Source organism: Oncorhynchus nerka, linkage group LG16, assembly GCF_034236695.1.
Source record: "Oncorhynchus nerka isolate Pitt River linkage group LG16, Oner_Uvic_2.0, whole genome shotgun sequence".
In the NCBI taxonomy this organism is placed as follows: domain Eukaryota; kingdom Metazoa; phylum Chordata; class Actinopteri; order Salmoniformes; family Salmonidae; genus Oncorhynchus; species Oncorhynchus nerka.
This window is the reverse complement of record NC_088411.1, coordinates 4,774,437-4,835,384: the sequence shown is the minus strand read 5'-3', so window position 1 is coordinate 4,835,384 and position 60,948 is coordinate 4,774,437. Positions and strand designations below refer to the sequence as shown.

The following is a 60,948-nucleotide window of genomic DNA, read 5'->3' as shown; positions in this document are numbered from 1 at the left end:
TCACAAAACATATTTCCTCTATTGCATGGCCCCACATGAATATAGAATCCCTCCACAATCCTAGAGAAACTGATAAGATTCATGTATTGAAGAAAGCTTTTCCAAGGGCAACCTCAATGGTTGGATTTGAACCGACACCTCAACACACCGCATCAAGCACTTGAGACTACTCGGCCTGACAACAGATTTGTTAAATGTCTCGATGGGATCGACACATGTCCCTGCCATTGCTCTGCCTAACTTTCATAGATTTCATTCAAGGGTTGCGGTACAGCAACTAGAGTTTTTTAAGGTCATTTGCCACGTAGGTATTACAGGATGAGGTGGCGAAGTGGTTAAGGCGATGGACTGCTAATCCATTGTGCTCTGCATGCGTGGGTTTGAATACCATCCTCATCGTGTAACCAGTACAATTGTGTACTTTATTATGGCATTGGAAGATTTTGACTTTCACAAACACTGGTAAGATGGCCGACTGCCACCGCGAGAGCACAGGACTTGGTATCTTAGTGGTGAAGGCGATGAACTACATGTGTGTAAAATAAAATAAAAACTCTTCACAAAACATATTTCCTCTCTTGCATGGCCCCACATGAATATAGAATCCCTCCACAATCCTAGAGAAACTGATAAGATTCATGTATTGAAGAATAGCTTTTCCAAGGGCAATCTCAATGGTGGGATTTGAACCGACACCTCAACACACCGCATCAAGCACTTGAGACAACTCGGCCTGACAACAGATTTGTTAAATGTCTCGATGGGATCGACACATGGCCCTGCCATTGCTCTGCCTAACTTTCATAGATTTCATTCAGGGGTTTCGATACAGCAACTACAGTTTTTTAAGGTCATTTGCCACGTAGGTAATACAGGATGAGGTGGCAGAGTGGTTAAGCCGATGGACTGCTAATCCATTGTGCTCTGCATGCATGGGTTTGAATCCCATCCTCATCTTGTGTCCGGTACAATTCTGTACTTTATTATGGCATTGGAAGATTTTGACTTTCACAAACACTGGTAAGATGGCCGACTGCCACCGCGAGAGCACAGGACTTGGTATATTAGTGGTGAAGGCGATGAACTACATGTGTGGTTCAAAACACCAACCTCTTCACAAAACATATTTCCTCTCTTGCATGGCCCCACATGAATATAGAATCCCTCCACAATCCTAGAGAAACTGATAAGATTCATGTATTGAAGAAAGCTTTTCCAAGGGCAATCTCAATGGTGGGATTTGAACCGACACCTCAACACACCGCATCAAGCACTTCAGACTACTCGGCCTGACAACAGATTTGTTAAATGTCTCGATGGGATCGACACATGGCCCTGCGATTGCTCTGCCTAACTTTCATAGATTTCATTCAGGGGTTTCGATACAGCAACTACAGTTTTTTAAGGTCATTTGCCGCGTAGGTAATAAAGGATGAGGTGGCCGAGTGGTTAAGGCGATGGACTGCTAATCCATTGTGCTCTGCATGCATGGGTTTGAATCCCATCCTCATCGTGTAACCAGTACAATTCTGTACTTTATTATGGCATTGGAAGATTTTGACTTTCACTAAGATGGCAGACTGCCACCTCGAGAGCACAGGACTTGGTATCTTAGTGGTGAAGGCGATGAACTACATGTGTGGATCAAAACACCAACCTCTTCATATAACATATTTCCTCTCTTGCATGGCCCCACATGAATATAGAATCCCTCCACAATCCTAGAGAAACTCATAAGATTCATGTATTGAAGAATAGCTTTTCCAAGGGCAACCTCAATGGTGGGATTTGAACCGGCACCTCAACACACCGCATCAAGCACTTGAGACAACTCGGCCTGACAACAGATTTGTTAAATGTCTCGATGGGATCGACACATGGCCCTGCCATTGCTCTGGCTAACTTTCATAGATTTCATTCAAGGGTTTCGATACAGCAACAACAGTTTTTTAAGGTAATTTGCCAGATAGGTATTACAGGAAGAGGTGGCCGAGTGGTTAAGGCGATGGACTGCTAATCCATTGTGCTCTGCATGCATGGGTTCGAATCCCAACCTCATCGTGTAACCAGTACAATTCTGTACTTTATTATGGCATTGGAAGATTTTGACTTTCACAAACACTGGTAAAATGGCCGACTGCCACGGCGAGAGCACAGGACTTGGTATCTTAGTGGTGAAGTCGATGAACTACATGTGTGGATCAAAACACCAACCTCTTCATATAACATATTTCCTCTCTTGCATGGCCCCACATGAAAATAGAATCCCTCCACAATCCTAGAGAAACTGATAAGATTCATGTATTGAAGAATAGCTTTTCCAAGGGCAACCTCAATGGTGGGATTTGAAACGACACCTCAACACACCGCATCAAGCACTTGAGACTACTCGGCCTGACAACAGACTTGTTAAATGTCTCGATGGGATCGACACATGGCCCTGCCATTGCTCTGCCTAACTTTCATAGATTTCATTCAAGGGTTTCGATACAGCAACTACAGTTTTTTAAGGTCATTTGCCACGTAGGTATTACAGGATGAGGTGGCCGAGTGGTTAAGGCGATGGACTGCTAATCCATTGTGCTCTGCATGCATGGGTTCGAATCCCATTCTCATCGTGTAACCAGTACAATTCTGTACTTTATTATGGCATTGGAAGATTTTGACTTTCACAAACACTGGTAAGATGGGCGACTGCCACCGCGAGAGCACAGGACTTGGTATCTTAGTGGTGAAGGCGATGAACTACATTTGTGGATCATAACACCAACCTCTTCGCAAAACATATTTCCTCTATTGCATGGCCCCACATGAGAATAGAATCATGCACAATCCTAGAGCGACTGATAAGATTCATGTATTGAAGAATAGCTTTTCCAAGGGCAACCTCAATGGTGGGATTTGAACCGACACCTCAACACACCGCATCAAGCACTTAAGACAACTCGGCCTGACAACAGATTTGTTAAATGTCTCGATGGGATCGACACATGGCCCTTCCATTGCTCTGCCCAACTTTCATAGATTTCATTCAAGGGTTTCGATACAGCAACTACAGTTTTAAAGGTCATTTGCCACGTAGGTATTACAGGATGAGGTGGCCGAGTGGTTAAGGCGATGGACTGCTAATCCATTGTGCTCTGCATGCATGGGTTTGAATCCCATCCTCATCGTGTAACCAGTAAAATTCTGTACTTTATTATGGCATTGGAAGATTTTGACTTTCACAAACACTGGTAAGATGGCCGACTGCCACCGCGAGAGCACAGGACTTGGTATCTGAGTGGTGAAGGCGATGAACTACATGTGTGGATCAAAACACCAACCTCTTCACAAAACATATTTCCTCTCTTGCATGGCTCCACATGAATATAGAATCCCTCCACAATCCTAGAGAAACTGATAATATTCATGTATTGAAGAATAGCTTTTCCAAGGGCAACCTCAATGGTGGGATTTGAACCAACACACCGCATCAAGCACTTGAGACAACTCGGCCTGACAACAGATTTGTTAAATGTCTCGATGGGATCGACACATGGCCCTGCCATTGCTCTGCCTAACTTTCATAGATTTCATTCAAGGGTTTCGATACAGCAACTACAGTTTTTTAAGGTAATTTGCCACGTAGTTATTACAGGATGAGGTGGCCGAGTGGTTAAGGCGATGGACTGCTAATCCATTGTGCTCTGCATGCATGGGTTCGAATCCCATCCTCATCGTATAACCAGTACAATTCCGTACTTTATTATGGCATTGGATGATTTTGACTTTCACAAACACTGGTAAGATGGCCGACTGCCACCGTGAGAGCACAGGACTTGGTATCTTAGTGGTGAAGGCGATGAACTACATGTGTGAATCAAAACACCAACCTCTTCACAAAACATATTTCCTCTCTTGCATGGTCCCACATGAATATAGAATCCCTCCACAATCCTAGAGAAACTGATAAGATTCATGTATTGAAGAATAGCTTTTCCAAGGGCAACCTCAATGGTGGGATTTGAACCGACACCTCAACACACCGCATCAAGCACTTTAGACAACTCGGCCTGACAACAGATTTGTTAAATGTCTCGATAGGATCGACACATGGCCCTGTCATTGCTCTGCCTAACTTCCATAGATTTCATTCAAGGGTTTCTGTACAGCAACTACAGTTTTTTAAGGTCATTTGCCACGTAGGTATTACAGGATGAGGTGGCCGAGTGGTTAAGGCGATGGACTGCTAATCCATTGTGCTCTGCATGCATGGCTTCGAATCCCATCCTCATCGTGTAACCAGTACAATTCTGTACTTTATTATGGCATTGGAAGATTTTCACTTTCACAAACACTGGTAAGATGGCCGACTGCCACCGCGAGAGCACAGGACTTGGTATCTTAGTGGTGAAGGCGATGAACTACATGTGTGTAAAATAAAATAAAAACTCTTCACAAAACATATTTCCTCTCTTGCATGGCCCCACATGAATATAGAATCCCTCCACAATCCTAGAGAAACTGATAAGATTCATGTATTGAAGAATAGCTTTTCCAAGGGCAATCTCAATGGTGGGATTTGAACCGACACCTCAACACACCGCATCAAGCACTTGAGACAACTCGGCCTGACAACAGATTTGTTAAATGTCTCGATGGGATCGACACATGGCCCTGCCATTGCTCTGCCTAACTTTCATAGATTTCATTCAGGGGTTTCGATACAGCAACTACAGTTTTTTAAGGTCATTTGCCACGTAGGTAATACAGGATGAGGTGGCAGAGTGGTTAAGCCGATGGACTGCTAATCCATTGTGCTCTGCATGCATGGGTTTGAATCCCATCCTCATCTTGTGTCCGGTACAATTCTGTACTTTATTATGGCATTGGAAGATTTTGACTTTCACTAAGATGGCAGACTGCCACCTCGAGAGCACAGGACTTGGTATCTTAGTGGTGAAGGCGATGAACTACATGTGTGGATCAAAACACCAACCTCTTCATATAACATATTTCCTCTCTTGCATGGCCCCACATGAATATAGAATCCCTCCACAATCCTAGAGAAACTCATAAGATTCATGTATTGAAGAATAGCTTTTCCAAGGGCAACCTCAATGGTGGGATTTGAACCGACACCTCAACACACCGCATCAAGCACTTGAGACAACTCGGCCTGACAACAGATTTGTTAAATGTCTCGATGGGATCGACACATGGCCCTGCCATTGCTCTGGCTAACTTTCATAGATTTCATTCAAGGGTTTCGATACAGCAACAACAGTTTTTAAGGTAATTTGCCAGATAGGTATTACAGGAAGAGGTGGCCGAGTGGTTAAGGCGATGGACTGCTAATCCATTGTGCTCTGCATGCATGGGTTTGAATCCCATCCTCATCGTGTAACCAGTACAATTCTGTACTTTATTATGGCATTGGAAGATTTTGACTTTCACAAACACTGGTAAAATGGCCGACTGCCACCTCGAGAGCACAGGACTTGGTATCTTAGTGGTGAAGTCGATGAACTACATGTGTGGATCAAAACACCAACCTCTTCATATAACATATTTCCTCTCTTGCATGGCCCCACATGAATATAGAATCCCTCCACAATCCTAGAGAAACTGATAAGATTCATGTATTGAAGAATAGCTTTTCCAAGGGCAACCTCAATGGTGGGATTTGAACCGACACCTCAACACACCGCATCAAGCACTTGAGACTACTCGGCCTGACAACAGATTTGTTAAATGTCTCGATGGGATCGACACATGGCCCTGCCATTGCTCTGCCTAACTTTCATAGATTTCATTCAAGGGTTTCGATACAGCAACTACAGTTTTTTAAGGTCATTTGCCACGTAGGTATTACAGGATGAGGTGGCCGAGTGGTTAAGGCGATGGACTGCTAATCCATTGTGCTCTGCATGCATGGGTTCGAATCCCATTCTCATCATGTAACCAGTACAATTCTGTACTTTATTATGGCATTGGAAGATTTTGACTTTCACAAACACTGGTAAGATGGGCGACTGCCACCGCGAGAGCACAGGACTTGGTATCTTAGTGGTGAAGGCGATGAACTACATTTGTGGATCAAAACACCAACCTCTTCACAAAACATATTTCCTCTCTTGCATGGCCCCACATGAAATAGAATCATCCACAATCCTAGAGAAACTGATAAGATTCATGTATTGAAGAATAGCTTTTCCAAGGGCAACCTCAATGGTGGGATTTGAACCGACACCTCAACACACCGCATCAAGCACTTAAGACAACTCGGCCTGACAACAGATTTGTTAAATGTCTCGATGGGATCGACACATGGCCCTTCCATTGCTCTGCCTAACTTTCATAGATTTCATTCAAGGGTTTCGATACAGCAACTACAGTTTTTTAAGGTAATTTGCCACGTAGGTATTACAGGATGAGGTGGCCGAGTGGTTAAGGCGATGGACTGCTAATCCATTGTGCTCTGCATGCATGGGTTTGAATCCCATCCTCATCGTGTAACCAGTACAATTCTGTACTTTATTATGGCATTGGAAGATTTTGACTTTCACAAACACTGGTAAGATGGCCGACTGCCACCGCGAGAGCACAGTACTTGGTATCTTAGTGGTGAAGGCGATGAACTACATGTGTGAATCAAAACACCAACCTCTTCACAAAACATATTTCCTCTCTTGCATGGCCCCACATGAATATAGAATCCCTCCACAATCCTAGAGAAACTGATAAGATTCATGTATTGAAGAATAGCTTTTCCAAGGGCAACCTCAATGGTGGGATTTGAACCAACACACCGCATCAAGCACTTGAGACAACTCGGCCTGACAACAGATTTGTTAAATGTCTCGATGGGATCGACACATGGCCCTGCCATTGCTCTGCCTAACTTTCATAGATTTCATTCAAGGGTTTCGATACAGCAACTACAGTTTTTAAAGGTCATATGCCACGTAGGTATTACAGGATGAGGTGGCCGAGTGGTTAAGGCGATGGACTGCTAATCCATTGTGCTCTGCATGCATGGGTTCGAATCCCATCCTCATCGTGTAACCAGTACAATTCTGTACTTTATTATGGCATTGGAAGATTTTGACTTTCACAAACACTGGTAAGATGGCCGACTGCCACCGCGAGAGCACAGGACTTGGTATCTTAGTGGTGAAGGCGATGAACTACATGTGTGAATCAAAACACCAACCTCTTCACAAAACATATTTCCTCTCTTGCATGGCCCCACATGAATATAGAATCCCTCCACAATCCTAGAGCAACTGATAAGATTCATGTATTGAAGAATAGCTTTTCCAAGGGCAACCTCAATGGTGGGATTTGAACCAACACACCGCATCAAGCACTTGAGACAACTCGGCCTGACAACAGATTTGTTAAATGTTTCGATGGGATCGACACATGGCCCTGCCATTGCTCTGCCTAACTTCCATAGATTTCATTCAAGGGTTTCGGTACAGCAACTACAGTTTTTTAAGGTCATTTGCCACGTAGGTATTACAGGATGAGGTGGCCGAGTGGTTAAGGCGATGGACTGCTAATCCATTGTGCTCTGCATGCATGGCTTCGAATCCCATCTTCATCGTGTAACCAGTACAATTCTGTACTTTATTATGGCATTGGAAGATTTTCACTTTCACAAACACTGGTAAGATGGCCGACTGCCACCGCGAGAGCACAGTACTTGGTATCTTAGTGGTGAAGGCGATGAACTACATGTGTAGATCAAAACACCAATCTCTTCACAAAACATATTTCCTCTCTTGCATGGCCCCACATGAATATAGAATCCCTCCACAATCCTAGAGAAACTGATAAGATTCATGTATTGAAGAATAGCTTTTCCAAGGGCAATCTCAATGGTGGGATTTGAACCGACACCTCAACACACCGCATCAAGCACTTGAGAGAACTCGGCCTGACAACAGATTTGTTAAATGTCTCGATGGGATCGACACATGGCCCTGCCATTGCTCTGCCTAACTTTCATAGATTTCATTCAAGGGTTGCGGTACAGCAACTCAAGTTTTTTAAGGTCATTTGCCACGTAGGTAATACAGGATGAGGTGGCCGAGTGGTTAAGGCGATGGACTGCTAATCCATTGTGCTCTGCATGCATGGGTTTGAATCCCATCCTCATCTTGTGTCCGGTACAATTCTGTACTTTATTATAGCATTGGAAGATTTTGACTTTCACAAACACTGGTAAGATGGCCGACTGCCACCGCGAGAGCACAGGACTTGGTATATTAGTGGTGAAGGCGATGAACTACATGTGTGGTTCAAAACACCAACCTCTTCACAAAACATATTTCCTCTCTTGCATGGCCCCACATGAATATAGAATCCCTCCACAATCCTAGAGAAACTGATAAGATTCATGTATTGAAGAATAGCTTTTCCAAGGGCAATCTCAATGGTGGGATTTGAACCGACACCTCAACACACCGCATCAAGCACTTGAGACAACTCGGCCTGACAACAGATTTGTTAAATGTCTCGATGGGATCGACACATGGCCCTGCCATTGCTCTGCCTAACTTTCATAGATTTCATTCAAGTGTTTCGATACAGCAACTACAGTTTTTAAAGGTCATATGCCACATAGGTATTACAGGATGAGGTGGCCGAGTGGTTAAGGCGATGGACTGCTAATCCATTGTGCTCTGCATGCATGGGTTCTAATCCCATCCTCTTCGTGTAACCAGTACAATTGTGTACTTTATTATGGCATTGCAAGATTTTGACTTTCACAAACACTGGTAAGATGGCCGACTGCCACCGCGAGAGCACAGGACTTGGTATCTTAGTGGTGAAGACGATGAACTACATGTGTGAATCAAAACACCAACCTCTTCACAAAACATATTTCCTCTCTTGCATGGCCCCACATGAATATAGAATCCCTCCACAATCCTAGAGCAACTGATAAGATTCATGTATTGAAGAATAGCTTTTCCAAGGGCAACCTCAATGGTGGGATTTGAACCAACACACCGCATCAAGCACTTGAGACAACTCGGCCTGACAACAGATTTGTTAAATGTCTCGATGGGATCGACACATGGCCCTGCCATTGCTCTGCCTAACTTTCATAGATTTCATTCAAGGGTTTCGATACAGCAACTACAGTTTTTTAAGGTCATTTGCCACGTAGGTATTACAGGATGAGGTGGCCGAGTGGTTAAGGCGATGGACTGCTAATCCATTGTGCTCTGCATGCATGGGTTCTAATCCCAACCTCTTCGTGTAACCAGTACAATTGTGTACTTTATTATGGCATTGCAAGATTTTGACTTTCACAAACACTGGTAAGATGGCCGACTGCCACCGCGAGAGCACAGGACTTGGTATCTTAGTGGTGAAGACGATGAACTACATGTGTGAATCAAAACACCAACCTCTTCACAAAACATATTTCCTCTCTTGCATGGCCCCACATGAATATAGAATCCCTCCACAATCCTAGAGCAACTGATAAGATTCATGTATTGAAGAATAGCTTTTCCAAGGGCAACCTCAATGGTGGGATTTGAACCAACACACCGCATCAAGCACTTGAGACAACTCGGCCTGACAACAGATTTGTTAAATGTTTCGATGGGATCGACACATGGCCCTGCCATTGCTCTGCCTAACTTCCATAGATTTCATTCAAGGGTTTCGGTACAGCAACTACAGTTTTTTAAGGTCATTTGCCACGTAGGTATTACAGGATGAGGTGGCCGAGTGGTTAAGGCGATGGACTGCTAATCCATTGTGCTCTGCATGCATGGGTTCGAATCCCATCCTCATCGTGTAACCAGTAAAATTCTGTACTTTATTATGGCATTGGAAGATTTTCACTTTCACAAACACTGGTAAGATGGCCGACTGCCACCGCGAGAGCACAGTACTTGGTATCTTAGTGGTGAAGGCGATGAACTACATGTGTAGATCAAAACACCAATCTCTTCACAAAACATATTTCCTCTCTTGCATGGCCCCACATGAATATAGAATCCCTCCACAATCCTAGAGAAACTGATAAGATTCATGTATTGAAGAATAGCTTTTCCAAGGGCAATCTCAATGGTGGGATTTGAACCGACACCTCAACACACCGCATCAAGCACTTGAGACAACTCGGCCTGACAACAGATTTGTTAAATGTCTCGATGGGATCGACACATGGCCCTGCCATTGCTCTGCCTAACTTTCATAGATTTCATTCAAGGGTTTCGGTACAGCAACTACAGTTTTTTAAGGTCATTTGCCACGTAGGTATTACAGGATGAGGTGGCCGAGTGGTTAAGGCGATGGACTGCTAATCCATTGTGCTCTGCATGCATGGGTTTGAATCCCATCCTCATCTTGTGTAACCAGTACAATTCTGTACTTTATTATGGCATTGGAAGATTTTGACTTTCACAAACACTGGTAAGATGGCCGACTGCCACCGCGAGAGCACAGGACTTGGTATCTTAGTGGTGAAGGCGATGAACTACATGTGTGGTTCAAAACACCAACCTCTTCACAAAACATATTTCCTCTCTTGCATGGCCCCACATGAATATAGAATCCCTCCACAATCCTAGAGAAACTGATAAGATTCATGTATTGAAGAATAGCTTTTCCAAGGGCAATCTCAATGGTGGGATTTGAACCGACACCTCAACACACCGCATCAAGCACTTGAGACAACTCGGCCTGACAACAGATTTGTTAAATGTCTCGATGGGATCGACACATGGCCCTGCCATTGCTCTGCCTAACTTTCATAGATTTCATTCAAGGTTTCGATACAGCAACTACAGTTTTTAAAGGTCATATGCCACATAGGTATTACAGGATGAGGTGGCCGAGTGGTTAAGGCGATGGACTGCTAATCCATTGTGCTCTGCATGCATGGGTTCTAATCCCATCCTCTTCGTGTAACCAGTACAATTGTGTACTTTATTATGGCATTGGAAGATTTTGACTTTCACAAACACTGGTAAGATGGCCGACTGCCACCGCGAGAGCACAGGACTTGGTATCTTAGTGGTGAAGACGATGAACTACATGTGTGAATCAAAACACCAACCTCTTCACAAAACATATTTCCTCTCTTGCATGGCCCCACATGAATATAGAATCCCTCCACAATCCTAGAGCAACTGATAAGATTCATGTATTGAAGAATAGCTTTTCCAAGGGCAACCTCAATGGTGGGATTTGAACCAACACACCGCATCAAGCACTTGAGACAACTCGGCCTGACAACAGATTTGTTAAATGTCTCGATGGGATCGACACATGGCCCTGCCATTGCTCTGCCTAACTTTCATAGATTTCATTCAAGGGTTTCGATACAGCAACTACAGTTTTTTAAGGTCATTTGCCACGTAGGTATTACAGGATGAGGTGGCCGAGTGGTTAAGGCGATGGACTGCTAATCCATTGTGCTCTGCATGCATGGCTTCGAATCCCATCCTCATCGTGTAACCAGTACAATTCTGTACTTTATTATGGCATTGGAAGATTTTCACTTTCACAAACACTGGTAAGATGGCCGACTGCCACCGCGAGAGCACAGGACTTGGTATCTTAGTGGTGAAGGCGATGAACTACATGTGTGGATCAAAACACCAACCTCTTCACAAAACATATTTCCTCTCTTGCATGGCCCCACATGAATATAGAATCCCTCCACAATCCTAGAGAAACTGATAAGATTCATGTATTGAAGAATAGCTTTTCCAAGGGCAATCTCAATGGTGGGATTTGAACCGACACCTCAACACACCGCATCAAGCACTTGAGACAACTCGGCCTGACAACAGATTTGTTAAATGTCTCGATGGGATCGACACATGGCCCTGCCATTGCTCTGCCTAACTTCCATAGATTTCATTCAAGGGTTTCGGTACAGCAACTACAGTTTTTTAAGGTCATTTGCCACGTAGGTATTACAGGATGAGGTGGCCGAGTGGTTAAGGCGATGGACTGCTAATCCATTGTGCTCTGCATGCATGGCTTCGAATCCCATCCTCATCTTGTAACCAGTACAATTCTGTACTTTATTATGGCATTGGAAGATTTTCACTTTCACAAACACTGGTAAGATGGCCGACTGCCACCGCGAGAGCACAGTACTTGGTATCTTAGTGGTGAAGGCGATGAACTACATGTGTGGATCAAAACACCAACCTCTTCATATAACATATTTCCTCTCTTGCATGGCCCCACATGAATATAGAATCCCTCCACAATCCTAGAGAAACTGATAAGATTCATGTATTGAAGAATAGCTTTTCCAAGGGCAACCTCAATGGTGGGATTTGAACCAACACCTCACACACCGCATCAAGCACTTGAGACAACTCGGCCTGACAACAGATTTGTTAAATGTCTCGATGGGATCGACACATGGCCCTGCCATTGCTCTGCCTAACTTTCATAGATTTCATTCAGGGGTTTCGATACAGCAACTACAGTTTTTTAAGGTCATTTGCCACGTAGGTAATACAGGATGAGGTGGCCGAGTGGTTAAGGCGATGGACTGCTAGTCCATTGTGCTCTGCATGCATGGCTTTGAATCCCATCCTCATCTTGTGTCCGGTACAATTCTGTACTTTATTATGGCATTGGAAGATTTTGACTTTCACAAACACTGGTAAGATGGCCGACTGCCACCGCGAGAGCACAGGACTTGGTATATTAGTGGTGAAGGCGATGAACTACATGTGTGGTTCAAAACACCAACCTCTTCACAAAACATATTTCCTCTCTTGCATGGCCCCACATGAATATAGAATCCCTCCACAATCCTAGAGAAACTGATAAGATTCATGTATTGAAGAAAGCTTTTCCAAGGGCAATCTCAATGGTGGGATTTGAACCGACACCTCAACACACCGCATCAAGCACTTCAGACTACTCGGCCTGACAACAGATTTGTTAAATGTCTCGATGGGATCGACACATGGCCCTGCCATTGCTCTGCCTAACTTTCATAGATTTCATTCAAGTGTTTCGATACAGCAACTACAGTTTTTAAAGGTCATATGCCACGTAGGTATTACAGGATGATGTGGCCGAGTGGTTAAGGTGATGGACTGCTAATCCATTGTGATCTGCATGCATGGGTTCGAATCCCATCCTCATCGTGTAACCAGTACAATTCTGTACTTTATTATGGCATTAGAAGATTTTGACTTTCACAAACACTGGTAAGATGGCCGACTGCCACCGTGAGAGCACAGGACTTGGTATCTTAGTGGTGAAGGCGATGAACTACATGTGTGAATCAAAACACCAACCTCTTCACAAAACATATTTCCTCTCTTGCATGGTCCCACATGAATATAGAATCCCTCCACAATCCTAGAGAAACTGATAAGATTCATGTATTGAAGAATATCTTTTCCAAGGGCAACCTCAATGGTGGGATTTGAACCGACACTTCAACACACCGCATCAAGCACTTTAGACAACTCGGCCTGACAACAGATTTGTTAAATGTCTCGATGGGATCGACACATGGCCCTGCCATTGCTCTGCCTAACTTCCATAGATTTCATTCAAGGGTTTCGGTAGAGCAACTACAGTTTTTTAAGGTCATTTGCCACGTAGGTATTACAGGATGAGGTGGCCGAGTGGTTAAGGCGATGGACTGCTAATCCATTGTGCTCTGCATGCATGGCTTCGAATCCCATCCTCATCTTGTAACCAGTACAATTCTGTACTTTATTATGGCATTGGAAGATTTTCACTTTCACAAACACTGGTAAGATGGCCGACTGCCACCGCGAGAGCACAGTACTTGGTATCTTAGTGGTGAAGGCGATGAACTACATGTGTGGATCAAAACACCAACCTCTTCATATAACATATTTCCTCTCTTGCATGGCCCCACATGAATATAGAATCCCTCCACAATCCTAGAGAAACTGATAAAATTCATGTATTGAAGAATAGCTTTTCCAAGGGCAACCTCAATGGTGGGATTTGAACCAACACACCGCATCAAGCACTTGAGACAACTCGGCCTGACAACAGATTTGTTAAATGTCTCGATGGGATCGACACATGGCCCTGCCATTGCTCTGCCTAACTTTCATAGATTTCATTCAGGGGTTTCGATACAGCAACTACAGTTTTTTAAGGTCATTTGCCACGTAGGTAATACAGGATGAGGTGGCCGAGTGGTTAAGGCGATGGACTGCTAATCCATTGTGCTCTGCATGCATGGGTTTGAATCCCATCCTCATCTTGTGTCCGGTACAATTCTGTACTTTATTATGGCATTGGAAGATTTTGACTTTCACAAACACTGGTAAGATGGCCGACTGCCACCGCGAGAGCACAGGACTTGGTATATTAGTGGTGAAGGCGATGAACTACATGTGTGGTTCAAAACACCAACCTCTTCACAAAACATATTTCCTCTCTTGCATGGCCCCACATGAATATAGAATCCCTCCACAATCCTAGAGAAACTGATAAGATTAATGTATTGAAGAAAGCTTTTCCAAGGGCAATCTCAATGGTGGGATTTGAACCGACACCTCAACACACCGCATCAAGCACTTCAGACTACTCGGCCTGACAACAGATTTGTTAAATGTCTCGATGGGATCGACACATGGCCCTGCGATTGCTCTGCCTAACTTTCATAGATTTCATTCAGGGGTTTCGATACAGCAACTACAGTTTTTTAAGGTCATTTGCCACATAGGTAATACAGGATGAGGTGGCCGAGTGGTTAAGGCGATGGACTGCTAATCCATTGTGCTCTGCATGCATGGGTTCGAATCCCATCCTCATCGTGTAACCAGTACAATTCTGTACTTTATTATGACATTGGAAGATTTTGACTTTCACAAACACTGGTAAGATGGCCGACTGCCACCGCGAGAGCACAGGACTTGGTATCTTAGTGGTGAAGGCGATGAACTACATGTGTGGATCAAAACACCAACCTCTTCACAAAACATATTTCCTCTCTTGCATGGCCCCACAAGAATATAGAATCCCTCCACAATCCTAGAGAAACTGATGAGATTCATGTATTGAAGAAAGCTTTTCCAAGGGCAACCTCAATGGTGGGATTTGAAACGACACCTCAACACACCGCATCAAGCACTTGAGACTACTCGGCCTGACAACAGATTTGTTAAATGTCTCGATGGGATCGACACATGGCCCTGCCATTGCTCTGCCTAACTTTCATAGATTTCATTCTAGGGTTTCGATACAGCAACTACAGTTTTTTAAGGTAATTTGCCACGTAGGTATTACAGGATGAGGTGGCCGAGTGGTTAAGGCGATGGACTGCTAATCCATTGTGCTCTGCATGCATGGGTTCGAATCCCATCCTCATCGTGTAACCAGTACAATTCTGTACTTTATTATGACATTGGAAGATTTTGACTTTCACAAACACTGGTAAGATGGCCGACTGCCACCGCGAGAGCACAGGACTTGGTATCTTAGTGGTGAAGGCGATGAACTACATGTGTGGATCAAAACACCAACCTCTTCACAAAACTTATATCCTCTCTTGCATGGCCCCACAAGAATATAGAATCCCTCCACAATCCTAGAGAAACTGATGAGATTCATGTATTGAAGAAAGCTTTTCCAAGGGCAACCTCAATGGTGGGATTTGAACGACACCTCAACACACCGCATCAAGCACTTGAGACTACTCGGCCTGACAACAGATTTGTTAAATGTCTCGATGGGATCGACACATGGCCCTGCCATTGCTCTGCCTAACTTTCATAGATTTCATTCTAGGGTTTCGATACAGCAACTACAGTTTTTTAAGGTAATTTGCCACGTAGGTATTACAGGATGAGGTGGCCGAGTGGTTAAGGCGATGGACTGCTAATCCATTGTGCTCTGCATGCATGGGTTCGAATCCCATCCTCATCGTGTAACCAGTACAATTCTGTACTTTATTATGGCATTGGAAGATTTTGACTTTCACAAACACTGGTAAGATGGCCGACTGCCACCGCGAGAGCACAGGACTTGGTATCTGAGTGGTGAAGGCGATGAACTACATGTCTGGATCAAAACACCAACCTCTTCACAAAACATATTTCCTCTCTTGCATGGCCCCACATGAATATAGAATCCCTCCACAATCCTAGAGAAACTGATAAGATTCATGTATTGAAGAATAGCTTTTCCAAGGGCAACCTCAATGGTGGGATTTGAACCGACACCTCAACACACCGCATCAAGCACTTTAGACAACTCGGCCTGACAACAGATTTGTTAAATGTCTCGATGGGATCGACACATGGCCCTGCCATTGCTCTGCCTAACTTCCATAGATTTCATTCAAGGGTTTCTGTACAGCAACTACAGTTTTTTAAGGTCATTTGCCACGTAGGTATTACAGGATGAGGTGGCCGAGTGGTTAAGGCGATGGACTGCTAATCCATTGTGCTCTGCATGCATGGGTTCGAATCCCATCCTCATCGTGTAACCAGTACAATTCTGTACTTTATTATGGCATTGGAAGATTTTCACTTTCACAAACACTGGTAAGATGGCCGACTGCCACCGCGAGAGCACAGTCCTTGGTATCTTAGTGGTGAAGGCGATGAACTACATGTGTGGATCAAAACACCAATCTCTTCACAAAACATATTTCCTCTCTTGCATGGCCCCACATGAATATAGAATCCCTCCACAATCCTAGAGAAACTGATAAGATTCATATATTGAAGAAAAGCTTTTCCAAGGGCAACCTCAATGGTGGGATTTGAACCAACACACCGCATCAAGCACTTGAGACAACTCGGCCTGACAACAGATTTGTTAAATGTCTCGATGGGATCGACACATGGCCCTGCCATTGCTCTGCCTAACTTTCATAGATTTCATTCAAGTGTTTCAATACAGCAACTACAGTTTTTAAAGGTCATATGCCACGTAGGTATTACAGGATGAGGTGGCCGAGTGGTTAAGGCGATGGACTGCTAATCCATTGTGCTCTGCATGCATGGCTTCGAATCCCATCCTCATCGTGTAACCAGTACAATTCTGTACTTTATTATGGCATTAGAAGATTTTGACTTTCACAAACGCTGGTAAGATGGCCGACTGCCACCGTGAGAGCACAGGACTTGGTATCTTAGTGGTGAAGGCGATGAACTACATGTGTGAATCAAAACACCAACCTCTTCACAAAACATATTTCCTCTCTTGAATGGTCCCACATGAATATAGAATCCCTCCACAATCCTAGAGAAACTGATAAGATTCATGTATTGAAGAATAGCTTTTCCAAGGGCAACCTCAATGGTGGGATTTGAACCGACACTTCAACACACCGCATCAAGCACTTTAGACAACTCGGCCTGACAACAGATTTGTTAAATGTCTCGATGGGATCGACACATGGCCCTGCCATTGCTCTGCCTAACTTCCATAGATTTCATTCAAGGGTTTCGGTAGAGCAACTACAGTTTTTTAAGGTCATTTGCCACGTAGGTATTACAGGATGAGGTGGCCGAGTGGTTAAGGCGATGGACTGCTAATCCATTGTGCTCTGCATGCATGGCTTCGAATCCCATCCTCATCGTGTAACCAGTACAATTCTGTACTTTATTATGGCATTGGAAGATTTTCACTTTCACAAACACTGGTAAGATGGCCGACTGCCACCGCGAGAGCACAGTACTTGGTATCTTAGTGGTGAAGGCGATGAACTACATGTGTGGATCAAAACACCAACCTCTTCATATAACATATTTCCTCTCTTGAATGGTCCCACATGAATATAGAATCCCTCCACAATCCTAGAGAAACTGATAAGATTCATGTATTGAAGAATAGCTTTTCCAAGGGCAACCTCAATGGTGGGATTTCAACCAACACACCGCATCAAGCACTTGAGACAACTCGGCCTGACAACAGATTTGTTAAATGTCTCGATGGGATCGACACATGGCCCTGCCATTGCTCTGCCTAACTTTCATAGATTTCATTCAAGGGTTGCGGTACAGCAACTCAAGTTTTTTAAGGTCATTTGCCACGTAGGTAATACAGGATGAGGTGGCCAAGTGGTTAAGGCGATGGACTGCTAATCCATTGTGCTCTGCATGCATGGGTTTGAATCCCATCCTCATCTTGTGTCCGGTACAATTCTGTACTTTATTATGGCATTGGAAGATTTTGACTTTCACAAACACTGGTAAGATGGCCGACTGCCACCGCGAGAGCACAGGACTTGGTATATTAGTGGTGAAGGCGATGAACTACATGTGTGGTTCAAAACACCAACCTCTTCACAAAACATATTTCCTCTCTTGCATGGCCCCACATGAATATAGAATCCCTCCACAATCCTAGAGAAACTGATAAGATTCATGTATTGAAGAAAGCTTTTCCAAGGGCAATCTCAATGGTGGGATTTGAACCGACACCTCAACACACCGCATCAAGCACTTCAGACTACTCGGCCTGACAACAGATTTGTTAAATGTCTCGATGGGATCGACACATGGCCCTGCGATTGCTCTGCCTAACTTTCATAGATTTCATTCAGGGGTTTCGATACAGCAACTACAGTTTTTTAAGGTCATTAGCCACGTAGGTAATACAGGATGAGGTGGCCGAGTGGTTAAGGCGATGGACTGCTAATCCATTGTGCTCTGCATGCATGGGTTCGAATCCCATCCTCATCGTGTAACCAGTACAATTCTGTACTTTGTTATGGCATTGGAAGATTTTGACTTTCACTAAGATGGCCGACTGCCACCTCGAGAGCACAGGACTTGGTATCTTAGTGGTGAAGGCGATGAACTACATGTGTGGATCAAAACACCAACCTCTTCACAAAACATATTTCCTCTCTTGCATGGCCCCACATGAATATAGAATCCCTCCACAATCCTAGAGAAACTGATAAGATTCATGTATTGAAGAATAGCTTTTCCAAGGGCAACCTCAATGGTGGGATTTGAACCGACACCTCAACACACCGCATCAAGCACTTGAGACAACTCGGCCTGACAACAGATTTGTTAAATGTCTCGATGGGATCGACACATGGCCCTGCCATTGCTCTGCCTAACTTCCATAGATTTCATTCAAGGGTTTCGATACAGCAACTACAGTTTTTTAAGGTAATTTGCCACGTAGGTATTACAGGATGAGGTGGCCGAGTGGTTAAGGCGATGGACTGCTAATCCATTGTGCTCTGCATGCATGGGTTCGAATCCCATCCTCATCGTGTAACCAGTACAATTCTGTACTTTATTATGGCATTGGAAGATTTTGACTTTCACAAACACTGGTAAGATGGCCGACTGCCACCGCGAGAGCACAGGACTTGGTATCTTAGTGGTGAAGACGATGAACTACATGTGTGAATCAAAACACCAACCTCTTCACAAAACATATTTCCTCTCTTGCATGGCCCCACATGAATATAGAATCCCTCCACAATCCTAGAGAAACTGATAAGATTCATGTATTGAAGAAAGCTTTTCCAAGGGCAATCTCAATGGTGGGATTTGAACCGACACCTCAACACACCGCATCAAGCACTTGAGACTACTCGGCCTGACAACAGATTTGTTAAATGTCTCGATGGGATCGACACATGGCCCTGCCATTGCTCTGCCTAACTTTCATAGATTTCATTCAGGGGTTTCGATACAGCAACTACAGTTTTTAAGGTCATTTGCCACGTAGGTAATACAGGATGAGGTGGCCGAGTGGTTAAGGCGATGGACTGCTAATCCATTGTGCTCTGCATGCATGGGTTCGAATCCCATCCTCATCGTGTAACCAGTACAATTCTGTACTTTATTATGGCATTGGAAGATTTTGACTTTCACTGGTAAGATGGCAGACTGCCACCGCGAGAGCACAGGACTTGGTATCTTAGTGGTGAAGGCGATGAACTACATTTGTGGATCATAAACCAACCTCTTCACAAAACATATTTCCTCTATTGCATGGCCCCACATGAGAATAGAATCATGCACAATCCTAGAGAAACTGATAAGATTCATGTATTGAAGAATAGCTTTTCCAAGGGCAACCTCAATGGTGGGATTTGAACCGACACCTCAACACACCGCATCAAGCACTTAAGACAACTCGGCCTGACAACAGATTTGTTAAATGTCTCGATGGGATCGACACATGGCCCTTCCATTGCTCTGCCCAACTTTCATAGATTTCATTCAAGGGTTTCGATACAGCAACTACAGTTTTTAAGGTCATTTGCCACGTAGGTATTACAGGATGAGGTGGCCGAGTGGTTAAGGCGATGGACTGCTAATCCATTGTGCTCTGCATTCATGGGTTCGAATCCCATCCTCATCGTGTAACCAGTACAATTCTGTACTTTATTATGGCATTGGAAGATTTTGACTTTCACAAACACTGGTAAGATGGCCGACTGCCACCGAGAGAGCACAGGACTTGGTATCTTAGTGGTGAAGGCGATGAACTACATGTGTGGATCAAAACACCAACCTCTTCACAAAACATATTTCCTCTCTTGCATGGCCCCACAAGAATATAGAATCCCTCCACAATCCTAGAGAAACTGATAAGATTCATGTATTGAAGAATAGCTTTTCCAAGGGCAACCTCAATGGTGGGATTTGAACACCTCAACACACCGCATCAAGCACTTGAGACTACTCGGCCTGACAACAGATTTGTTAAATGTCTTGATGGGATCGACACATGGCCCTGCCATTGCTCTGCCTAACTTTCATAGATTTCATTCAAGGGTTTCGATACAGCAACTACAGTTTTTTAAGGTAATTTGAAACGTAGGTATTACAGGATGAGGTGGCCGAGTGGTTAAGGCGATGGACTGCTAATCCATTGTGCTCTGCATGCATGGGTTCGAATCCCATCCTCATCGTGTAACCAGTACAATTCTGTACTTTATTATGACATTGGAAGATTTTGACTTTCACAAACACTGGTAAGATGGCCGACTGCCACCGCGAGAGCACAGGACTTGGTATCTTAGTGGTGAAGGCGATGAACTACATGTGTGGATCAAAACACCAACCTCTTCACAAAACTTATTTCCTCTCTTGCATGGCCCCACAAGAATATAGAATCCCTCCACAATCCTAGAGAAACTGATGAGATTCATGTATTGAAGAAAGCTTTTCCAAGGGCAACCTCAATGGTGGGATTTGAAACGACACCTCAACACACCGCATCAAGCACTTGAGACTACTCGGCCTGACAACAGATTTGTTAAATGTCTCGATGGGATCGACACATGGCCCTGCCATTGCTCTGCCTAACTTTCATAGATTTCATTCTAGGGTTTCGATACAGCAACTACAGTTTTTTAAGGTAATTTGCCACGTAGGTATTACAGGATGAGGTGGCCGAGTGGTTAAGGCGATGGACTGCTAATCCATTGTGCTCTGCATGCATGGGTTCGAATCCCATCCTCATCGTGTAACCAGTACAATTCTGTACTTTATTATGGCATTGGAAGATTTTGACTTTCACAAACACTGGTAAGATGGCCGACTGCCACCGCGAGAGCACAGGACTTGGTATCTTAGTGGTGAAGGCGATGAACTACATGTCTGGATCAAAACACCAACCTCTTCACAAAACATATTTCCTCTCTTGCATGGCCCCACATGAATATAGAATCCCTCCACAATCCTAGAGAAACTGATAAGATTCATGTATTGAAGAATAGCTTTTCCAAGGGCAACCTCAATGGTGGCATTTGAACCGACACCTCAACACACCGCATCAAGCACTTTAGACAACTCGGCCTGACAACAGATTTGTTAAATGTCTCGATGGGATCGACACATGGCCCTGCCATTGCTCTGCCTAACTTCCATAGATTTCATTCAAGGGTTTCTGTACAGCAACTACAGTTTTTTAAGGTCATTTGCCACGTAGGTATTACAGGATGAGGTGGCCGAGTGGTTAAGGCGATGGACTGCTAATCCATTGTGCTCTGCATGCATGGGTTCGAATCCCATCCTCATCGTGTAACCAGTACAATTCTGTACTTTATTATGGCATTGGAAGATTTTCACTTTCACAAACACTGGTAAGATGGCCGACTGCCACCGCGAGAGCACAGGACTTGGTATCTTAGTGGTGAAGGCGATGAACTACATGTGTGGATCAAAACACCAATCTCTTCACAAAACATATTTCCTCTCTTGCATGGCCCCACATGAATATAGAATCCCTCCACAATCCTAGAGAAACTGATAAGATTCATATATTGAAGAAAAGCTTTTCCAAGGGCAAACTCAATGGTGGGATTTGAACCGACACCTCAACACACCGCATCAAGCACTTTAGACAACTCGGCCTGACAACAGATTTGTTAAATGTCTCGATGGGATCGACACATGGCCCTGCCATTGCTCTGCCTAACTTTCATAGATTTCATTCAAGTGTTTCGATACAGCAACTACAGTTTTTAAAGGTCATATGCCACATAGGTATTACAGGATGAGGTGGCCGAGTGGTTAAGGCGATGGACCTCTAATCCATTGTGCTCTGCATGCATGGGTTCTAATCCCATCCTCTTCATGTAACCAGTACAATTGTGTACTTTATTATGGCATTGCAAGATTTTGACTTTCACAAACACTGGTAAGATGGCCGACTGCCACCGCGAGAGCACAGGACTTGGTATCTTAGTGGTGAAGACGATGAACTACATGTGTGAATCAAAACACCAACCTCTTCACAAAACATATTTCCTCTCTTGCATGGCCCCACATGAATATAGAATCCCTCCACAATCCTAGAGCAACTGATAAGATTAATGTATTGAAGAAAGCTTTTCCAAGGGCAACCTCAATGGTGGGATTTGAACCAACACACCGCATCAAGCACTTGAGACAACTCGGCCTGACAACAGATTTGTTAAATGTCTCGATGGGATCGACACATGGCCCTGCCATTGCTCTGCCTAACTTTCATAGATTTCATTCAAGTGTTTCGATACAGCAACTACAGTTTTTAAAGGTCATATGCCACGTAGGTATTACAGGATGAGGTGGCCGAGTGGTTAAGGCAATGGACTGCTAATCCATTGTGCTCTGCATGCATGGCTTTGAATCCCATCCTCATCGTGTAACCAGTACAATTCTGTACTTTATTATGGCATTGGAAGATTTTCACTTTCACAAACACTGGTAAGATGGCCGACTGCCACCGCGAGAGCACAGTACTTGGTATCTTAGTGGTGAAGGCGATGAACTACATGTGTGGATCAAAACACCAACCTCTTCATATAACATATTTCCTCTCTTGCATGGCCCCACATGAATATAGAATCCCTCCACAATCCTAGAGAAACTGATAAGATTCATGTATTGAAGAATAGCTTTTCCAAGGGCAACCTCAATGGTGGGATTTGAACCAACACACCGCATCAAGCACTTGAGACAACTCGGCCTGACAACAGATTTGTTAAATGTCTCGATGGGATCGACACATGGCCCTGCCATTGCTCTGCCTAACTTTCATAGATTTCATTCAGGGGTTTCGATATAGCAACTACAGTTTTTTAAGGTCATTTGCCACGTAGGTAATACAGGATGAGGTGGCCGAGTGGTTAAGGCGATGGACTGCTAATCCATTGTGCTCTGCATGCATGGGTTCGAATCCCATCCTCATCGTGTAACAAGTACAATTCTGTACTTTGTTATGGCATTGGAAGATTTTGACTTTCACTAAGATGGCCGACTGCCACCTCGAGAGCACAGGACTTGGTATCTTAGTGGTGAAGGCGATGAACTACATGTGTGGATCAAAACACCAACCTCTTCATATAACATATTTCCTCTCTTGCATGGCCCCACATGAATATAGAATCCCTCCACAATCCTAGAGAAACTGATAAGATTCATCTATTGAAGAATAGCTTTTCCAAGGGCAACCTCAATGGTGGGATTTGAACCGACACCTCAACACACCGCATCAAGCACTTGAGACAACTCGGCCTGACAACAGATTTGTTAAATGTCTCGATGGGATCGACACATGGCCCTGCCATTGCTCTGCCTAAGTTTCATAGATTTCATTCAAGGGTTTCGATACAGCAACAACAGTTTTTAAGGTAATTTGCCACGTAGGTATTACAGGAAGAGGTGGCAGAGTGGTTAAGGCGATGGACTGCTAATCCATTGTGCTCTGGATGCATGGGTTCGAATCCCATCCTCATCGTGTAACCAGTACAATTCTGTACTTTATTATGGCATTGGAAGATTTTGACTTTCACAAACACTGGTAAGATGGCCGACTGCCACCGCGAGAGCACAGGACTTGGTATATTAGTGGTGAAGGCGATGAACTACATGTGTGAATCAAAACACCAACCTCTTCACAAAACATATTTCCTCTCTTGCATGGCCCCACATGAATATAGAATCCCTCCACAATCCTAGAGAAACTGATAAGATTCATTTATTGAAGAATAGCTTTTCCAAGGGCAATCTCAATGGTGGGATTTGAACCGACACCTCAACACACCGCATCAAGCACTTGAGACTACTCGGCCTGACAACAGATTTGTTAAATGTCTCGATGGGATCGACACATGGCCCTGCCATTGCTCTGCCTAACTTTCATAGATTTCATTCAGGGGTTTCGATACAGCAACTACAGTTTTTAAGGTCATTTGCCACATAGGTAATACAGGATGAGGTGGCCGAGTGGTTAAGGCGATGGACTGCTAATCCATTGTGCTCTGCATGCATGGGTTCGAATCCCATCCTCATCGTGTAACCAGTACAATTCTGTACTTTATTATGGCATTGGAAGATTTTGACTTTCACTAAGATGGCAGACTGCCACCGCGAGAGCACAGGACTTGGTATCTTAGTGGTGAAGGCGATGAACTACATTTGTGGATCAAAACACCAACCTCTTCACAAAACATATTTCCTCTCTTGCATGGCCCCACATGAATATAGAATCCCTGCACAATCCTAGAGAAACTGATAAGATTCATGTATTGAAGAATAGCTTTTCCAAGGGCAACCTCAATGGTGGGATTTGAACCGACACCTCAACACACCGCATCAAGCACTTAAGACAACTCGGCCTGACAACAGATTTGTTAAATGTCTCGATGGGATCGACACATGGCCCTTCCATTGCTCTGCCCAACTTTCATAGATTTCATTCAAGGGTTTCGATACAGCAACTACAGTTTTTAAGGTCATTTGCCACGTAGGTATTACAGGATGAGGTGGCCGAGTGGTTAAGGCGATGGACTGCTAATCCATTGTGCTCTGCATGCATGGGTTCGAATCCCATCCTCATCGTGTAACCAGTACAATTCTGTACTTTATTATGGCATTGGAAGATTTTGACTTTCACAAACACTGGTAAGATGGCCGACTGCCACCGCGAGAGCACAGGACTTGGTATCTTAGTGGTGAAGACGATGAACTACATGTGTGAATCAAAACACCAACCTCTTCACAAAACATATTTCCTCTCTTGCATGGCCCCACATGAATATAGAATCCCTCCACAATCCTAGAGAAACTGATAAGATTCATGTATTGAAGAAAGCTTTTCCAAGGGCAATCTCAATGGTGGGATTTGAACCGACACCTCAACACACCGCATCAAGCACTTCAGACTACTCGGCCTGACAACAGATTTGTTAAATGTCTCGATGGGATCGACACATGGCCCTGCGATTGCTCTGCCTAACTTTCATAGATTTCATTCAGGGGTTTCGATACAGCAACTACAGTTTTTTAAGGTCATTTGCCACATAGGTAATACAGGATGAGGTGGCCGAGTGGTTAAGGCGATGGACTGCTAATCCATTGTGCTCTGCATGCATGGGTTCGAATCCCATCCTCATCGTGTAACCAGTACAATTCTGTACTTTATTATGGCATTGGAAGATTTTGACTTTCACTGGTAAGATGGCAGACTGCCACCGCGAGAGCACAGGACTTGGTATCTTAGTGGTGAAGGCGATGAACTACATTTGTGGATCAAAACCAACCTCTTCACAAAACATATTTCCTCTATTGCATGGCCCCACATGAGAATAGAATCATGCACAATCCTAGAGCGACTGATAAGATTCATGTACTGAAGAATAGCTTTTCCAAGGGCAACCTCAATGGTGGGATTTGAACCGACACCTCAACACACCGCATCAAGCACTTAAGACAACTCGGCCTGACAACAGATTTGTTAAATGTCTCGATGGGATCGACACATGGCCCTTCCATTGCTCTGCCCAACTTTCATAGATTTCATTCAAGGGTTTCGATACAGCAACTACAGTTTTTAAGGTCATTTGCCACGTAGGTATTACAGGATGAGGTGGCCGAGTGGTTAAGGCGATGGACTGCTAATCCATTGTGCTCTGCATTCATGGGTTCGAATCCCATCCTCATCGTGTAACCAGTACAATTCTGTACTTTATTATGGCATTGGAAGATTTTGACTTTCACAAACACTGGTAAGATGGCCGACTGCCACCGAGAGAGCACAGGACTTGGTATCTTAGTGGTGAAGGCGATGAACTACATGTGTGGATCAAAACACCAACCTCTTCACAAAACATATTTCCTCTCTTGCATGGCCCCACAAGAATATAGAATCCCTCCACAATCCTAGAGAAACTGATGAGATTCATGTATTGAAGAAAGCTTTTCCAAGGGCAACCTCAATGGTGGGATTTGAAACGACACCTCAACACACCGCATCAAGCACTTGAGACTACTCGGCCTGACAACAGATTTGTTAAATGTCTTGATGGGATCGACACATGGCCCTGCCATTGCTCTGCCTAACTTTCATAGATTTCATTCAAGGGTTTCGATACAGCAACTACAGTTTTTAAGGTCATTTGCCACGTAGGTATTACAGGATGAGGTGGCCGAGTGGTTAAGGCGATGGACTGCTAATCCATTGTGCTCTGCATGCATGGGTTCGAATCCCATCCTCATCGTGTAACCAGTACAATTCTGTACTTTATTATGGCATTGGAAGATTTTGACTTTCACAAACACTGGTAAGATGGCCGACTGCCACCGCGAGAGCACAGGACTTGGTATCTTAGTGGTGAAGACGATGAACTACATGTGTGAATCAAAACACCAACCTCTTCACAAAACATATTTCCTCTCTTGCATGGCCCCACATGAATATAGAATCCCTCCACAATCCTAGAGAAACTGATAAGATTCATGTATTGAAGAAAGCTTTTCCAAGGGCAATCTCAATGGTGGGATTTGAACCGACACCTCAACACACCGCATCAAGCACTTCAGACTACTCGGCCTGACAACAGATTTGTTAAATGTCTCGATGGGATCGACACATGGCCCTGCGATTGCTCTGCCTAACTTTCATAGATTTCATTCAGGGGTTTCGATACAGCAACTACAGTTTTTTAAGGTCATTTGCCACATAGGTAATACAGGATGAGGTGGCCGAGTGGTTAAGGCGATGGACTGCTAATCCATTGTGCTCTGCATGCATGGGTTCGAATCCCATCCTCATCGTGTAACCAGTACAATTCTGTACTTTATTATGGCATTGGAAGATTTTGACTTTCACTAAGATGGCAGACTGCCACCGCGAGAGCACAGGACTTGGTATCTTAGTGGTGAAGGCGATGAACTACATTTGTGGATCATAGAACCAACCTCTTCGCAAAACATATTTCCTCTATTGCATGGCCCCACATGAGAATAGAATCATGCACAATCCTAGAGCGACTGATAAGATTCATGTACTGAAGAATAGCTTTTCCAAGGGCAACCTCAATGGTGGGATTTGAACCGACACCTCAACACACCGCATCAAGCACTTAAGACAACTCGGCCTGACAACAGATTTGTTAAATGTCTCGATGGGATCGACACATGGCCCTTCCATTGCTCTGCCCAACTTTCATAGATTTCATTCAAGGGTTTCGATACAGCAACTACAGTTTTTAAGGTCATTTGCCACGTAGGTATTACAGGATGAGGTGGCCGAGTGGTTAAGGCGATGGACTGCTAATCCATTGTGCTCTGCATTCATGGGTTCGAATCCCATCCTCATCGTGTAACCAGTACAATTCTGTACTTTATTATGGCATTGGAAGATTTTGACTTTCACAAACACTGGTAAGATGGCCGACTGCCACCGAGAGAGCACAGGACTTGGTATCTTAGTGGTGAAGGCGATGAACTACATGTGTGGATCAAAACACCAACCTCTTCACAAAACATATTTCCTCTCTTGCATGGCCCCACAAGAATATAGAATCCCTCCACAATCCTAGAGAAACTGATGAGATTCATGTATTGAAGAAAGCTTTTCCAAGGGCAACCTCAATGGTGGGATTTGAAACGACACCTCAACACACCGCATCAAGCACTTGAGACTACTCGGCCTGACAACAGATTTGTTAAATGTCTCGATGGGATCGACACATGGCCCTGCCATTGCTCTGCCTAACTTTCATAGATTTCATTCTAGGGTTTCGATACAGCAACTACAGTTTTTTAAGGTAATTTGCCACGTAGGTATTACAGGATGAGGTGGCCGAGTGGTTAAGGCGATGGACTGCTAATCCGTTGTGCTCTGCATGCATGGGTTCGAATCCCATCCTCATCGTGTAACCAGTACAATTCTGTACTTTATTATGGCATTGGAAGATTTTGACTTTCACAAACACTGGTAAGATGGCCGACTGCCACCGCGAGAGCACAGGACTTGGTATCTGAGTGGTGAAGGCGATGAACTACATGTCTGCATCAAAACACCAACCTCTTCACAAAACATATTTCCTCTCTTGCATGGCCCCACATGAATATAGAATCCCTCCACAATCCTAGAGAAACTGATAAGATTCATGTATTGAAGAATAGCATTTCCAAGGGCAACCTCAATGGTGGCATTTGAACCGACACCTCAACACACCGCATCAAGCACTTTAGACAACTCGGCCTGACAACAGATTTGTTAAATGTCTCGATGGGATCGACACATGGCCCTGCCATTGCTCTGCCTAACTTCCATAGATTTCATTCAAGGGTTTCTGTACAGCAACTACAGTTTTTTAAGGTCATTTGCCACGTAGGTATTACAGGATGAGGTGGCCGAGTGGTTAAGGCGATGGACTGCTAATCCATTGTGCTCTGCATGCATGGCTTCGAATCCCATCCTCATCGTGTAACCAGTACAATTCTGTACTTTATTATGGCATTGGAAGATTTTCACTTTCACAAACACTGGTAAGATGGCCGACTGCCACCGCGAGAGCACAGTCCTTGGTATCTTAGTGGTGAAGGCGATGAACTACATGTGTGGATCAAAACACCAATCTCTTCACAAAACATATTTCCTCTCTTGCATGGCCCCACATGAATATAGAATCCCTCCACAATCCTAGAGAAACTGATATGATTCATATATTGAAGAAAAGCTTTTCCAAGGGCAAACTCAATGGTGGGATTTGAACCGACACCTCAACACACCGCATCAAGCACTTTAGACAACTCGGCCTGACAACAGATTTGTTAAATGTCTCGATGGGATCGACACATGGCCCTGCCATTGCTCTGCCTAACTTTCATAGATTTCATTCAAGTGTTTCGATACAGCAACTACAGTTTTTAAAGGTCATATGCCACATAGGTATTACAGGATGAGGTGGCCGAGTGGTTAAGGCGATGGACCTCTAATCCATTGTGCTCTGCATGCATGGGTTCTAATCCCATCCTCTTCATGTAACCAGTACAATTGTGTACTTTATTATGGCATTGCAAGATTTTGACTTTCACAAACACTGGTAAGATGGCCGACTGCCACCGCGAGCACAGGACTTGGTATCTTAGTGGTGAAGACGATGAACTACATGTGTGAATCAAAACACCAACCTCTTCACAAAACATATTTCCTCTCTTGCATGGCCCCACATGAATATAGAATCCCTCCACAATCCTAGAGCAACTGATAAGATTAATGTATTGAAGAAAGCTTTTCCAAGGGCAACCTCAATGGTGGGATTTGAACCAACACACCGCATCAAGCACTTGAGACAACTCGGCCTGACAACAGATTTGTTAAATGTCTCGATGGGATCGACACATGGCCCTGCCATTGCTCTGCCTAACTTTCATAGATTTCATTCAAGTGTTTCGATACAGCAACTACAGTTTTTAAAGGTCATATGCCACGTAGGTATTACAGGATGAGGTGGCCGAGTGGTTAAGGCAATGGACTGCTAATCCATTGTGCTCTGCATGCATGGCTTTGAATCCCATCCTCATCGTGTAACCAGTACAATTCTGTACTTTATTATGGCATTGGAAGATTTTCACTTTCACAAACACTGGTAAGATGGCCGACTGCCACCGCGAGAGCACAGTACTTGGTATCTTAGTGGTGAAGGCGATGAACTACATGTGTGGATCAAAACACCAACCTCTTCATATAACATATTTCCTCTCTTGCATGGCCCCACATGAATATAGAATCCCTCCACAATCCTAGAGAAACTGATAAGATTCATGTATTGAAGAATAGCTTTTCCAAGGGCAACCTCAATGGTGGGATTTGAACCAACACACCGCATCAAGCACTTGAGACAACTCGGCCTGACAACAGATTTGTTAAATGTCTCGATGGGATCGACACATGGCCCTGCCATTGCTCTGCCTAACTTTCATAGATTTCATTCAGGGGTTTCGATATAGCAACTACAGTTTTTTAAGGTCATTTGCCACGTAGGTAATACAGGATGAGGTGGCCGAGTGGTTAAGGCGATGGACTGCTAATCCATTGTGCTCTGCATGCATGGGTTTGAATCCCATCCTCATCTTGTGTCCGGTACAATTCTGTACTTTATTATGGCATTGGAAGATTTTGACTTTCACAAACACTGGTAAGATGGCCGACTGCCACCGCGAGAGCACAGGACTTGGTATATTAGTGGTGAAGGCGATGAACTACATGTGTGGTTCAAAACACCAACCTCTTCACAAAACATATTTCCTCTCTTGCATGGCCCCACATGAATATAGAATCCCTCCACAATCCTAGAGAAACTGATAAGATTCATGTATTGAAGAAAGCTTTTCCAAGGGCAATCTCAATGGTGGGATTTGAACCGACACCTCAACACACCGCATCAAGCACTTCAGACTACTCGGCCTGACAACAGATTTGTTAAATGTCTCGATGGGATCGACACATGGCCCTGCGATTGCTCTGCCTAACTTTCATAGATTTCATTTAGGGGTTTCGATACAGCAACTACAGTTTTTTAAGGTCATTAGCCACGTAGGTAATACAGGATGAGGTGGCCGAGTGGTTAAGGCGATGGACTGCTAATCCATTGTGCTCTGCATGCATGGGTTCGAATCCCATCCTCATCGTGTAACAAGTACAATTCTGTACTTTGTTATGGCATTGGAAGATTTTGACTTTCACTAAGATGGCCGACTGCCACCTCGAGAGCACAGGACTTGGTATCTTAGTGGTGAAGGCGATGAACTACATGTGTGGATCAAAACACCAACCTCTTCATATAACATATTTCCTCTCTTGCATGGCCCCACATGAATATAGAATCCCTCCACAATCCTAGAGAAACTGATAAGATTCATCTATTGAAGAATAGCTTTTCCAAGGGCAACCTCAATGGTGGGATTTGAACCGGCACCTCAACACACCGCATCAAGCACTTGAGACAACTCGGCCTGACAACAGATTTGTTAAATGTCTCGATGGGATCGACACATGGCCCTGCCATTGCTCTGCCTAAGTTTCATAGATTTCATTCAAGGGTTTCGATACAGCAACAACAGTTTCTTAAGGTAATTTGCCACGTAGGTATTACAGGAAGAGGTGGCAGAGTGGTTAAGGCGATGGATTGCTACGCCATTGCGCTCTGGATGCATGGGTTCGAATCCCATCCTCATCGTGTAACCAGTACAATTCTGTACTTTATTATGGCATTGGAAGATTTTGACTTTCACAAACACTGGTAAGATGGCCGACTGCCACCGCGAGAGCACAGGACTTGGTATATTAGTGGTGAAGGCGATGAACTACATGTGTGGTTCAAAACACCAACCTCTTCACAAAACATATTTCCTCTCTTGCATGGCCCCACATGAATATAGAATCCCTCCACAATCCTAGAGAAACTGATAAGATTCATTTATTGAAGAAAGCTTTTCCAAGGGCAATCTCAATGGTGGGATTTGAACCGACACCTCAACACACCGCATCAAGCACTTCAGACTACTCGGCCTGACAACAGATTTGTTAAATGTCTCGATGGGATCGACACATGGCCCTGCGATTGCTCTGCCTAACTTTCATAGATTTCATTCAGGGGTTTCGATACAGCAACTACAGTTTTTTAAGGTCATTTGCCACATAGGTAATACAGGATGAGGTGGCCGAGTGGTTAAGGCGATGGACTGCTAATCCATTGTGCTCTGCATGCATGGGTTCGAATCCCATCCTCATCGTGTAACCAGTACAATTCTGTACTTTATTATGGCATTGGAAGATTTTGACTTTCACTAAGATGGCAGACTGCCACCGCGAGAGCACAGGACTTGGTATCTTAGTGGTGAAGGCGATGAACTACATTTGTGGATCATAACACCAACCTCTTCGCAAAACATATTTCCTCTATTGCATGGCCCCACATGAGAATAGAATCATGCACAATCCTAGAGCGACTGATAAGATTCATGTACTGAAGAATAGCTTTTCCAAGGGCAACCTCAATGGTGGGATTTGAACCGACACCTCAACACACTGCATCAAGCACTTAAGACAACTCGGCCTGACAACAGATTTGTTAAATGTCTCGATGGGATCGACACATGGCCCTTCCATTGCTCTGCCCAACTTTCATAGATTTCATTCAAGGGTTTCGATACAGCAACTACAGTTTTTAAGGTCATTTGCCACGTAGGTATTACAGGATGAGGTGGCCGAGTGGTTAAGGCGATGGACTGCTAATCCATTGTGCTCTGCATGCATGGGTTCGAATCCCATCCTCATCGTGTAACCAGTACAATTCTGTACTTTATTATGACATTGGAAGATTTTGACTTTCACAAACACTGGTAAGATGGCCGACTGCCACCGCGAGAGCACAGGACTTGGTATCTTAGTGGTGAAGGCGATGAACTACATGTGTGGATCAAAACACCAACCTCTTCACAAAACTTATTTCCTCTCTTGCATGGCCCCGCAAGAATATAGAATCCCTCCACAATCCTAGAGAAACTGATGAGATTCATGTATTGAAGAAAGCTTTTCCAAGGGCAACCTCAATGGTGGGATTTGAAACGACACCTCAACACACCGCATCAAGCACTTGAGACTACTCGGCCTGACAACAGATTTGTTAAATGTCTCGATGGGATCGACACATGGCCCTGCCATTGCTCTGCCTAACTTTCATAGATTTCATTCTAGGGTTTCGATACAGCAACTACAGTTTTTTAAGGTAATTTGCCACGTAGGTATTACAGGATGATGTGGCCGAGTGGTTAAGGCGATGGACTGCTAATCCATTGTGCTCTGCATGCATGGGTTCGAATCCCATCCTCATCATGTAACCAGTACAATTCTGTACTTTATTATGGCATTGGAAGATTTTGACTTTCACAAACACTGGTAAGATGGCCGACTGCCACCGCGAGAGCACAGGACTTGGTATCTGAGTGGTGAAGGCGATGAACTACATGTCTGGATCAAAACACCAACCTCTTCACAAAAGATATTTCCTCTCTTGCATGGCCCCACATGAATATAGAATCCCTCCACAATCCTAGAGAAACTGATAAGATTCATGTATTGAAGAATAGCTTTTCCAAGGGCAACCTCAATGGTGGCATTTGAACCGACACCTCAACACACCGCATCAAGCACTTCAGACTACTCGGCCTGACAACAGATTTGTTAAATGTCTCGATGGGATCGACACATGGCCCTGCGATTGCTCTGCCTAACTTTCATAGATTTCATTCAGGGGTTTCGATACAGCAACTACAGTTTTTTAAGGTCATTTGCCACATAGGTAATACAGGATGAGGTGGCCGAGTGGTTAAGGCGATGGACTGCTAATCCATTGTGCTCTGCATGCATGGGTTCGAATCCCATCCTCATCGTGTAACCAGTACAATTCTGTACTTTATTATGGCATTGGAAGATTTTGACTTTCACTAAGATGGCAGACTGCCACCGCGAGAGCACAGGACTTGGTATCTTAGTGGTGAAGGCGATGAACTACATTTGTGGATCATAACACCAACCTCTTCGCAAAACATATTTCCTCTATTGCATGGCCCCACATGAGAATAGAATCATGCACAATCCTAGAGCGACTGATAAGATTCATGTACTGAAGAATAGCTTTTCCAAGGGCAACCTCAATGGTGGGATTTGAACCGACACCTCAACACACCGCATCAAGCACTTAAGACAACTCGGCCTGACAACAGATTTGTTAAATGTCTCGATGGGATCGACACATGGCCCTTCCATTGCTCTGCCCAACTTTCATAGATTTCATTCAAGGGTTTCGATACAGCAACTACAGTTTTTAAGGTCATTTGCCACATAGGTATTACAGGATGAGGTGGCCGAGTGGTTAAGGCGATGGACTGCTAATCCATTGTGCTCTGCATGCATGGGTTCGAATCCCATCCTCATCGTGTAACCAGTACAATTCTGTACTTTATTATGACATTGGAAGATTTTGACTTTCACAAACACTGGTAAGATGGCCGACTGCCACCGCGAGAGCACAGGACTTGGTATCTTAGTGGTGAAGGCGATGAACTACATGTGTGGATCAAAACACCAACCTCTTCACAAAACTTATTTCCTCTCTTGCATGGCCCCACAAGAATATAGAATCCCTCCACAATCCTAGAGAAACTGATGAGATTCATGTATTGAAGAAAGCTTTTCCAAGGGCAACCTCAATGGTGGGATTTGAAACGACACCTCAACACACCGCATCAAGCACTTGAGACTACTCGGCCTGACAACAGATTTGTTAAATGTCTCGATGGGATCGACACATGGCCCTGCCATTGCTCTGCCTAACTTTCATAGATTTCATTCTAGGGTTTCGATACAGCAACTACAGTTTTTTAAGGTAATTTGCCACGTAGGTATTACAGGATGAGGTGGCCGAGTGGTTAAGGCGATGGACTGCTAATCCATTGTGCTCTGCATGCATGGGTTCGAATCCCATCCTCATCGTGTAACCAGTACAATTCTGTACTTTATTATGGCATTGGAAGATTTTGACTTTCACAAACACTGGTAAGATGGCCGACTGCCACCGCGAGAGCACAGGACTTGGTATCTGAGTGGTGAAGGCGATGAACTACATGTCTGGATCAAAACACCAACCTCTTCACAAAACATATTTCCTCTCTTGCATGGCCCCACATGAATATAGAATCCCTCCACAATCCTAGAGAAACTGATAAGATTCATGTATTGAAGAATAGCTTTTCCAAGGGCAACCTCAATGGTGGGATTTGAACCGACACCTCAACACACCGCATCAAGCACTTTAGACAACTCGGCCTGACAACAGATTTGTTAAATGTCTCGATGGGATCGACACATGGCCCTGCCATTGCTCTGCCTAACTTCCATAGATTTCATTCAAGGGTTTCGGTACAGCAACTACAGTTTTTTAAGGTCATTTGCCACGTAGGTATTACAGGATGAGGTGGCCGAGTGGTTAAGGCGATGGACTGCTAATCCATTGTGCTCTGCATGCATGGCTTCGAATCCCATCCTCATCGTGTAACCAGTACAATTCTGTACTTTATTATGGCATTGGAAGATTTTGACTTTCACAAACACTGGTAAGATGGCCGACTGCCACCGCGATAGCACAGGACTTGGTATCTTAGTGACCAATTCGCACTCATTTCTAATTCATTAATGAATTGTAAGTTCATTAATTATGCATGAAGTAGATCGAGACCAGTCTTAAAAGCCAGGTAAAGAGCGTTTAATTCCAGAGAGTACTGAAGCATACACATTTTTCCACAGGTTATAAACTGAACATGACATCATCAGTTTATCCCCCTTCTCTCCGATTCTCACAAGAGCCCATTGTTCATTAGGCCTGGAACGTCTCCCAGACATTTCTTATCTGTCTGACAAGCCATAGCTTCGCTCCTCCGTTAACTTCCCAAGAGGCCCAGACAATTAATTCGTTCTGCTTACATTTTCAGTAACAGCTTAACCAATAACTTTTACTTTTCATACCATAACATAATAGTATTAGAATAAATGGTTCTAATCAATAATGTATACATAATTAATCATCTAAACTATAATTTCCTCTAACAATCCTCCCTTTGATCAAATATTATACATTCAATTCTACATCTAGTTTTATTTAATCATAAAAAATGAAAGTATAAACGAACTTAACTAACCTTTTTATAGAGGTTTATCAGATTATCATATGAATAGACACATAATCAACAAATCAATTATAAATGTTTATCCAACTCTTCACATCTCATTAATCAAATCTAACCTTAACTCCAACTGTTTTTAAACCTACATCAGAATCATAACTCTTCCTTCCGGATTTTCGTCAGACCATTAAAAAAAAAAGTTTAATCATGGAAACCAATTACAATCTAATTCCCCTTCATCTCAACACTAGCCTCATCAAACATAAATTCCCCACAAATGACAGATCCAGATTCGTCCACTTCCTCTGTAGACATGCCTTCAGTCCTCCACAGGTCAGAACCTGGAATCGGCCCATAACGCACCATCTGTAGTGTCATTGATCTCTCCAGAGTCCTGGAAATTAGACAACAGCCGCATAAAATTAAAACAGTCATGCAGGTGGATACAGCCCAAAACACCCTGATTATAACACTTTTCCATTTTCCAAATGTACTATCAAACCAATAGTCAGGGAAGTATCCACCCCAGAGTTTTCTGCCAACCCGTGAGCCAGGGTGGTCAAAACAGCTGAGGCTTCGGGCACTGATTCGTCCGGAGCTGTGCTACCTGGGATGTAAGACATGGTCCTGATTACCACGCCCACTTCCTCCTTTTATCTAATGCAATTCTATTCTGTCAGGTCTTCCAGCTGGTTGCTTCAGTCTGTTCTACAAAACCTTTAATAACACTTCTGGTAACTATAATTAATCCAGTCTACATTCTTATTGAGAGTAGATCACCAGAAAATGCTTGACTCTAATCCTGTTAGTATCTGATTTCTTGCCTTGAACTCATCCGGCACACCTCGTGGAACCCCAATGTTATCAATATATACTCTGTCGTCAAAAGACCCAGATGGAGCATCTCTTCTCTCTCGTTTGGCTAACTTCATGTCTTGGTGTTGTATGAGTGTAAAAGGCATTCCTAACCAGTCCAATCAGTCGGCAATACTGGCCACAAACTCATTCCCCCGCACAACCACCAGTTGGCGACACTGGCCCATTTTATTTTATTGAAATCCCCAGAGTTCAACCAGCCTGTCAATTCAGACATGGTCTCGTCAGTGGTCATATTCTCTGTACTAACTTGGTTCCTGGGGATATAAATAGTGCAAATCAATACCACTGTCATTATCTGGCATTCCTGCTTTCATGAACAGCTTTACCATACATGCCATTCCCTTAGGGGAATTAATTCCGTTCAGTGGGAAAGGGATAGTTGTTAACTGGGGTTTAGCGTTCGCACAGGCATAACATTCTTCTTTAGCCACTGATCTGGCCATATATTGAATCCATTCCAACCATAAGTTGGACTCCCCAAACCCAGTCTCCACCTCTATAACTTCTTTAACCTCTTAAGTCGACCCTCTACTTTTTTGAACATTCTGTTAAAAATCGCGCAACATTTCAGCGCCCTGCTACTCATGCCAGGAATATAGTATATGCATTTGCTTAGTCTGTGTGGATAGAAAACACTCAGACGTTTAAAAAACTGGTTAAATCACTGCTGTGGCTTTACCAGAACGGCATTTACATCGAAAAGCACAGGAAAAACTGATCACTGAAAATGGGAAAATATATCCATGCGCTACTTGAACCCATTGATAAAGGTGAACCACAATTAATTGACTGAGGTTGCAGTACCTACAGCTTCCACACGGTGTCTAGAGTCTTGTCATTTCCCTTCGAGTTTTTTCTTGGTCAAACACATGCAGGACACCGTATCTCCTCCGGTCTAGGACCGGATATTTTCGTTGAGTTTCTAGCCGGACATTTTTCCAGACGGACAGCTAATGATCTTTACATCGCCTCCTGATGAATTTTATCGCTTATTAACGTTTACTAATACCTAAAGTTGCATTACAAACGTATTTCGAAGTGTTTTGTGAAAGTTTATCGTCGACTTTTTGAATTTTAAAAAATGACGTTACGTTTTGAAACGATGTTTTTTTCGTTTATCACACAGTCTACATATAACGATATCTAGGCTTTATATGGACCGATTTAATCGAAATAAAGACCCAAATAGTGTTTATGGGACATCTAGGAGTGCCAACAAAGAAGATGGTGAAAGGTAATGAATGTTTTCTATTTTATTGTGCGGTTTGTGTAACGCCGAAATGCTAATTATTTTGTTTACGTCCCCTGTGGGTCTTTTGGGGTGTTGCATGCTATCAGATAATAGCTTCTCATGCTTTCGCCGAAAAGAATTTTAAAAATCTGACTTGTTGCCTGGATTCACAACGAGTGTAGCTTTAATTCGATACCCTGCATGTGTATTTTAATGAACTTTTGAGTTTTAACTAATACTATTAGCATTTAGCGTAGCGCATTTGCATTTCCAGAGCTCTAGTTGGGACGCAAGCGTCCCGAGTAGAAGCAACAGGTTAAGGTCTTTGGTCTGAACTATTCGTACTGGTCCTTTACCCTGGATGATTACACTAGGAATAGCCGTTGTGTTAGAGGGATTAGTTGAACTTCGGCCAATCATATTCTCCTTATCGACTCTAACTTCTGCCACCTGGAACGGTACCATAGTATCAGTTGAAAACTGGTCGAAGCCCACATACCATAACCCGAGGTCCTGAGTATTGACCGCCTTAATGTTAATTCGCACCTTTATACAATACTTCCTCTGCTCGGGAACACAGTCCAAAACGCCAACCCTTACTATACTCCACCTGGTCCCAAATTGAGTGTATGGTTTTACGTAGCCATTCCTTTCAGTGTGAGCTATGACCTGTGTCCACGATCAATATGGGAACCTGCACTGATATCTCTTCTATTTTGGAACAAAATCCTCACCATCTAAACCATGGGTCAAATTACCACTCTCCGCATATCTAGTAGGACGTGCTGTATCAGGAATATGTCACCCACGATAAGACAGCTCAGACGAACAGCTTCCATGTGAAACCCCACCCTTTCCCCGAGAACACGTCACTTAGCAAGAGCCAGACACATCTTCACTTCTATGAACAAAAACAGGGGTGACAGGACAGGGAGGGTTACTTCATTCGAGAGATGGCCCCCGGAATTCTGTTAATTCCAGTTCTCCTCCCGAACACTGTTTATTGTTCGAAAGTGACAACGTGTCTTACCCTCCCGCCGTGCGATATGAATCTGGGTAGCTCTTTCAGCTAGCTGTCACCAGGAGGCCTTGGTATGGGACTGGATTGAGTGACTTCACCTGTAGTTCTCCTGTAGTGTATAAAATCTTGGACATACAGATTTGGTTAATAAAACAGTTTCTTATTCGTTCTGTTTATTAGCTAAAAATTTATTTATTTATTTATTTTTATCCTATTCTAGAACACCATTTACCCATCCCCCCTTTTGTTACCTGGCTCTGCCCAGGTAACAACCTTGCCTTATTTTTAAACAATGACTTAGGTAAGATTTAGTATACCATCCTTATGTCTGACATCATCCTTTAGGAGTGTCCCTTTCATTTTCCACATGTCCAACTCTCGCCCCTGTCTCCACTCAGCAACCGCCATCTACACACTATGTTATCTTTACTCGTCCTGGCTCCCCTTCTCTGCTCTCCAACCTTCAAGGTCTCTGCAGTGCGGGGGAGGGCTCCTCTGTCTGCCTGTTCCCCTATCTGTCTATAGCTATGTTTCTCATGTTTTCCAAATTTGAACTACATGTCTCACTGTTTGGCTCCATCCAAACCCATGGACCCTCTTTTAGAAAAAAAAACATGTCTATGAGCGGCTTTTCTCCAAATTCCCCACATTTCCTCAATCAATCTATATTAATCCTAACAATAATCCTAAATCATCACAGATGTCCTACATTCCTGCTAAATGCAACACCATTCAAAAACTCATAATAATCAATCAAGGTCTAATAAATGCCAACCATATTAAAAATCCTTCCTACACTAACAAGCCCTCTCCTTGGGGACCCTCAGTATTCTATCTGACAATAACATGGGTTTAATATGTGTTGCAAAGTGTGGAATAAAACTTTGGTCATGGAAAACAGAGTAAAGCAGAACAAAGCATCCTTATAACCCATCTGGCCCTCTCAGCTATTCCTATCCTGCACCAGGTGGGCACCATGCCACCCTTCACGACAGGGAGAACAAACATACATGGGTCATCCTCAGTCAGTCTCATCCTCCCCTGGAAGCATGCTTCACCTCAGCCTCTCCAACTGGAGCATCAAGCAAAGGCATCATGCCTGAAGCCTTCACCACATCTGTAACAGACTTCTTAAAACACGGTATGATGCAAGCAGCACATCACATCAATAACAAATAATACAAGAATTAGGGTCAGAAATCCAGTAACCACCATACCAGTATACTTACCAAACCAGGCTCCCAACCAAGAGGACAGTCAGACTCTTCCACCCCCGCCATGGTCCTCATCTCAGCAGATAGTGCATCAAGCCCATTAAGGCCCTTAGATATACTACCATCTGGACTGGTGTTATTAGGAATATACGTGCAACATTGTTCACCGAACATCTTGCAGGCGCCCCCCTGACTAGCAAGAAGCATATCCTAAGCAAGTCTATTCTGTATAAGACAGCCACAAATTGTCCCTACCATCAAAACCAGTCTCCGTGCCTAATTGATCAATAGCTGAATAGTCTAACATAAATTACCTGAATAGGATTTTTAACCTCTTGCTTCTACTCGGGACGCTTGCGTCCCAACTAGAGCTCTGGAAATGCAAATGCGCTACGCTAAATGCTAATAGTATTAGTTAAAACTCAAAAGTTCATTAAAATACACATGCAGGGTATCGAATTAAAGCTACACTCGTTGTGAATCCAGGCAACAAGTCAGATTTTTAAAATGCTTTTCGGCGAAAGCATGAGAAGCTATTATCTGATAGCATGTAACACCACAAAAGACCCGCAGGGGACGTAAACAAAATAATTAGCATTTCGGCGTTACACAAACCGCACAATAAAATAGAAAACATTCATTACCTTTCACCATCTTCTTTGTTGGCACTCCTAGATGTCCCATAAACACTTTTTGGGTCTTTATTTCGATTAAATCGGTCCATATAAAGCCTAGATATCGTTATATGTAGACTGTGTGATAAACTAAAAAAACATCGTTTCAAAACGTAACGTCATTTTTTAAAATTCAAAAAGTCGACGATAAACTTTCACAAAACACTTCGAAATACGTTTGTAATGCAACTTTAGGTATTAGTAAACGTTAATAAGCGATAAAATTCATCAGGAGGCGATGTAAAGATCATTAGCTGTCCGTCTGGAAAAATGTCCGGCTAGAAACTCAACGAAAATATCCGGTCCTAGACCTGAGGAGATACGGTGCCCTGCATGTGTTTGACCAAGAAAAAACTCGAAGGGAAATGACAAGACTCTAGACACCGTGTGGAAGCTGTAGGTACTGCAACCTCAGTCAATTAATTGTGGTTCACCTTTATCAATGGGTTCAAGTAGCGCATGGATATATTTTCCCATTTTCAGTGATCAGTTTTTCCTTTGCTTTTCGATGTAAATGCCGTTCTGGTAAATCCACAGCAGTGATTTAACCAGTTTTATAAACGTCTGAGTGTTTTCTATCCACACAGACTAAGCAAATGCATATACTATATTCCTGGCATGAGTAGCAGGGCGCTGAAATGTTGCGCGATTTTTAACAAAATGTTCAAAAAAGTAGAGGGTAGGAGCAACTATTAAGTCGACCCTCTACTTTTTGAACATTCTGTTAAAAATCGCGCAACATTTCAGCGCCCTGCTACTCATGCCAGGAATATAGTACGTTCATATGGTTAGAATGTGTGGGATAGGAAACCCTCGGACGTTTTTAAAACTGGTTAAATCACGACTGTGGCTATTACATAACGTGCGTTACATCGGAAAGCGCAGGAAAACCTGATCACAGAAAATGGAAATAAATATCCTTGCGCCACTTCCAGCAATTGTTAACAGTGAGCCGAATTAGATAAGACCGAGCATTCAACTCCCACAGCATCCCCATGTTGTCTAGAGTCTTGTGAATTGAATCATCTTTGATTCTTGGTTGAACCGAAACAGGGGCACCACTTACCTCCGGTCTCCGCCCAGATCATTCCGGAAGAGCTCTCTCGTGAAATTTTTTCCAAGACGACAGCTAATGATTTTTACATCGCCTACGGATGATTTTTATCGCTTATTAACATTTACTAATACCTAAAGTAGCATTACAAACGTATTTCAAGTGTTTTGTGAAAGTTTATCGTCTACTTTTTGAATTTTAAAAAATGACGTTATGTTGTGAAATCGCTGTTTTTTTCGTTTATCACACAGTCTACATATAACGATATCTTGGCTTTATATGGCCCGATTTAATCGAAATAAAGACCCAATAGTGTTTATGGGACATCTAGGAGTGCCAACAAAGAAGATGGTGAAAGGTAATGACTGTTTTCTATTTTATTGTGCGGTTTGTGTAACGCCGAAATGCTAATTATTTTGTTTACGTCCCCTGCTGTGCTTTTGTGTTGTAGTGTATTGGTGCATGCTATCAGATAATAGCTTCTCATGCTGTCGCCGAAAAGCATTTTAAAAATCTGACTTGTTGCCTGGATTCACAACGAGTGTAGCTTTAATTTGATACCCTGCATGTGTATTTTAATGAACTTTTGAGTTTTAACTAATACTATTAGCATTTAGCGTAGCGCATTTGCATTTCCAGAGCTCTAGTTGGGACGCAAGCGTCCCAAGTAGAAGCAAGAGGTTAGGAGGTTAACACAGTGGTGGCAGGGGTGGTAGAGGAGTGTGCCTGGCCCTGGTTCGTCTGGGACCTCTGGTTTTGGCAGTACCTTAATAGAAAACACACCCATCGTGTCTGTCACGGTCCTTTGTAGTCCGAGGGTGTAAGTGCCTGCATCAGAGAGCTTAATAGTTTTGATGGTTAGTAGGATTTCATCACCTTTACAAAGTTCAACAGTGCTCCCAGGTTTCCCCCATATCATGGAAAACCTATCCACCTTTGTGGGATCCCCTAATGCTATAAGGATATCCTCTTCTCCAATCCCAGAACTGTCCCAAGTTGGTTATCATGTAATCTTCCACTATTTATTATCAATGATAAATATGACTTCTCTCTGTTACAATACCAAATCCCTAATAGCCCATTCAAAAAAAACTTCACAGCTAATGTTATAAGACAGAATCCTGAACCACTTTCTCATTTGCGGTTCAAACAGTAATTCTAAACCCTCAACCAAAACTGCTTCATTTCTAATGAATTTACCTTAAAACTAGTAACTCAATATGACCCCATTCATTATACAAATGACTCTCCCCTGAGGCTGATCAGACCTCAGAAGCCAGTCATGATAAGGTCAAAAGGCCATACCATATTAGACATAAAGATCCCTTTATCCTTACAATAGAAATAGTCACCTGTATAATTCAAACCCATAAAAAAAACATCTCATAAGGTTCCATATGTGAGCGTGCCTCTTTAAAATCTCCTTGCACTAAAACAAATCGTTCTAACAGTTGTTTTATATATATATAATTTGCAGACCTTTTTCAATTTGGTCGTCTACCCCTGATTACTGCCCCTTCTGGAGGAATTCGGTACCCATATAAAACATGATACATTTTTTTTCAAAAGTTGCTAATATATGCATATAAAAAATATTATCGAATAGAAAACACTCTAAAGCTTCTAAAACCGTTTAAATTTTGTCTCTATGTAAAGCAGAAGTGTCAGGGCATGCATTCTCCCAAAGTCTCTCTTGTAATGAAAAAAAGTTGCCACCACTTTGACGTCATCGTATACGCACTTACCAAGCAGTTACAACCCTGGGAAGACTCTGTATGTGTTCAGCGCGAAGCCTGCTTTCGATGAGGCGTGTAACTGCGCGCGCTCACGAGACTTTGAGCGTGCCGAAAGGTCTCGGTCACGCCAAAAAAAGTGCACCCCTTTGCGCGCTCTGGACTTTTTCTCTCTTTCCCTCAGGATCGATTAAAAGACGTGTGTGTGTCTGTTCGCCCTCACGATTGCTGTAGACCTTTATAACATGTTAAAGCTTAATTATGAACATAGTTTGACAAGTTTACTCGACATATTATATATACTTTCAACGTTTTGGTGCGCATCCACTAGAAATTTGCCTACATTTCGACCGAAATGTGGCTAGTTTGAGAACCGAAAGACACAGACTTGAAAACTGAACGCTAATTTGGTGAGTATTAACCCTTCCAGGTCTTCTGATGGAAGAACAGCAACGGTAAGGGAATATTTATGTGTTAATTTTGGGTTTCTGTCAACTCCAAGATAGAGGAGTCATTATGCTAATGTAGGAGCGCCTACTCCCTATTATAGCCTAGTGAACGCAAAATGTAACGTTAAAAATAAATGTAACACAGCGATTGCATTTAGAAGAAGTGTATCTTGCTATACATATGTAAAACATGCATATTTAGTCAAAGTTTATGATGTGTATTCCTTGTTAGCTGACGTTATCTGCCGGAGCTATTTCATTTCTCCTGACATTGCAGTAGCATTTTTTGAACGATGCATAATTGTAAACAGAGATTTATGGATATATATTGCAGATTATTGAAAAAAAAATGAATGTACTGTGTAACATGTTATATTACTGTCATCTGATGAAGATTTCAAAAGGTTAGTGAAATGATTTTTCTTTTAATCCTGCGTTTGTTGATTGCATATTTTTTCCTACTTGGCTATGCTAATGAGGTATGTCTGCGGTGGTGGTTGGACATAAATATGTGCTATGTTTTCGCCGTAAAACATTTTAGAAATCTGACTTGCTGGGTAGATAAACAACTTGTTTATCTTTCATTTGAGCTATTTTTCTTGTTAATGTGTGGAGGTTAAATATTTTTAGGAATATTTTTTCGCATTGTGCGTTATGCTAATGAGCTTGAGCCCTAGTCACAAACCCGCATACGGTATTGGTGGACTATGAGGTTAAAGCTGCTCTCTCCCCCACTCTCCCCAAAATTATAATCCCAGGAGGCCTCTAAAAGTGAGACACCACACACCTAACTATCATTCACTAATGCTACCTCGAATCAGAAACTCAACAAGTGAACTATAACTAAAACCTAATGATAATTCCCCTTTGACTCAAATCATTAATCATAAGTTTTAAACATCGTCTACGGATATGTTTACTTAAATGACCATGCTACCTTTAGATACAATTAACCCGATAACATTATTATCCAATGCATTACTTTTTCTCTCTGCCGCAAATGTCGTACATTTCACAGTGTAAGGAATCCGTAATTTAATCCCCGATATTTAATAAATATGCATTCGCATTCTCTCATTGCTCCTTTAATTTACTTATTTTGGGTAACTCTCATCCGTTCCGGAACAAAGAGTTCTATCTAAAACCGCCAGAACACACTGTTCAAGTTTAATCAACCCCTAAAATAGACCATAACCAGTAAACAAATAACCAAAACATTTTTATATCAAATTCTTAAGAGTTACTCGAAACCCCCGATACACACACTAACAGCCATACATTTTGCTCCGTTATCCCCAGTCCCTGGTGACAAAAGTGTCTCGCTAGTGACGTCATCATCAAGCGCTCAACCTGCCAATTCGTAGCGACTTCAAATGAATTGTAAATAATTCTTGTTCGATTAACCAAACCTAATTTATCACATCTGTTCAAATCCTGAATTATAATTTACCACCCCAACCAACATCTCTAAATTCGCCAATTTTATAAAAGCTTTTCGATGGGCATAAATCATAATTGTCTCTTTGTTATCATTTAGAATCCATTTTGCTCTAAATACCTGTCTCGTCTTTGACTTAGTATTTTAATTACAACTCTATTCCCAATACGTTATTCACTTGTCTAATCCAAGGGCAACCTCAATGGTGGGATTTGAACTGACACCTCAACATACCTCATCAAGCACTTGAGACCACTCGGCCTGACAACAGATTTGTTAAATGTCTCGATGGGATCGACACATGGCCCTGCCATTGCTCTGCCTAACTTCCATGGATTTCATTCAAGGTTTTCGATACAGCAACTACAGTTTTTTAAGGTCATTTGCCACGTAGGTATTACAGGATGAGGTGGCCGAGTGGTTAAGGCGAAGGACTGCTAATCCATTGTGCTCTGCATGCATGGGTTCGAATCCCATCCTCATCGTGAAACCAGTGCAATTCTGTACTTTATTATGCCATTGGAAGATTTTGACTTTCACAAACACTGGTAAGATGGCCGACTGCCACCGCGAGAGCACAGGACTTGGTATCTTAGTGGTGAAGGCGATGAACTACATGTGTGGATCAAAACACCAACCTCTTCACGAAACATTTTTCCTCTCTTGCATGGCCCCACATGAATATAGAATCCCTCCACAATCCTAGAGAAACTGATGAGATTCATGTATTGAAGAAAGCTTTTCAAAGGGCAACCTCAATGGTGGGATTTGAACCGACACCTCAACACACCGCATCAAGCACATGAGACAACTCGGCCTGACAACAGATTTGTTAAATGTCTCGATGGGATCGACACATGGCCCTGCCATTGCTCTGCCTAACTTTCATAGATTTCATTCAAGGGTTTCGGTACAACAACTACAGTTTTTTAAGCTCATTTGCCACGTAGGTATTACAGGATGCGGTGGCCGAGATGTTAAGGCGATGGACTGCTAATCCATTGTGCTCTGCATGCATGGGATCGAACCCCATCCTCATCATGTAACCGGTACAATTCTGTACTTTATTATGGCATTGGAAGATTTTGATTTTCACAAACACTGGTAAGATGGCCGACTGCCACCGCGAGAGCACAGGACTTGGTATCTTAGTGGTGAAGGTGATGAACTATATGTGTGGATCAACACACCAACCTCTTCACAAAACATATTTCCTCTCTTGCATGGCCCCACATGAATATAGAATCCCTCCACAATGCTAGAGAAACTGATAAGATTCATGTATTGAAGAAAGCTTTTCCAAGGGCAACCTCAATGGTGGGATTTGAACCGACACCTCAACACACCGCATCAAGCATTTGAGACAACTCGGCCTGACAACAGATTTGTTAAATATCTCGATGGGATCGACACATGGCCCTGCCATTGCTCTGCCTAACTTTCATAGATTTCATTCAAGGGTTGCGATACAGCAACTAGAGTTTTTTAAGGTCATTTGCCACGTAGGTATTACAGGATGAGGTGGCCGAGTGGTTAAGGCGATGGACTGCTAATCCATTGTGCTCTGCATGCATGGGTTCGAATCCCATCCTCATCGTGTAACCGGTACAATTCTGAACTTTATTATGTCATTGGAAGATTTTGACTGTCACAAACACTGGTAAGATGGCCGACTGCCACTGCAAGATCACAGGACTTGGTATCTTAGTGGTGAAGGCGATGAACTACATGTGTGGATCAAAACACCAACCTCTTCACAAAACATATTTCCTCTCTTGCATGGCCCCACATGAATATAGAATCCCTCCACAATCCTAGAGAAACTGATAATATTCATGTATTGAAGAAAAGCTTTTCCAAGGGCAACCTCAATGGTGGGATTTGAACCGACACCTCAACACACCGCATCAAGCACTTGAGACAACTCGGCTTGACAACAGATTTGTTAAATATCTCGATGGGATCGACACATGGCCCTGCCATTGCTCTGCCTAACTTTCATAGATTTCATTCCAGGGTTGCGATACAGCAACTAGAGTTTTTTAAGGTCATTTGCCATGTAGGTATTACAGGATGAGGTGGCCGAGTGGTTAAGCCGATGGACTGCTAATCCATTGTGCTCTGCATGCATGGGTTCGAATCCCATCCTCATCGTGTAACCAGTACAATTCTATACTTTATCATGGCATTGGAAGATTTTGATTTTCACAAACACTGGTAATTTGGCCGACTGCCACCGCGAGAGCACAGGACTTGGTATCATAGTGGTGAAGGCGATGAACTACATGTGTGGATCAAAACACCAACCTCTTCACGAAACATATTTCCTCTCTTGCATGGCCCCACATGAATATAGAATCCCTCCACAATCCTAGAGAAACTGATAATATTCATGTATTGAAGAATAGCTTTTCCAAGGGCAACCTCAATAGTGGGATTTGAACCGACAACTCAACACACCGCATCAAGCACTTGAGACAACTCGGCCTGACAACAGATTTGTTAAATGTCTCGATGGGATCGACACATGGCCCTGCCATTGCTTTGCCTAACTTTCATAGATTTCATTCAAGGGTTTCGGTACAGCAACTACAGTTTTTTAAGGTCATTTGCCACGTAGGTATTACAGGATGAGGTGGCCGAGTGGTTAAGGCGATGGACTGCTAATCCATTGTGCTCTGCATGCATGGGTTTGAATCCCATCCTCATCGTGTAACCAGTAAAATTCTGTACTTTATCATGGTATTGGAAGATTTTGATTTTCACAAACACTGGTAAGTTGGCTGACTTCCACTGCGAGAGCACAGGACTTGGTATCATAGTGGTGAAGGCGATGAACTACATGTGTGGATCAAAACACCAACCTCTTCACAAAACATATTTTCCTCTCTTGCATGGCCCCACATTAATATAGAATCCCTCCACAATCCTAGAGAGACTGATAATATTCATGTATTGAAGAATAGCTTTTCCAAGGGCAACCTCAATGGTGGGATTTGAACCGACAACTCAACACACCACATCAAGCATTTGAGACAACTCGGCCTGACAACAGATTTGTTAAATGTCTCGATGGGATCGACACATGGCCCTGCCATTGCTCTGCCTAACTTTCATAGATTTCATTCAAGGGTTTCGGTACAGCAACTACAGTTTTTTAAGGTCATTTGCCACGTAGGTTTTATAGGATGAGGTGGCCGAGTGGTTAAGGCGATGGACTGCTAATCCTTTGTGCTCTGCATGCATGGATTCGAATCTCATCGTGTAACCAGTACAATTCTGTACTTTAATATGGCATTGGAAGATTTTGACTGTCACAAACACTGGTAAGATGGCCGACTGCCACTGCAAGATCACAGGACTTGGTATCTTAGTGGTGAAGGCGATGAACTACATGTGTGGATCAAAACACCAACCTCTTCACAAAACAAATTTCCTCTCTTGCATGGCCCCACATGAATATAGAATCCCTCCACAATCCCAGAGAAACTGATAAGATTCATGTATTGAAGAATAGCTTTTCCAAGGGCAACCTTAATTTTGGGATTTGAACCGACACCTCAACACACCGCATCATGCACTTGAGACAACTCGGCCTGACAAAAGATTTGTTAAATGTCTCGATGGGATCGACACATGGCCCTGCCATTGCTCTGCCTAACTTTCATAGATTTCATTCAAGGGTTTCGGTACAGCAACTACAGTTTTTTAAGGTCATTTGCCACGTAGGTATTACAGGATGAGGTGGCCGAGTGGTTATCCCCCCCCCTATATTTTTCCGGTTTTCCCAAAGTTCACACTTTTTTAAATTGAAAAACAACAACATTTGTTTTTCTGTGTACACAACAATGCTTAAACCACATCAGAGGATTACTTTTGAGTTCTGGGAAAAATCTAAGAAAGGATTTTTGAGTTTGGTTGCATGTCCTTCACTGTTGTTTGGTTAGCTGTGTTTGTGTAACGCAGTAAGAGCACATGTGATGAGTTCGCAAATCAAATGTCCACTTGTGGTGCTGCTGAACAGCAAAAAGCAAGTAAGTTTACCTTTAGTTATTGTAATTTAAATACATTTGTTGTAGTTAAGTGTTGAGTTAGATTACCTAGCTTCCTCATTAATTATTTAAAACCATTTGGTGACTTCACAGTAATTACTAGCTAGCTAGCAGGCTCAGTTGAATAAAAATCCACCTAGATACAGTCAATTCTCATAGTCACGTCATGAGATTTGTAAATGAAAGAGGAATGTTCTTAATACGGATCGAAACCAGTTTCCCATCTCCCCGTTTAGAGTATTTCTGGCACCGAACAGAAATGCCCTTATCTAGATGGTGTGACAAAAGCGTAGTGGTTAGAGCATTGGACCAGTAACCGAACGGTTGCAAGATCGAATCTCTGAGTTGACAAGGTAAAAATCTGTCATTCTGCCCCTGGGCGGGGAAGTTAACCCACTGTTCCTAGGCTGTCATTGAAAATAAGAATGTGTCCTTAACTGACTTGCCTAGTTAAATAAAAAAGGATATCCCCAGCCCCATGCTGATAGGAATTTGGTAAAAACGGATTTAAGTTTCCCTGCATTAAAGTCCCCAGCCACTAGGAGCGCAGCCTCTGGATGAGCTTTTTCCTGTTGCTTATGGAATACAGCTCATTGTGTGCGGTCTTAGTGTCAGAATCAGTCTGTGGTGGTATGTAGATATCTATGAAAAATACAGATGAAAACTCTCTAGGTAGATAGGGTGATCTACAGCTTATCATGAGCTACTCTACCTCAGATTAGCAAAACCTCACCTGATCCACAGGTTACTGTAGGTTGTGAGAGGTATTTAAATGGATTGATAGACCTGCAGAGTTTGCATTTGTGTGTGTGTGTGTGTGTGTGTGTGTGTGTGTGTGTGTGTGTGTGTGTGTGTGTGTGTGTGTGTGTGTGTGTGTGTGTGTGTGTGTGTGTGTGTGTGTGTGTGTGTGTCAGAGCCAATCTGAGGCTACTGCACCAGTTATTCCTCTTCTGTTCCATGCTGGAGACCAGGGCTTCACAGCCACAAAGTCATAATTATAGCTAAACCCTTCCCATTTTCACAATTGACGTGATTTTTAAATCTAACCCTAACCTAGAAGGTCAAGTTTGATGTGTTGGTCCACCAGATCTTCCGAGCATTTGTGCCGGAAATGTCTGAGAACGAGATTAAGTGTAATTGACTAACATGACTTCACTTTAGAGCATTTGAAGCATCCTTCAGCACAACATGCCACCCTTTATAAAGAACATGATATTATCATATTCAACATAGTGGGGGTTATATCACATTTGACATTTGTGGTTATGTCACACATTTATGAACCATGACATATGGTTATAGAATCTTTGTAACATATGTATGTGGTTCTTGTGAAGGCATTATGAAGGCTTTATGAAGCCTTTATAAGCTGAATGTCATTTAAAGCAGGACCTACTTGTCATTTGCTATGTTAAACCTACCCTTTGGAATGACTTTGATAGCAATACTGAATGTATTTAGTTATTAAAAGATCCCTCAATATTCATTCTCACGATAGCACATTCACTTTTTTAAAATTAAGTCAGTTAAAGAACAAATGATTATTTACAATGACGGCCTACCCCGGCCAAACCCGGACGAATTGTGCGCCGCCCTATGGGACTCCCAATCACAGCCAGATGTGATGCAGCCTGGATTCAAACCTGAGACTGCAGTGACACATCTTGCACTGAGATGCAGTTCCTTAGACAGCTGCGCCACTCAGACATAGTCAGTGACAAATATCTAAGCTAAGCAAGGCTGGGCTTGGTTAAAACCCTGGATGGGAGACCAAATGGAAAGCTGTAGAGCGATCTAGTAGGAGGTGCTGCCCAGCCTATTGTTTTTTCTGATAGTGGATATAACGTAGTTTCAAAGGTACAATTCAACATATGTTATACAAGGTTTATCTATGTAGAAAACATAATCCTGTGTTTGAAATTTCACCCTCAAAACAACAGTTGATTACCTTTTGGTATTTTCCACATTGATTCCACATCCAGCTAGCATAGGCCTTACATAACATCTACTTTGTTTAAGAGTGTTTTGCAGAGTGTTGTAACTTGTGTACATTCTTTTTTCCAGGAGCTGGAACATGGTGGCCACACTGTCCGACAGGCTGCAGTGAAATAGCGGAAAGCCTATTTCCTCCTCCTCCTCTCCTCCGGTTCTCCTCCCTATTTGGCTTATGTCCCCCTCAGGCCAGGCCACATTAACCTCTCTAGGCTAGGGGGCGGTATTTTCACGTCCGGATGAAAAGCGTGCCCAAAGTAAACTGCCTGCTACTCAAGCACAGAAGCTAGGATATGCATATTATTTATTTAGTAGATTTGGATAGATAACACTCTGAAGTTTCTAAAACTGTTTCAATAATGTCTGTGAGTATAACAGAACTTATTTGGTAGGCGAAACCCCAACAAACCATCCAGGAATTTATTTGATGAGGTGACAATGTTTTCAATGAGTTTTCTATGTGGATCTAGATTTCTAAGGCACTTGGTTGCAGTTCCTATTGCTTCCACTAGATGTCAACAGGCTTTAGAAATTGGTTGATGTTTTTCCTTTGAGTAATGAAGAAGTAGCCATTTCCTATCTGGGTGGATAGCCAAGTGTACTGTTGTGGTTGGGGAGCGTGACTGTCACGTTCTGACCTTTATTTCCTTTATTTTGTATTTATTTAGTATGGTCAGGGTGTGAGTTGGGTGGGCAGCCTATGTTTGTTTTTCTAGGTTTTGGGTATTTCTATGTTTCGGCCTAGTATGGTTCTCAATCAGAGGCAGGTGTCATTAGATGTCTCTGATTGAGAATCATACTTAGGTAGCCTGGGTTTCACTGTGTGTTTGTGGGTGATTGTTCCTGTCTCTGTGTTTTGCACCAGATAGGGCTGTTTTTGGTTTTCCACGTTTATTGTTTTGTAGTGTTCATGTTTATCTTTTTTTATTAAACATGAATCAATATAACCATGCTGCGTTTTGAACAGTAATAACAATCTGACCACACTAAGAGAGGAGCTGCAGGAGAGACAGAGAACAGAGGACAGGCTGCAGGAGAGACAGAGAACAGAGGACAGGCTGCAGGAGAGACAGAGAACAGAGGACAGGCTGCAGGAGGGAAAGAGGACAGGCTGCAGGAGCAGCTAGATCACCACTCTATGACCTGCCCGCACACAGCAGAGTCGCCCAGCTCAAACAGCCAGGCTTCCCAGCGCTGCCTGCTGCACCCCTCCTCCCCAACCCACAGAACAGCCTCCCACTGACAGCGGCACCGGCACAGACCAGCCACACACCAGCTCCAACACCCACCAGCCCCCACTCTACCCCCTCCAGTCCAGAAGAAACCCTGTCTGACATCGTCCTGTTGATGGACTCAAATGGGAAGTTTGTTCGGGAGAATAAACTTTTCCCTAGACACAAAACGAGAAAGGTGTGGTGCCCAACAACGCAGAGTGCCATGGAGCTGCTAGATAAGGCCCACCTCGGGTCGCCAAGCCACGTAATCATACATACCGGAAGCAACGAACTGCGTGCTCAGCAGGAGAGGGTGGCAACTTCACTACGGGGAGTGATTGAGAAGGCCTCTGCAATCTTCCCCAACTCAAGAATCGTGGTGTCAAGCCTTCTACAGAGGAAGGACTTCCACCCTGCCACAATCCAAAGAATAAATGCCAGCCTCTCCCGGGACTGTGCCCTGCGACCCAATGTACACCTGGCCCACCATCCCACCCTCGATCTGGACTGTCTCTATGACCATGTTCACCTGTAGAGGGAGATAGTCCCCATCCTTGCCAAGACTCCCAAGGACGTCGCTTTAAACCGCAGTCCGACCTCTCCACCCAGGAACAGCGGAGCAATCCCCACCCCGCCGAGATCACCGAGGCAACACCCCGGACCAGCAACCTGGAACCCCCAGCCACGACCACAGCACCACCAACCCAATGCCCACCACAGCCAGCGCAGCACAGACCACCCCAGCCCAGCTTCAGAGCCACCCAGACGAGGCCTCCCACCCCCCTGCCCCTCACCGCAGACCCACACTTGGAGGTGCCACAGCCCAGCAGGCAGAGCTACACACAGGCTGTGAGAGGAGCAACTGGACCAGCCCCCACCAACCAAATGAGTGACATTAAACAAATGCTGAGTCTACTATGCTCACATGTGATAGGCCGAGGGTCATGGTAAGATGAGCACAAGAACTCCACCATCCTCACACTACACCCACCCAAGTGGCATGACACAAATTAAATGATAAACAAATCACATTTTCATAATAAGAGTACTTTAATTGAAAAAATCTTATTTTAATAGTTCTTGTTGGATTGTGAGTTGTTTGTCTCATTTTTGAAGGTAAAGAAAAATAAAAAAAAGTTATGAAATCTTTTTACGTTGCATGTTGGAATTTGCAAGGGTTGAAGTCCTCTGCTTTTGGACTAAAGAGCAGAAACCCAGACTTCCTGAAAGAAATTGATGATGTTGATATTGTAGTACTACAGGAAACATGGTGCAGAGGTGATGTTTCCACTGGCTGTCCACTATGTTATAGGGAGATAATCATACCATCCACTAAATTAAAAGGAATCAAACAGGGCAGAGACTCAGGGGGAATGCTAATATGGTATGAATCTGAACTAATTCATTCAATCGAATTGAACAAAACAGGTGAACTCTTTATATGGTTAAAAATCAACAAGGAGGCTATATTGACAGATAAAAACGTCTTCCTCTGTGCCACATACATTCCCCCCTCAGAGTCACCCTACTTCAATGAAGAGAGTTTCTCCATTCTAGAGGGGGAAATTAGTCACTTTCAGGCCCAAGGCAACGTACTGGTCTGTGGAGACCTGAATGCTAGAACCACAAAAGAACAAGACACTAACAGTCAATGGGATAAACACCTACCAGGAAGCAACAACCTTTCCCTCCCCACATACCCCCATAGAAACAACCATGACAAAGTGAAAAACAAAAACGGAGTACAGCTCGTGAAGCTCTGTCGAACACTGGGTCTGTACATGATCAATGGTAGGCTGAGAGGGGACTCTTTTGGTAGGTACACCTACAGCTCATCCCTTGGCAGCAGCACTGTAGACTACTTCCTCACCGTCCTAAACCCAGAGTCTCTCAGAGCCTTCACAGTCAGCCCACTAACACCTCTCTCAGACCACAGTAAAATCACAGTGTATGTGAGAAGAGCAGAACCCAACCATGAAGCATCACGGCCCAATAAATTGCATGGTACAAAACAGGCCTATAGATGGAGTGCAAACAGTACAGTCATCTACCAAAAAAGCTATTAGAGCCAAAAAATACAATCTCTCCTGGACAACTTTTTAGCCTTAAATTCTCCTACAGCAACGAAGGTGTACATTTGGCTGTTTGGAACATACACTTTATATTTGACAAATTAGCCTCCTTGGCTAATTTAAAGCATAAGAGCAAACCAGAAATAACAGACAATGAAAAAATGGTTTGATAATGATTACTTTTTGATAATGAAATATATCTAATCAAAAACACAGAGAACCAGACAACAAAAATATACGCCTTCAATATGGGGAAACACTGAAGCAATACAAACACACCCTGAGAACAAAAAAGGAACAGCACATTAGAAATCAGATGGATGGAATTGAGGAATCTATAGAATCAAACCACTTCTGAGAGAATTGGAATAAATTAAACAAACCTCATGAGGAATTGACTATCCAAAATGGGGATATGTGGAGAAATCACTTTGCAAACCTCTACAGCAATATAACAAAGAGCCCAGAACAAAAATATATACAAGAAAAATTACAAATCCTTGAATCAGCAGTTAAAGACTATCAGAATCCTGTGGCTACCCCAATTACAGAATAAGAATTATTGGAAAAACTATGCACTCTCCAACCCAAAAAGGCATGTGGTGCTGATGGTATTTTAAATTAAATTATCAAATATATAGACCACAAATTCAAATTGGCTATACTCAAACTCTTCAACATTATCCTCACTGCAGGTATTTTGCCTGATATTTGGAACCAGGGATTGATCACACCAATCTATAAAAATGGAGACAAATATGACCCAAATAATTACAGATGAATTTGTGTTAACAGCAACTTGGGGAAAATTCTCTGCAGTATTATACATAGCAGACTAAATCATTTCCTTGACGAACAAAACGTCCTGAGCAGAAGCCAGATTGGATTTCAAAAAAATTATCCTGAATTGGCAAAAACATTAGAAGAATCGGCAGCACCTGGTATCACCCTACACAACACTGAAATCAAGCATCTGCTGTACGCAGATGACCTGGTGCTGCTGTCTCCCACTAAAGAGGGGTTACAGCAGCGCCTAGATCATCTAGGTGACCTAAACTGGGACATGCTTAACACCCCGGCCACCCTATAATCTAAACTTGATGCCCTCAATCTCAAACAAATTATCAATGAACCCACCAGGTACAACCCCAAATCAGTAAACACGGGCACCCTCATAGATATCATCCTAACTCACTCGCCCTCCAAATACACCTCTGCTGTTTTCAATCAAGATCTCAGCGATCACTGCCTCACTGCCATCCGTAATGGGTCTGCGACCAAACGACCACTCCTCATCACTGTCAAACGCTCCCTGAAACACTTCTGCGAACAGGCCTTTCTAATCGACCTGGCGGGGTATCCTGGAATGACATTGAACTCATCCCGTCAGTAGATGATGCCTGGCTATTCTTTAAAAGTGCCTTCCTCACCATCTTAAATAAGCATGCCCCTCTCACAAAAGGTAGAACTAGGAATAGATATAGTCCTTGGTTGACTCCAGACCTGTCTGCCCTTGACCAGCACAAAAACATCCTGTGGCGTTCTGCATTAGCATCGAATAGCCCCCGTGATATGCAACTTTTCAGGGAAGATAGGAACAAATATACACAGACAGTTAGAAAAGCTGAGGCAAGCTTTTTCAAACAGAAATTTGCAACCTGTAGTACTAACTCAAAAAAGCTCTGGGACACTGTAAAGTCCATGGAGAATAAGAGCACACCCTCCCAGCTGCCCACTGCTCTGAGGCTAGGAAACACTGTCACCACCGATCTACGGCTGGCCATGCTTTCCACATGGCTACACCTACCCCGGTCAACTGCCCGGAACCCTCCACAGCAAGCAGCCAAAGCCCCCACCATTTCTCCTTTACCCAAATCCAGATAGCTGATGTTCTGAAATAGCTGCAAAATCTGGAGACCTACAAATCAGCCTGGCAAGACAATCTGAACCATCTCTTTCTAAAATGATCTGCTGAAATTGTTGCAACCCCTATTACTAGCCTGTTCAACCTCTCTTTCGTATCGTCTGAGATTCCCAAAGATTGGAAAGCTGCCGTGGTCATCCCCCTCTTCAAAGGGGGTGACACTCTAGACCCAAACTGCTACAGACCTATATCTATCCTACCCTGTCTTTCTAAGGTCTTCGAAAGCCAAGTTAACATGCAGATTACTGACCATTTCGAATCCCACCATACCTTCTCCGCTATGCAATCTGGTTTCAGAGCTGGTCATGGGTGCACCTCAGCCACGCTCAAGGTTCTAAACAACATCATAACCGCCATCGATAAGAGACATTACTGTGCAGCCGTATTCATCGACCTAGCCAAGGCTTTCGACTCTGTCAATCAAAACATTCTTATTGGCAGATTCGACAGCCTTGGTTTCTCAAATGATTGCCTCGCCTGGTTTACCAACTACTTCTCTGATAGAGTTCAGTGTGTCAAATCGGAGGGCCTGTTGTCCGGAACTCTGACAGTCTCTATGGGTGTGCCACAGGGTTCAATTCTCGGGCCAACTCTCTTTTCTGTATACATCAATGATGTTGCTCTTGCTGCTGGTGATTCTCTGATCCACCTCTACGCAGATGACACCATTCTGTATGCTTCTGGCCCCTCCTTGGACACTGTGTTAACTAACCTCCAGACGAGCTTCAATGCCATACAACTCTCCTTCCGTGGCCTCCAACTGCTCTTAAACGCAAGTAAAACTAAATGCATGCTATTCAATTGATCACTGCCCGCACCTGCTCGCCCGTCCAGCATCACTACTCCGGACGGCTCTGACTTAGAATACGTGGACAACTACAAATGTCTGGGTGTCTGGTTAGACTGTAAACTCTCCTTCCAGACTCACATTAAGCATCTCCAATCCAAAATTAAATCTAGAATTGGCTTCCTATATCGCAACAAAGCATCCTTCACTCATGCTGCAAAACATACCCTCGGAAAACTGACCATCCTACCGATCCTCGACTTCGGTGATGTCATCTATAAAATAGCCTCCAACACTCTACTCAACAAACTGGATGCAGTCTATCACAGTGCCATCCGTTTTGTCACCAAAAGCCCATACACTACCCACCATTGCGACCTGTACGCTCTCGCTGGTTGGCCCTTGCTTCATACTCGTCGCCAAACCCACTGGCTATAGGTTATCTTCAAGTCTCTGCTAGGTAAAGCCCCGCCTTATCTCAGCTCACTGGTCACCATAGCAGCACCCACTCGTAGCACTCGCTCCAGCAGGAATATCTCACTGGTCACCCCCAAAGCCAATTCCTCCTTTGGTCATCTTTCCTTCCAGTTCTCTGCTGCCCATGACTGGAACAAATTGCAAAAATCTCTGAAGCTGGAGACTCACATCTCCCTCACTAGCTTTAAGCACCAGCTGTCAGAGCAGCTCACAGATCACTGCACCTGTACATAGCCCATCTGTAAACAGCCCATCTATCTACCTACCTCATCCCCATAATGGTATTTATTTATTTATTTATTTTGCTCCTTTGCACCCCAGTATCTCAACCTGCACATTCATCTTCTGCCGATCTACCATTCCAGTGTTTAATTGCTATATTGTAAATACTTCGCCACCATGGCCTATTTATTTCCTTAACTTACCTCATTTGCACTAACTCTATATAGACTTTTTGTTTTATTTTGTTCTACTGTATTATTGACTGTATGTTTTGTTTATTCCATGTGTAACTCTGTGTTGTTGTATGTGTCGAATTGCTACGCTTTATCTTGGCCAGGTCGCAGTTGCAAATGAGAACTTGTTCTTAACTAGCCTACCTGGTTAAATAAAGGTTAAATAAAAAAATAAAAATCTCCACAGGTTCTGTCAGACCTGGACTCTGACCGTTAACCTAAAAATAAACAAATATAATGATATAACAAAAAAGGTCCAGAAATAAGGAAAATCAAATATAAATATAAATTGGACACAGTTCTACTAGAACACACCGAAAACTACACATATCTAGGACTAAATATCAGCAACACAGGTAGCTTTCACATGGCTGTGAATGAGCTGAGAGACAAAGCAAGAAGAGCATTCTATGCATTTAAAAGGAACGTCAAAATCGAAATTCCAATTAGAATCTGGCTCAAACTTTTTAAATCAGTTATAGAACCAATTGCTCTATATGGCAGTGAAGTATGGGGTCCAATCTCTAATAATGAATTTACCAAATGGGACAAACATCCAATCAAAATACTGCATGCAGAGTTATGCAAGACTGTATTGCAAGTGAAAAGAATAACTCCAAATAACGCATGTAGAGCAGAATTGGGCCAAAAAAGAGCCATCAAATTTTACAACCACCTAAAAACAAGTGACCCCAAAACATTCCATCACACAGCTCTGCAATGTCAAGAGATGAAAAAAGTCCCCTCAGCCAGCTGGTTCTGAGGCTCAGTTCACCAACCCAAACCAACCCCATAGAGCCTCAGGACAGCACTCTGGCCCAACCAATTCATCACAAAAAAAGAAAAATATGTCACCTATTGGAAAGACACCACAAAAAATCTAAGTAAACTTCAATGCTATTTGGCTCTAAACAGACAGTACGGGTGGCAGACTTTCTGACCACTGTGACTGATACAAAACTGAGGAAAACATTGACTAGGTACAGACTCAGTGAGCACAGTCTGGCTATAGAGACCGGTTGTCACAGACAAACCTGGCTGCCCAGAGAGGACAAGCTGTGCTCACTCTGCTCCAGGGGAGAGGTAGAGACAGAGCTGCATTTCCTATTACACTGTGACAAATACTCAGACCTAAGAGAATATTTATTTCCCAAAATTATAATTCAATACAAAGAATTTGAAACTATAAAAGATGAATAAAAAATCTAATATTTTTGGGTGAAAAGCCTAAATGTGAAGTATTGGCAGCCAAATATGTGTCCTCCTGCCACTGTCCTCCTGTACCTGAGGGACAGCCAGTGAAAAGTGCAAAGTAATGTCGATAATATTTCCCATCTTGTTTTGTCTTTCATACAACGTCATGTGTCTTCTCAGTCATGTTGACACTGGTCCACTACCATTGCTTTAATGTATTGTTGTTCTCATTAATATTGTTGTTGTAGTTGTTGTTAATGGTAATCCCATGTCCATTACTACTATTATTATTGCTGTTGGTCCCACCATTTATTTATATATAAATATATATATTATATATAAATATATATATTTTTATTTTTCGATATGTATACTTTGACAATGTAAGTAATAATGAACTTGCCATGTCAATTTAATTTAATTGAGAGAGAGAGAGAGAGAGAGAGAGAGAGAGAGAGAGAGAGAGAGAGAGAGAGAGAGAGAGAGAGAGAGAGAGAGAGGGAGAGAGCTCACCAGGGTTTATTTTTGAGATTATGGAGCATTTGATGGTTTGAGATTGAATGCATGTGCTACTCTAGAATGCCAGCAGTGTTATGGGCTGGTACCTTAAGGTTCTTAAAAACACTTAACTTGAGGTTAGAAGGACACCTGCTT

The 60,948-nt window shown here is 43.1% G+C and overlaps 28 non-coding genes across 28 annotated transcripts; all 28 read left to right on the top strand.

Moving 5' to 3' along the window:
• The first annotated feature begins 3,640 nt into the window (after positions 1–3,640).
• On the top strand, positions 3,641–3,722 carry trnas-gcu (transfer RNA serine (anticodon GCU)). The gene has a single exon. It is a non-coding gene; the product is annotated as a tRNA-Ser (tRNA).
• A 3,241-nt stretch (positions 3,723–6,963) lies between these two features.
• trnas-gcu (transfer RNA serine (anticodon GCU)) lies at positions 6,964–7,045 on the top strand. The gene has a single exon. It is a non-coding gene; the product is annotated as a tRNA-Ser (tRNA).
• Positions 7,046–9,724: 2,679 nt separating this feature from the next.
• Positions 9,725–9,806, top strand: trnas-gcu (transfer RNA serine (anticodon GCU)). Its single transcript has one exon. It is a non-coding gene; the product is annotated as a tRNA-Ser (tRNA).
• Positions 9,807–14,719: 4,913 nt separating this feature from the next.
• Positions 14,720–14,801, top strand: trnas-gcu (transfer RNA serine (anticodon GCU)). Its single transcript has one exon. It is a non-coding gene; the product is annotated as a tRNA-Ser (tRNA).
• A 474-nt stretch (positions 14,802–15,275) lies between these two features.
• On the top strand, positions 15,276–15,357 carry trnas-gcu (transfer RNA serine (anticodon GCU)). The gene has a single exon. It is a non-coding gene; the product is annotated as a tRNA-Ser (tRNA).
• Positions 15,358–15,830: 473 nt separating this feature from the next.
• On the top strand, positions 15,831–15,912 carry trnas-gcu (transfer RNA serine (anticodon GCU)). The gene has a single exon. It is a non-coding gene; the product is annotated as a tRNA-Ser (tRNA).
• A 475-nt stretch (positions 15,913–16,387) lies between these two features.
• trnas-gcu (transfer RNA serine (anticodon GCU)) lies at positions 16,388–16,469 on the top strand. Its single transcript has one exon. It is a non-coding gene; the product is annotated as a tRNA-Ser (tRNA).
• A 2,129-nt stretch (positions 16,470–18,598) lies between these two features.
• On the top strand, positions 18,599–18,680 carry trnas-gcu (transfer RNA serine (anticodon GCU)). Its single transcript has one exon. It is a non-coding gene; the product is annotated as a tRNA-Ser (tRNA).
• Positions 18,681–19,146: 466 nt separating this feature from the next.
• Positions 19,147–19,228, top strand: trnas-gcu (transfer RNA serine (anticodon GCU)). The gene has a single exon. It is a non-coding gene; the product is annotated as a tRNA-Ser (tRNA).
• A 473-nt stretch (positions 19,229–19,701) lies between these two features.
• On the top strand, positions 19,702–19,783 carry trnas-gcu (transfer RNA serine (anticodon GCU)). Its single transcript has one exon. It is a non-coding gene; the product is annotated as a tRNA-Ser (tRNA).
• A 1,019-nt stretch (positions 19,784–20,802) lies between these two features.
• Positions 20,803–20,884, top strand: trnas-gcu (transfer RNA serine (anticodon GCU)). Its single transcript has one exon. It is a non-coding gene; the product is annotated as a tRNA-Ser (tRNA).
• A 474-nt stretch (positions 20,885–21,358) lies between these two features.
• trnas-gcu (transfer RNA serine (anticodon GCU)) lies at positions 21,359–21,440 on the top strand. Its single transcript has one exon. It is a non-coding gene; the product is annotated as a tRNA-Ser (tRNA).
• Positions 21,441–21,915: 475 nt separating this feature from the next.
• On the top strand, positions 21,916–21,997 carry trnas-gcu (transfer RNA serine (anticodon GCU)). The gene has a single exon. It is a non-coding gene; the product is annotated as a tRNA-Ser (tRNA).
• Positions 21,998–22,472: 475 nt separating this feature from the next.
• On the top strand, positions 22,473–22,554 carry trnar-ucu (transfer RNA arginine (anticodon UCU)). The gene has a single exon. It is a non-coding gene; the product is annotated as a tRNA-Arg (tRNA).
• A 1,015-nt stretch (positions 22,555–23,569) lies between these two features.
• Positions 23,570–23,651, top strand: trnas-gcu (transfer RNA serine (anticodon GCU)). The gene has a single exon. It is a non-coding gene; the product is annotated as a tRNA-Ser (tRNA).
• A 1,021-nt stretch (positions 23,652–24,672) lies between these two features.
• trnas-gcu (transfer RNA serine (anticodon GCU)) lies at positions 24,673–24,754 on the top strand. The gene has a single exon. It is a non-coding gene; the product is annotated as a tRNA-Ser (tRNA).
• Positions 24,755–25,219: 465 nt separating this feature from the next.
• On the top strand, positions 25,220–25,301 carry trnas-gcu (transfer RNA serine (anticodon GCU)). The gene has a single exon. It is a non-coding gene; the product is annotated as a tRNA-Ser (tRNA).
• Positions 25,302–25,775: 474 nt separating this feature from the next.
• Positions 25,776–25,857, top strand: trnas-gcu (transfer RNA serine (anticodon GCU)). Its single transcript has one exon. It is a non-coding gene; the product is annotated as a tRNA-Ser (tRNA).
• Positions 25,858–26,877: 1,020 nt separating this feature from the next.
• On the top strand, positions 26,878–26,959 carry trnas-gcu (transfer RNA serine (anticodon GCU)). The gene has a single exon. It is a non-coding gene; the product is annotated as a tRNA-Ser (tRNA).
• A 474-nt stretch (positions 26,960–27,433) lies between these two features.
• On the top strand, positions 27,434–27,515 carry trnas-gcu (transfer RNA serine (anticodon GCU)). The gene has a single exon. It is a non-coding gene; the product is annotated as a tRNA-Ser (tRNA).
• Positions 27,516–29,649: 2,134 nt separating this feature from the next.
• trnar-ucu (transfer RNA arginine (anticodon UCU)) lies at positions 29,650–29,731 on the top strand. The gene has a single exon. It is a non-coding gene; the product is annotated as a tRNA-Arg (tRNA).
• Positions 29,732–31,300: 1,569 nt separating this feature from the next.
• On the top strand, positions 31,301–31,382 carry trnas-gcu (transfer RNA serine (anticodon GCU)). The gene has a single exon. It is a non-coding gene; the product is annotated as a tRNA-Ser (tRNA).
• Positions 31,383–32,404: 1,022 nt separating this feature from the next.
• trnas-gcu (transfer RNA serine (anticodon GCU)) lies at positions 32,405–32,486 on the top strand. The gene has a single exon. It is a non-coding gene; the product is annotated as a tRNA-Ser (tRNA).
• Positions 32,487–32,950: 464 nt separating this feature from the next.
• On the top strand, positions 32,951–33,032 carry trnas-gcu (transfer RNA serine (anticodon GCU)). The gene has a single exon. It is a non-coding gene; the product is annotated as a tRNA-Ser (tRNA).
• Positions 33,033–34,063: 1,031 nt separating this feature from the next.
• Positions 34,064–34,145, top strand: trnas-gcu (transfer RNA serine (anticodon GCU)). Its single transcript has one exon. It is a non-coding gene; the product is annotated as a tRNA-Ser (tRNA).
• A 464-nt stretch (positions 34,146–34,609) lies between these two features.
• trnas-gcu (transfer RNA serine (anticodon GCU)) lies at positions 34,610–34,691 on the top strand. The gene has a single exon. It is a non-coding gene; the product is annotated as a tRNA-Ser (tRNA).
• Positions 34,692–35,165: 474 nt separating this feature from the next.
• trnas-gcu (transfer RNA serine (anticodon GCU)) lies at positions 35,166–35,247 on the top strand. Its single transcript has one exon. It is a non-coding gene; the product is annotated as a tRNA-Ser (tRNA).
• A 12,395-nt stretch (positions 35,248–47,642) lies between these two features.
• On the top strand, positions 47,643–47,724 carry trnas-gcu (transfer RNA serine (anticodon GCU)). The gene has a single exon. It is a non-coding gene; the product is annotated as a tRNA-Ser (tRNA).
• The last annotated feature ends 13,224 nt before the right edge of the window (positions 47,725–60,948 follow it).